The 71,710-nt window shown below is 47.7% G+C and overlaps 4 protein-coding genes across 8 annotated transcripts in view; 2 read left to right on the top strand and 2 right to left on the bottom strand.

The window, feature by feature from the left end:
• Positions 1-12,488, top strand: part of LOC135806637 (uncharacterized) — an 18,839-nt gene extending 6,351 nt beyond the window's left edge. For 2 of the 3 annotated variants that reach the window (XM_065320863.1, XM_065320862.1), the window contains exons 6-15: positions 310-362; positions 2,063-2,143; positions 3,153-3,219; positions 4,028-4,204; positions 4,948-5,012; positions 7,635-7,742; positions 8,207-8,291; positions 8,866-8,989; positions 11,050-11,141; positions 11,818-12,488. In XM_065320863.1, coding sequence (XP_065176935.1) covers positions 310-362; positions 2,063-2,143; positions 3,153-3,219; positions 4,028-4,204; positions 4,948-5,012; positions 7,635-7,742; positions 8,207-8,291; positions 8,866-8,989; positions 11,050-11,141; positions 11,818-11,988 — 1,023 coding nt within the window. In that variant the 3' untranslated portion in view covers positions 11,989-12,488. The remainder of the gene's footprint in view (positions 1-309; positions 363-2,062; positions 2,144-3,152; positions 3,220-4,027; positions 4,205-4,947; positions 5,013-7,634; positions 7,743-8,206; positions 8,292-8,865; positions 8,990-11,049; positions 11,142-11,817) is intronic. The other variant, XM_065320864.1, reaches the window with a different exon arrangement.
• A 1,002-nt stretch (positions 12,489-13,490) lies between these two features.
• LOC135806638 (nucleolin-like) lies at positions 13,491-32,131 on the bottom strand. The gene is made up of 21 exons (XM_065320865.1): positions 31,947-32,131; positions 31,769-31,860; positions 30,323-30,415; positions 29,947-29,995; positions 29,381-29,590; positions 27,546-27,583; positions 26,823-26,921; positions 26,508-26,549; positions 25,446-25,516; positions 22,075-22,129; positions 20,684-20,905; positions 20,039-20,075; positions 19,540-19,630; positions 19,038-19,088; positions 18,174-18,264; positions 17,662-17,766; positions 17,341-17,431; positions 16,862-17,063; positions 16,481-16,583; positions 15,527-15,588; positions 13,491-15,003 (listed from the first exon to the last, which is right to left on the bottom strand). Exons 1-21 carry the CDS (start codon positions 31,993-31,995, stop codon positions 14,475-14,477), a joined length of 2,382 nt encoding a protein of 793 aa, XP_065176937.1. The 5' UTR covers positions 31,996-32,131; the 3' UTR covers positions 13,491-14,474.
• A 736-nt stretch (positions 32,132-32,867) lies between these two features.
• Positions 32,868-64,139, bottom strand: LOC135806624 (leucine-rich repeat serine/threonine-protein kinase 1-like). The gene is made up of 21 exons (XM_065320848.1): positions 63,791-64,139; positions 63,078-63,109; positions 62,657-62,822; positions 61,972-62,016; positions 61,343-61,463; positions 55,699-58,377; positions 55,013-55,101; positions 53,593-53,729; positions 53,053-53,175; positions 52,475-52,739; positions 51,510-51,642; positions 50,532-50,602; positions 48,852-48,974; positions 47,224-48,326; positions 41,586-41,711; positions 40,165-40,518; positions 39,470-39,757; positions 38,522-38,650; positions 37,628-37,927; positions 34,277-35,354; positions 32,868-33,949 (listed from the first exon to the last, which is right to left on the bottom strand). The coding sequence occupies exons 1-21, from the start codon at positions 63,981-63,983 to the stop codon at positions 33,513-33,515; spliced, it is 7,992 nt and encodes a 2,663-aa protein (XP_065176920.1). The 5' UTR covers positions 63,984-64,139; the 3' UTR covers positions 32,868-33,512.
• A 1,650-nt stretch (positions 64,140-65,789) lies between these two features.
• LOC135806635 (uncharacterized) lies at positions 65,790-68,426 on the top strand. Of its 3 annotated transcripts, XR_010551255.1 has the most exons (5): positions 65,790-66,195; positions 66,309-66,390; positions 66,757-66,811; positions 66,903-67,006; positions 67,920-68,426. XR_010551255.1 is itself a non-coding variant. In XM_065320860.1 (4 exons), the coding sequence occupies exons 1-4, from the start codon at positions 65,918-65,920 to the stop codon at positions 66,938-66,940; spliced, it is 453 nt and encodes a 150-aa protein (XP_065176932.1). In that variant the 5' UTR covers positions 65,790-65,917; the 3' UTR covers positions 66,941-67,370. The 3 variants fall into 3 exon arrangements, 1 of the variants encoding a protein (XP_065176932.1); XM_065320860.1 differs by lacking the exon at positions 67,920-68,426 and having other exon boundaries at positions 66,903-67,370; XR_010551256.1 differs by lacking the exon at positions 66,757-66,811 and having other exon boundaries at positions 65,790-66,390.
• Positions 68,427-71,710: the final 3,284 nt, after the last annotated feature.

Here is a 71,710-nt window from a genome sequence, read left to right as displayed (position 1 = left end):
GTACAGTTTCGCACCTGAATGAACCTGGGTCGCGGTCGCTCACAGCAGATTTGAATGCAGCCACCGTGCATGAAATCGCGGTCGCTGGTCGCGCACAGCAGATGGTCGCTCTGGACAGATCAGTTTGTATGTGAAACCGTCGGTGCACGGAAAATCGGTCGCTAACGGTAGATGGTCGCCTACAGCAGAGGTCGCAAACGGCAGATTTGACTGTACATGCAATGGAGTTTCATAGAGTCCATCCATTACATCTCATTGCCACTCATAGCTATGTGTGTATGCTGACCGTGATTCTCCCCAATTGTCCAGGAATTATCACAGTATGCTGATGTAGAGCCATTTGATGGCGAGCAGTTCATTCTGTAAGTACCAGTACACGTGCCTCTTCATAGCTAAACGGCGTTAACATAATTATGTTTCCATATTTACTTTTTTTTTTTTTTTACAAAGACCACTTAAATGCCAAACATGAGATGCAGCTAGGGGAAGCACGCACAACCTGAATCGTGGCAGTGGTGGTGAGGTTTAGGGAGCTCCGCCGACCTAGGGTCTCGACTTCATAGCCACCTAGATGCACCAAACATGCTACATTGCTGTCATACACCTACATATCCTGAAGTACTAGCTTGGAATTGCCTTCAAAACCTACTACTAGTACTACATGTATGTACATGTAGTAACCAAGATAGCCAAGATGAACTCAAGGTGCACCACCCCTACTGATTTGTTCACCTAATACCAGTACATGCATATAATTATTTTTTACAAACTCGCACATACTGTAGCCTCTGGGACGTTCTCTAGGAGTTCAACCTTTGTACTGTAGCCCAAACCTTGAACTCCTGGACCCTGAACTTTGAACTCCCACGACTGAACTTTGAACTCCCATACCCTGAACTTTGAACTCCCACACCTGGACTTTGAACTCCCATACCTGAACTTTGAACTCCCATACCCGAACTTTGAACTCCCATACCTGACCTTTGAACTCTCAACTCTGAACTTTGAACTCCCATGCCTGAACTTTGAACTTCCACACCTGAACTTTGAACTCCCACACCCAAACTTTCAACTCCTACACCTGAAATTTGAACTCCCACACCCGAACTTTGAACTCCCACACCTGAACTTTGAGTTCCCACACCTGAACTTTGAACTCCCATACCCTGAACTTTGAACTCCCATACCCTGAACTTTGTACTTTGTACCCCGAGCCTGGTGTACAGCAGCTCTGCCCTGAGTCATGCACTCCTATAAAATTACCCTGATGTGTACGCTACCCACACCAATGTACCACTACTGTATCCGATAGGTACATTGGTGCAGTTAATCCCTTGGCATCATGTGCACTTTCAGCGGTGCATGTAAATCCTTCTCATTGTTTTCTGTCTTGCGTGGAAACTTCCCCCCCCCCCCCCCAATTGCGGGAGGGAACATAATACCACTGCCGGCTGACATTACACAGTATGTTTGACAAGATTTTTTGCCATCATTTTCTTCGCATGTGTACATCTCTATTAAAGGCCATGGTAAAAATTATCATTGATTCTCAAGTACGACTTTTGGCGGCGCACCGACGATTTTTTCATTTCTATGCATGCATATGCGCGCATGAAAACGGTCAATACGAAATGCATGAATCAGGGAGTAGTAAAATACCGCACCGGTATTCTTTTACTCCCTGGCCTGAATATGTGAACACGTGACCATGTACATTATGTGTGACCCTATCTTTGGAAATAAAAAAAACTGTGGGAAATAAAATAAAAAATCGCTCGCTCGCACCGATTTTCACAGGCTCATGACCTGAGAATCAAATTTATTTTTTACCATGGCCTAATCTGCATTATTTTACTGATATGGTCATAACTTCCGCTGTGTGTGTATGTGTGTGTGTGTATGTGTGTGTGTGTGTGTGTGTGTGTGTGTGTGTGTGCGTGTGTGTGACTGTGTGTGTGTGTGTGACTGTGTGTGTGTGTGTGTATGTGTGCACGCCCGTGCATGCGTGTGTGCGTGCATGCATGTTTGTGTATGCGTGAATACATGCCAATGTGAATGGTAGGTACCAAGACCGTGTTCATCCATTCCATGCTGCATGCGGTCTCGGAAAGGAGGCGGGAATGCTCCGAAATCTAGTCCTGATGTAAGCCCAGCAAACCCTGCTCCAGCCCCAGCGTGTGTTGCCTGCGACTGCACTGTATGATAGTCATCATTAGTAGTACATAGTCACTGTAGGGACTTGCTAGTAGTATGCCATATATCTATACCCCCCCCCCCCCCCCTCTGCATACACACTCTACCACAAAGGCGTGTACAGTGAGTCCACTCTATTGTGGCTAGTCAGACCTCGCTTAATCGCACACATCTGTTTTCCACAAAAATATCCGGATAGGCGAGGTAACCGGATAACTGAACACACATATATGCATACTGCATGTGCATGTGGCATGTCAAAAGCAGTGACAGCGTACATACATGTAGACGGGTCCTATGCAGTACAACTAGCGTGCACAGTATGTAAAACAAGCGAGAAAAATGACAAGTGCATGCATGCAACTGAGTGCTGTCCGCATGTACCCAGCCGGATGGCGAGGGATCCGGATGGCGAGGGATCCGGATAAGCGAGGTCTGACTGTACAATGATCAAGTACTTTCACTACATGATGTAGCACATGCAATCAGATAGTAATGCATTGAGGCTACATACTAGTCATAATTATCACTCTTGTCACTCATGAACATTCTTTACTGATGGTGCACATGTACATGATGTATCCTTGTCCTCCACAGTGATGCTGGTCTGCGCGGTCTAACTAATCAACTGAGACTCTGAGTAGAAGTTCCATGACCTGATATTTACCACTGTACCCTACATATATGTGTAGTAACTAGTAAGGTTGGCTCTGCATGCCGTGCTGACTGCACCTTATGTACAGCAAGGCTCTGCATGCCGTGCTGACTGCACCTTATGTACAGCAAGGCTCTCCATGCAGTGCTGACTGCACCTTATGTACAGCAAGGCTCTCCATGCACTGCTAACTGCTAACTACACTCAGTGTGTGGCCGTTGAAGGCTGGCTCCTACATGTACTTGCCGGTTGAGCACTAATGCCTGTTGTCATGGTAATCCTGCTGTTTCCGCTTGCTCTGCAGGTTTGGTATTGAACACTGTGACCGACAACAGCACACTCCATTGATGTTTGCTATCCTCAGTGACAAGGTTTGTTCAGTCGGCACATACACACACACACACACACACATACACACACACACACACACACACACACACACACGCACGCACACACATACACATACACACACACACACTACTACTACTACTATGTACAACTGCCACAAAATGGCCACGTCGCTCCCAGAAGCGGGAGACAACAGCGAGAAAAAAGAAACAAGGAGAATAATTGAGGTGAAAGGGGACCGTTCTACACATAGCTAGTGTTTCTGTCTTCGGTGGCGGGTGAGGTCCTGCGGGCGGGAGAATCGTTCGTTACATATGCTGCATTGAATGGGCAGATTAGCACACACACACACACACATACACACACACACACACACACACACTGTATATTTCAAGTAACTGTGCTGCACACACTGAAGAAGAGGTAGGGTCATGATAGGAGGAAGAGGAGGAGGAGGAGGAGGAGGAGGAGGAGCAGGAGCAAGTAGTACTGGAGGAGGTGGAGCCGGGAAGTAAGCAAATGAAGAGAGCCAGGGCAGACATGATTGAAGCACTGATCTTGCTACTGTACGGCTCAACACCAGTATTCTAAATTAAACCAAGTATACAAAAATTCAAAATTGACGACCACTAACAAACTCTCCCTGCAAGACTGAGGGCATGCATGTCATCTATAAACCATGACAGTGCACGGAACTCGCATGACTCATAGTCATATGATTCAGTTCCCGGCAGCAGTCTCGGTGTCCTTTTGTCACGGCACGATTCTTCATCTGTGTATCTTCATGCATGTGTGTGTGCGTGTGCATGGCTACATACATGTGTATTGCAGCCAGCTTGCATTACGTGCCTGTTGGAATGTGCGGCTGAACCGACCAAGTACGATGGGGACGGCTACACGGCTCTGCACCATGCCACACGACTTGGCCACTATCGGTCTGCCGCTACCATTCTTAGCAAGGTGAAACATGAACTCATCAGTACCATGATTGATCAAGTTGATATGCAAGTAAGTTGAAGTAGCTCAGAGTGTCAAGAAAATCATAGACTCATGACAGTGGTATAGTGATCAATGGGGTAAATCCGTCAGGTTAGATTTTGTCATAAATACATGCCCAAGTGTATGTTGAACTCGGATGGTGAGTTTAACCGTGGAAGAAAAGGAGAAGGACAATAATGTTACGAGTCTGGTTACGTTGGTGGAGAGTTCGTAAAAACTCTTAACATTTTTGTCCTTCTCCTTCTCTTCCAAGTATATGAGCTATGGACTTAAAGTTTTGCTATTTGTGTTTTTGATGATCAGTGCCCTGGCAGGCAGGCATAGTGGGTTGGTCTAAGACCATGATTGAGAAACAGGGGGTACCTGCTTAAATTGGGAACTCGGTGCCTGGCACGAGGGAAGCATGGATGCAGCGAATGGGATTTTTGGTCCTTGACCACTTTGTGGTGGGTCTGATCTACTCACTTCCCACCGCTTAGAAGCTGCATCTGGGCCTTGATCCAAGAGGGTGGTGGTGTTCCTCCGGATGCGGAAAACTCGGCCTTCAGCCGAGTCTCCCACGAACCGTGATTTTTTCAGTGGGATCAGCGCCCTTCACTGCGGAGCCAGATCATCGGCAAAACTTCTTGCTGTGTGTGCGTTGTGTGTGCTGTGTGTGTGTGTTGTGTGGCTTCATCTCTCTTCTGGTTGTGAATTACATGTAACTGACTACTAATTTAGCCAGTACATGATGTATTGATTGTGTTGCACAGGGGCTCAGTGTGCTACACTGGGCAACTCAGTTGAGAAGTGACAAGTGTCTGGAGCTCTACCTCAAGTAAGTACATGTACATGCAGCATGGCTACTTGAAGCACTGCCAGCCTACTGGCCATGTAGTTAGGCATGAACACAGTGACATAAGCATATGATGACTTTGAATGTTAGTAGGTCACATAAGGTGCATGATGCGGGCTGGACGGAGCTATATGTAGATAGATCAGTGGTATCATGATTCTCATGATAAGGTAGTTAATTATAATTATTATTCCCGTAGCTATGCAGAAGACGTTACTTCAGTAACGTCTGGCGCTAGCCAGGGTCCACACAGCTTTAATTTGGTATTTGTTTGTTTGTGTGTTTGTTTGTTTGTTTGTGCCACGCCTGGCGCTATCCCGTATCTGTCCCGTATCTGTCCCGTATCTGTGACTACAAAGGCTCTACAGGATTGTACATAACAGCTGTCCACAATATTTGCGGGCTCCTGTATCTGTCCCGTACCGTACCAATATTCGTCGTATTATGTATACGACTCCCTGATGTAGAGGGAGATTTGGAAAGAAATAGGAAGACGAGGAGGAAATTAAATTAGAATAGACGCCGAATAGGTGATAGGATGCGTCAGCATAAACAGCGTCAGCATAAACATACGTGTACTTTGGAAGAGAGATCGCGTCGTCTCCAAAATAAGCGTGAACGAGCGATTCAGCGCCGGTCACAGGAAACGTCGGAAGAGAGATCCCGTCGACTCCAGAACGCCCGTGATCGGCAGAGTCCGCCGGTCCCAGGCAACGTCAGGACAGACATCCCGTTGAGTCCAGAACGCCCGTGATCGGCAGAGTCTAAGCCCTGTCCCAGGAAACGTCAGGACAGACATCCTGTCGAGTCCAGAACGCCCGTGATCGGCAGAGTCAGCGCCGGTCCCAGTGAACGTCAGGACAGACATCCCGTCGACGCGCAGAAAAACTAAATCTGCAGCCTCTTTTGCCGTCGGACAGGATACGTATTATAGGAGACTGTAAAGTTATGTAATGTCCAAATTTCCACGTGAGCAGAGGGTCACTCGCATTGATTTTTCGACGTGCGAGCCAAATAACGCGAGCTGAACTTTCGCGTCGCAGACATCCCGTCGACGCGCTGAATAACTAAATCTGCAGACTCTTTTGCCGTCGGGCAGGATACGTATTTTAGGAGACTGCTAAGTTATGTAATGTGCTCCACAGGCAACCATGCATTCGGCGTCGTCATTGGCTCAACAGGTCAATGTACATGTATTACTACAAAAAGTCCAGAAAATCCGATTACTGTATTAAAATCAACTAATTTTCGCTGGCGATTTAATTTCGCTGATTTCGCCGCTTGGTACCAACCGGCCAAAGTAAATCACAGGGCAAAGTTTGTCATATAGGAAATTGATGCATTATTGAGCAATGGATGCATGTGAGAGCAAAAATACCTATCGATTTCAAATTTGACGTGAAATTGCGCGTCACGTCGGAAATAACGTGCATCTTAACCTCTCTAATAGAGAGGTTTCTATTTCTCATCAGCCAAAATTTGTTGATTTACAGTATAAGGAGATAAAGAGAAAAGAAGGAGCAAACCAAAAGAAGATGATTATTAGAGAAATAACAATCCGCAATAAATTCTGCAAATACTTTTGCCTCAGTTCTTATAACATGTACGATGAGCTAGGCAAAAAAGTATAAAAGCATAGCGTAGGGCCGTGAGCTTCCAAGCTCTCTCGTTAACTACCGGTAACTGATCTAACCTACAAACTGTAGGACAGGCGAATCCAGAATCACAGAGGGCAGAGGGGGGAGGAAGAGGGGAGAGAGGGAGGGGGACAGAGGGGAGAGGAAGAGGGGAGAGAGGGAGGGGGACAGAGGGGTGAGGAAGAGGAGAGGGGGAGAGGAAGAGGGGGGGAGGGGGAGAGGGGTGAGGAAGAGGGGAGGGGGGGAGAGGAAGAGGGGGGAGAGGGGAGAGGAAGAGGGGGGGAGAGGAAGAGGGGGGAGAGGAAGAGGGGGGGAGAGGAAGAGGGGGGGGAGAGGAAGAGGGGGAGAGGAAGAGGGGGGAGAGGAAGAGGGGGGGGAGAGGAAGAGGGGGGGGAGAGGAAGAGGGGGAGAGGAAGAGGGGGGGGAGAGGAAGAGGGGGGAGAGGAAGAGGGGGGGGGAGAGGAAGAGGGGGGAGAGGAAGAGGGGGGGGGGAGGAGCTACACATACTTACTACCATCTACACTGAGCACACCGTGAACGTTTTATTTCAGTTGGCCTCTTGTCAAGTCCTACCCTATATTATGTAGATGCATCATGGATCATATTGCACTGTATACATTCCCTGCCCCGCCACACACACACACAACAACCTCAACATTGCTGCTTGCACACCTTTCACCTTTAACACCCAATCTCCAGAGGAGATGATAGGCTACTGAGTTGGGCAGTACTTGAGGTAACGCTTAAATCGCCACTTCTCCTGAACGCCCTGCCGCATGCGCAGTGGAAGTCCTTCAGTGCTGGGAGCACACACACGCACACATACACATTATGTACTATGGGTTTGCCTGAATACTTGTATCTACAATAATCATGACATGGCAATGTCGGCCTTCTCTCTGTGTAATAGCAATCCAATCATGACGTGTCTGTGAACTTTGTCTCTGACGTGCCGGTGATGTAACAGACACAGTCGTCGTGGCCATGTGAACAAGATGGACTATGAACATCGCACTCCGCTATTCTGGGCAATCACCGAGAAGAACGATCGGCATGTTGAGCTCTTGCTGAGAAGGTAATGAGCACATCTACTTATCCAAAGATAGCCTGAGGAGATGTGTATCCAAAGATAGCCTGGGGAGATGTGTATCCAAAGATAGCCTGGGGAGATGTGTATCCAAAGATAGCCTGGGGAGATGTGTATCCAAAGATAGCCTGGGGAGATGTGTATCCAAACTCGGATAGCCTGGGGAGATGTGTATCCAAAGATAGCCTTAGATGTACATGATTGTACTGATGCAGTACATGTACATACATGTACAGGTATATGCTATGATATGGTGTTATTTGGATTGTGATTGTAGTGTGCATGTGAACATTGTCAATTTGTCATCGCTTTGTCATGTTATACACCTCACTTGAGAGAAAGAGAGAGAGAGAGAGTCCTGAGGGGCTGCTATACCGCCCCATTCCACTGTGTATATGATCGTGATGTGTACCTGTTGTATAGTTGTGATTCGTGTGTTGTGTGCTGCACAGTGATGCTGACCCTATCGTTGTGGATAGCTTTGAAAGACCTGCCTGCCAGCTAGCAATTCAGAGCCAGGCAGCAAACTGCCTCAAAGTAAGCCCTGTGCTTGTCACTGTCACAGTGTGCATCATACACTCAATCACACACTCACATCACACACTCGCATCACACACTCACATCACACACTCACATCACACACTCACATCACACACTCACATCATACACTCACATCACACACTCACATCACACACTCACATCACACACTCACATCACACACTCACATCACACACTCAATCATACACTCGTATCACATACTCGCATCACACACTCGTATCTTGGACTCATATCACAAACTCGTATCACACACTCGTATCACACTCGCATCACACACTCGTACCAACACACTCGTATCACACTCGCTTCTTAGTGTGTGAAGCGATGGGTTCAGAGCAACTTCACATGTTTTCCTCGGTTAGTGCTGTTACATTGGCCCCACGATCTACATTGTGCTGCATCCCAGATGTATGTACATGCATGCGTGTGTAGCCGTGCGTGTGTAGCCGTGCGGTGGAAAGAATCTAGTCTCCTACCAAGTACAGTAGTCTCTAGTGGCAGCTCAGGCATATTCGTGGTTGATTTCATGCTGTCCATGCTGAACCTTTGTTAGGTGTTGCTTCGATTTCGCTCAACCTTGGTGGATGTGCTGGATGGCAATGGTCAGACTCCCTTACATGCGGCTTGTCAAGAGAGCTCCGTAGACTGTTTCAAACTCATCATGAAAGCAGCACCAGGTATGTTAATTAAAATTATGGCTAGGAAAGAGAAAGAGAAAAATACGAGAGAGCTTGGAAGCTCAGGGCCCTACGCTATGCTTTTTTGCTTGCTCATCATGCATGTGACGTGCCAAAGCTGTGTGATCCCTGGCTAGCGCCAAACGATACTGAAGTAACGTCTGTTGCATTACTACGGGATTAATATTTTTTGTTAATTTTTAATTTTTAAGTTTTTTGTGTCACGCCCGGCGCTATCCCGTATTTGTCCCGTACCGCACGTACCGTACCATCAAAGACAGCTGGCCACAAACAGCTGGCCACAATATTTTTTGTTTGTTTGTGCCATCGGCATGCCTGGCGCTATCCCCTACCTGTCTCGTTTCTGCCGAGCACGGGCGTTCTGGAGTCGACGGGATGTCTGTCCTGACGTTTCCTGTGAACGGTAGGCATATGCGAATAATGCCGGCAGAAAAATTGGCAAAATTCAGTACTTTTTTGGTAAGTTTCATGCATGTTTGGTATGTGGATAAAGAAATGGAGGAGAATTCGAGGAATTGCCCGCCATAGGTTGGTATGGTTCTGCCAATTTCACTGCTTTCCGAGCAGAATCTGCCACCTTTTTGAGCATTATCCGCACACCCCTAGTGACCGGCGCTGACTCTGCCAATCACGGGCGTTCTGGAGTCGTCGCGATGTCTGTCCTGCCGTTTCCTGTGACCGGCGCTAACTCTGCCGATCACGAATGTTCTGGAGTCGACGGGATATCTCTTCCGACGTTTCCTGTGACCGGCGCTGACTCTGCCGATCACGGACGTTCTGGATTCGACGGGATCTCTCTTCCGACGTTTCCTGTGACCGGCGCTGACTCGCCTGCTCAGGATTATTTTGGAGACGATGGGATCTCTCTTCCAAAGGTTGTTTTTGCTGACGCATCCTGTCACCTATTCGGCAACTAACGTCCATTCTAATTGCATTTCCTCGTCTCCCTACTTCGTATTTCTTTCCGGAAAATCTCCCTATACAGCAGGGAGTCGTTTACATAATACGAGTCCTTGCTATACATCTACTTGTATTTATACGTTATATTTATTATGCTATCGGCCTACATGCGGTTCCCGGGCTGGTAGACAGGCGGCCCAGCCAGCCTGCCAGTGGGATCTCGGCCTCGCACACAAATCCACACAAAATGCTACTGCACTATTATATCGGCCTGAATGCATTCCCCCAATACACATAATATACGCATTATCTTGATGGTACTGTACTCTTGATGGTACGGGACATCAGGTACGGGATAGCGCCAGGCATGCCGATGGCACAAACAAACAAAAATATTGTGGCCAGCTGTCTTTGCTGGTACGGTACGGTACGGGACAGATACGGGATAGCGCCAGGCGTGACACAAACAAACAAACAAACAAACACCAAATTAAAGCTGTGTGGACCCTGGCTAGCGCCAGACATTACTCAAGTAACGTCTTCTGCATAGCTACGGGAATAAATAATATTGCCGGTCTATGTGACTGGGCCTGCCATGTACCAAGAAGACTACAACACACCCAGATTGAGAGGGTGCAACCCGAATGGGCTGCTGTAATGGAAAAATCCTGGACTACTAGATTATCATTTCTAGTGACGTAGTGCGTAGCTCGTCACAAGCAGTCAAGCAGATCTCCTGCTGCACAACTGCACTAAGCTCAGTTGTATGCACTGCGCCACTTCCCACGCTGCTTATCTGCACCAACCGTGGTGGACACCCATGCAGAGAAGGTCAGAAGCTGCACACTCTTGATCTCACACGGCAGGTACTAACATCCAGTTGTGCTAGGTGAAGTCCAAGACAAAGTGAATATTTGCTGCCCCGGACTTGCCCGGCACTTGACGCTCTGGAAGTGCTCCTATAGAACGTACGCCTTGATGTATCGGGACTTATTGCAATGAGCATAGGTCCCATTGACGGTCCATGTGTGACATGCACCTTTGGCTTGGATTTCACCAGCCATTGCTGTCCATGCCCAAACACTGTATTCTGCTGTTGTCTCAGGCGTCCTTTCCTATGTGGTGTGATTGGTATGCAGGTAAGCAGTGGCAAGGCATCAATGCTGTTGATACACTTGGTAGAAGTCCACTGCACTGTGCTACTCTAGCAAACTGTCCGGATCTTGTTCAGGTTAGTGAGCGAGTCATGAGCATGCACAGTGTATGTACAGTGCATGTACAACTTGCACTGCATGTCTAACTATACTTACATGCATGGTGACATATGGGGAGTGGAGGAGAGAGAACGGTATGTACAAGAGTATTCCCTTGCTATCTGGCTGATAGCCTAGGTTTGGAGTACACCGTGCATACTACACTGTACCGTGAAGTATTGGGAGAATGCCACACCACCACGTCCCTTTCGCGGTCATGTTCTGGAGGTGGTGGTCTGTCTGTAGGTCATACAACACACACACTTCACGTACCCTATACACGCATTGCTCTTTGTGCAGTCTTACTCTTAGCTCACACCGTACATACCGTAAGTTGCCCGCTGCCATTCGGTTTTCTTTCCCTGGCTGTAGAATCAAGGTGGGGCGCTCTTGTGAGATGGGGGTACTTCACGGTGCTTATCAAGAGTAGATATATTTGTACTGTTGACAGCACCCTCCTTGTACAGTGATGTGTAAGTAGTGCTCTTGACAAGGTTCACGTGTACAGAGATGTGTCTTCTCTGACAAATTCCCATGTTTGGGTTTGCTAGAAGAAGTACCGTCGATGCACCAGATTTTAGCTGAACCAAGAGTGAACTGGAGCTACTTCAACCAGAATGTTATGTGCCACTTTTCACACACTTCGTCCAATAGCTGCTGTTGAACCTGAAGGCTGACGTGTGGCTGCAAGATGTCAATGGCCAAACAGCTCGGCAATGTGCCAATTCTACAGGAAGCACGCCTTGTGAAGCATTGTTGGCCCGTGCCGAGGAAGCTTTGCTCCGGAACCGCAACAAGTCCTCATCAGTATGTGCTCTCATGTAATTGTCAGCTGTGACAAGCAATACCGGACTACTGCATGCCTAGCTGATGTGCCTAGCATTCCCCCGCTCAGCGTATCGGTGAAGTGCTCTGGCTGCAATCATGCCCCATAGCATCATGCAGCATGTCATTGGGGGAATGGCTGTGCACACGGCATGTCACTATCGGGCCCCATACAGTCTCAGACACCAGCTACTAAACTCCACAGGCATGTACAGACGCTCAGTTGATCCACCGGATGCGACTGGACGCAGGTAGACGTACAAACAACTGACTGCTGTGTCTAAACCAGTAGAGTAATAGCAAGACTGCTGTGTCTAAACCAGTAGAGTAATAGCAGTCACAGTGTGTACTGCCATGTACCTGACAAGTGCCAGCCTTTTCTTTGCAGCCTTGATTTCTGTACAAACTACTATTGTGTTTTTATCAGAGTCTTGATCATTCTCTTCTTGTTTGAGTGTTGATGATTTTAATTCCGAACTTGAATGCATGTTTAAAATTGTCATAGCTCGCAGTGTTCATGCTTGATTCACAACAATCATAGTTATCAGGGGCTGGACCCCTTCACAGGGGGGTGCACAGGAATTTTGCACAGGAAAACACGAAAAAGTTCGCTGATAGCTGGCCCGTTGGCACCGACTTTGGAGGTGGGGCGGCCATGGGTTACGGGGGCCCTCCCTGGGAAATATTTCAAAAATTGAAGCCAATTGCAAGCATTTCCGGGCATTTTGGTGCCATTTCAGTGTAACTACAATGAAAGACTTTTTGATTCTGCAACAAGCCAAGAAGACGCTACGATCGGGGACAAGAATTCTTCATTATCCTCCCCCGGGAAAAAAATTCAAAAATTGAAGGCAATTGCAAGCATTTTCAGGCATTTGGTGCCATTTCAGTGTAACTAGTGTAACTAACTAGTCTACGAGTCGTACTGGTCATGCACTCGCTACATGCACTCGTACTCACGCGATCGCGGCAGCACAGTACAACTAGTTTTAGTGCATGCAGTTTATTAGCAGATTCTACCAGCACTACACTTTTCATAACCAGGAGTTCGCAAAAAACCAAGGTCGAATTTTTTAGGGGGGTGCATGTGACCATCACGGGTGACGCCCCTGCCATAACAATTATTATGTTCTACAGTCAGGTGCTCCCACAGTCCCGGCTGCATCAAGGGCTGTGTCGCACATTCGATGGCAATATAAAGCTGCATGTGCAATTGTTACATTTTGCCACAAATCATTGACATTCCTGCTATAGTACTTCGAAGTAGTAACCATACTATAACTATCCTCTTCTGGAGAAAGGGCATACCCACTGTAAGCGGAGAGCACGCCAGCTTGCCACGCTCTGACAAATGTCAGAGGTCACAATTCCGCACACTGGCACTGGAGCAGCTGGTTTTGCTGAACATACTGGCACACAAAACACAAACGTCACAAACCAGTAGTGCCGCCGCCACCACCAATAAACAAAGAGACCTCTGGCACGCAGGCAGGCAGCCACAGTTGGGAGGTGATTGATATCTCTTCCATAATTATGATGATAGCAAAATAAAGAACAACAAAGAATCAAGTCTATTCTTACATACCAGTCTGTCAGTAGCAAGTCAGTCAGTAGCAGCAGCACCAGCTGTAACAGCTGTAACAGCCAGTGAAAGAAATCAGAAAAACGGAAAACACAAGTGAAAGCTCTGGAGAACTCAGGAGAAAAGCGGTTAAAAACGTAAAGTGGCAAATATCTTCAGCAACGTAAGTCCATAAAAAGCCGGACACTAAAGAACAACGATGAAACTCGTCTAGGTTATTTTTGTGGGAGTTATTCCGATGAATATGGTAGATAGAAAACTAAGGGATAAAATACCAAACGCGGGCTAACTTCACACAACGCAACACACAGCGACAACAACAAGATATCACAAGTCACATGACCATACACACTAACAGTGTGTGTGTGTGTGTACTAAACACACACACACACACACACGCGCACACACACGCATGCACGCACGCACACACAGGCCACAGGACCAAGCTGTGAAAGGAGCAGTGGACAGTCTGGAGACACACCAGCACGGAGAGCAGCTGTGATAACAGGTAGAGGTGATGGAATCGTGGCCACAGGACATGACAAAGAACATTAGACCAGACAAAGTGCAAGGTGTCAACAACATGACAGCAACCACAAGAATAACGATAACAGCTTTAACGCAAACAACTACCAGCAATAAAAAGACTACGGAGGAGATAGAAGTGGGTTGGTACGGAACATCTTGACGAGCGTGGGGTTATACATACACACGATGGAACAACACCCTCAAACCTCAATAGTATTATATCAGGTGAAAGCGGATACAGCAAACACACACACACACACACACACACACGTTCACACACAAACATGCACACACACATGTGCACACACATCCACCTAGCCATAGCGATGGTGTGTGTGTGTGTGTGTGTGTGTGTGTGTGTGTGGGCCGATATTGACTAGCGTACATCAATACCCTTGTGCTCAGGAACATGCTGGTAGTGGCATTTCTTGCCATACATGCAGCCTTTGCCTCTCCAATGCAAGCACTCCTGTGCCTTGGAAGAACTAGAAGCAGAAGCAGCAGTACTTGCACCTCCTCCACCACCTCCACGGCCAGTAGAGACGGAAGCAGCAGTACCTGCGCCTCCTCCTCCACCACCACCACCACCTCCACGACCACCACCACGGCCGGTAGAGACGGAAGGCTGCGCTGTAGCTGTTGACCGTTCTCTTTTCCGTGCAGCCGCAGCCCGCGCTTGTGCTCCAACAGCTCTCTGTTGTCGTGAGGTGGAGGAAGCAGCAGCAGCAGTCGAGCCTCTACCACGGCCCCGACCACCCTGTCCACCACCACTAGCACCACCACTAGCACCACCATTAGCACCACCATTAGCACCACCATTGGCACCACCATTAGCACCAAAGGTGTTGTGAGACTTGGAGGCAGCAGCTGCTGGCGCGGCACCACCACGTGACGGTTCAAGTACACTGCAAGAGGCAATCCCCGAAAACACACACACACATAGGCACACATAGACACATGAAACACACACATCACAACATGATGAAACACATATGAAGGCCATAACTGAGGTGTGGAGTGGGAGAAAAAGCGGCAAGAAAAGAGAGACACAAATGGTCTTGTGCACATCCAACTGGGAGAAACTGTCTACAGTCTACACACAATGCACCGCACGGACTAAAAAGGTTATTACAGCTAAAACATTCTGAAGAAATTCTGGATTCATTGAATGTAAATTACTAAAGTGTGTGTATCGCCGAAGTCACTACAAAGTTGTACAAACCTCTTATTCGTAAACTGCTAGCATACACAATTGACGAGCACAAACACTACTGCTGAAAGCTATGTTTGTTGTTGTTGTTGCTGCTGTTGTTGTTGTTGTTGTTGTTGTTGTTGTTGTTGTTGTTGTTGTTGTTGTTGTTGTTGTTGTTGTTGGTCAGTCCTAACACAAACTAAATCAACAGAAACCTTCTCTGCTGAGACACTCACTCTTGCGGTAGATAGCTGTCTGGATAGCGAACAGTCAGATTCATATCACCAATGTAATAGCCCTGTACAACAGCAAGACAGCAGCAGCAGCAGCAGCAGCGGCGGCGGCGGCGGCGGCAGCAGCAGCGGCAGCAGCAGCAGCAGCAGCAGCAGCATACGACAGCACAACAAGCATCACATTACACAATGTGCTACTTGCAAGTAAAACATTTCGGCCACAACACAATATGGTTGTACAAACTCAGACACAACACAATATGCTTGTACAAACTCAGACGTTGCCACTTTCACGGTAAAATTTGCAGGCCTTGACTCAGGCAAGTGTCGGTCAGTGGGAAGTGTAGTGAGCTCCAGCGTAGTAGGAGCAAGCATCTACTAATGTAGAGAGTTGTGCCCATACACTGCACAACACAATGTACTTCAACTGTGTAACAGTCTGATGTATGGATAAACTGAATTGTAGCTTTGTTTGCACACCACACACGCCTGCCTGTCAAAGAACATCACCATCACCATATGTAACCTGTAAAACAGCACAACATTTTCAGAAGAAACTTCCGTGCTTGGACTTGCTACGACAAATGTGTATGCTTAGGATGTGCGTGGAATGAAAAAGCGTGGAAGATATCCATGGCCCACGCGGATTTGGTGCACCGCATGTAGATCTACCACAGTCCACTTGGCTCTCATAGTTCTGCCAAAACATGAGCTTAGCCCTGTCTGTATGTGTGACCATACACAACTGGCTCCGCTGGAGAGACACAGTCCTCGCTGCCGCAACACGTTTCCGCCAAAGAAGAACCCCCATGCCTGTGTGACTGGGCCCCGATGAGTCAGTCCACTGGTGTAGCACTCATTGCACTATTCATCAACCTCTCAGAGGGCATGATCGCTATGGCATGGTCAAGGAGCTGTGGACTAAGCTAGCCGAGACTGGGGTACGGTTTCCCTTACCTGCAAATCTCTCATTGCATTAGCTGCTGACTGTGATGTACAGTAGTTGACAAACACACAGTGCTTGGCCGGCATTGTACGGATACTGGAGATTTCACCAAACCTGCAGCAACAACAACAACAGCACAGCAGTTGTAGGTAGCAGCAAGATAGAACACACTCCAGGCGTTGAGCATGCTTGTGAGCATACATGCAGCGTGGACATAGAACATACAGGAGATAAGAGCCTGTTAGGCTCTGACTTCAAGTTTGACGTACTAAGCTACCATCAGATAGCAATGGCATCGCAGTGTTGTAGCTACAAGCAGTGAACTTTATACTCGAAGTAGACACACAGTATACTCCTCATAGACTACAAGAGTTCAAGTTTACACAACTGACCTTTCAAAGAGCTTCCTGACATCCGACTGAGTAACAAGCGAGTGATTGACATTGCCAACCCAGACTGAGCAGATACCAGTGCTGGCGTTGGGTGTACACAAGTCATCGCGTGTTGTAAACTGTACAGCCGACTGGTGGTGCGGCTCTGCCACTTCATCCGACTCATACATAGCAGCCTCTGTTTCCGGGTCCTTCTGAAATACTGCAGGCACAAACACAGCAGATGACAGGAAAATTAGAAATTTGACGAGGAATTTCGAATTGTTATACCATACATGTCCCCCCCCCCCCTCCCCTCCCACTTTATGTTACGTGCCATCTCATCTCCTAAGTTAAATGTCTGGGAATACCAAACATGTTTGTCCGGTTAAGTAACAACCCCCCCCCCCCCCCCCCTCCCCCTCTCCCGGTGACACCATGGTGTGGTAAGTTGAGAGGAGTGCGACTATGTAGCTGCATGTGACGCAGAAAGAACTTACTTGCACCCGACAGCAGGGCATCAAGCGCTTGTGGCACGTTCTGATACTTATCCAGTGCCAGCAGTGACTGCTCATGGCTGAAACCCATTTGCTGAGCACACAACACACAACACAGACACAAGACAGCAGAAAATCATTGAACATGTTTTCCATTGACAGCATGGGCACAGAAACAAATTCCTTTGTTCAGAGATCCAGGCCAGATGTGAAAGCAAGAGGTGCAGGAAAGATATTCTATGTCTTGGGTGTCAGGCAAACAGGAGGCAAACAAATATGTCTACTAAAGGAGGATAGGTGATATCCGAGTGAGTGGATACCTACTTGTAATTGATATGCTCGGATCTTCTTCAGCTCCACCCATGCATCCGTACAGCTAGGATCAAGTGCCAAGACAACTTCAAACGCATCCTCTGCTTCTTTCCATTGCTAAAGGAACAATACGGTGCAGGAAAGAGAACATGGAAATCATTATAGTCAGTTAGCATAGAGGTGATGAGTTTCTCAGCATAATCACAGTGCATTATGTGTATCGTGCAGTGTGTAGTGTAGCCTTCTCACACTATACACCCCATGAAGCAAGGCATACAATGACTATGTTTCTGACTCACAGCCATCAAACAACAAAGGTAAAACACAACCTAGCACACACACACACACACACACACACACACACACACACACACACACACACACACACACACACACACACACACACACACACACACACACACACACACACACAGAGTCAGTGATACTTTCATCATGTCTCAGCCTCACATTACAGTGCAATTACAGACACTGAATGAATCACAAACACTGGCTCTCTCTCTTACCCGCTGTCCTGCCAACGCTCTGGCTCGTCGGAAGTAGCCCTTGGGCCACTCCGGTGACAGGTCAATAGCTCTGCTTGCATCCCGTTCAGCACTGCACATGTCAACAACATGGCCATGAAGAAAATATTTAAAAAAAGGTTTCTTGATAAAGTGTCTTGGGTCTTTGCTGCAAATAGTACTCCATGCCCAGCAAGGGCAGAGCGCACCAAACAAAGGCAACACCTTTGATCTCTGTTGTTTTGCCTTTGTGTAAAACGGTTTGTTGAAGACTTCATCCAATGCAGGTGTGTTTTCACCACCACTGCTCTACTAGTACTCGAATATAATATTAGACAAAGCGTCTGAAGTCCTTGCTGCAAATAGTGCTCAATACCCAAACAAGGGCAGAGCGTACTACACAAGGCAGAACAACAGAGACCAAAACGTTCTCGTTACTCCGAGCGTCGTGTTCAAAAACACTCATCAGACGAATACTAGTAGAATATTATGTAAGAAATCTGTCTGCGGACGGAATCTTGCTGTGTAGGCAATCTGGTCGTGTAAGAAATGTGGCAAATAGCAGAGTCCTAAAGGCACTATGAGATCACTGAACTGAGTGGTGTTGCCAAGCTACTCTATCCCAGGCTCGTGACAAAGGTCTGTGTGTGTTTATGCATCTGCTTGACACGGGCAGCCAAATATCCGACCTGCAAGAAAAGCATCTGCTGTTGACAATGGTCCCCATAGGGCATCATGTGTATAAGGAACATTTTGTTCTCCTCGCATCCCAGTGAAGCGCAAGTCTCATAGACATGGGCATAGACATGGGCTAATTAGGCATATGAACGTCTGCCACAGATACTCTTACAGTGTACAAGCACATACCTTTGGTACTGAGCAAGGCGGTCGTAGCAGAATGATCGATTGCCATAATACCTGAAGAGGAAGGCAGGTAGAGAGAGAGAGAGAGAGAGAGAGAGAGAGAGAGAGAGAGAGAGAAAGGGAGAGAGGGAGAGAGAGAGAGAGAGAGAGAGAGAGAAGAGAGAGATGCTCACAAGTCACTTCATTTGCGTTCACTCCCCAGAGTTGAATTCTTAGCGTTTATGATTGTCCATTCGGAATGAAAGTCGAAAGTTCACTTTAGATACCTGGATCTCCATCTACTGGGGTGTGACCGCAGTTTCTTTCGTTGACAAAATTAATGTCATTCCGTAAGAGCATGAAAAAGGTGCAAAGCACTTATTCATGCAAGAGAATATTGAGAATGGACAATTTGAAAATTTCTGGGTAGTCCCGGTTATTGGGTTGGCGCTATCCGTCTGCCGTGAACATCTTCTCTCGCTGGCAAAGGAGAGAAGACTTTGAAAATGCATCCACGCACACTCACCGATGATCGCTATCATGTAGCTTGATTGCTTCGGAGAACATGTCGATTGCAGCCTGATAGTGGCCCAGCTGAGCAAGCTCATTGCCTCGCACTAAGAAACACACACACACACGCACACGCACACACACACACACACGCACACACAAACACACACACACACACACCAACATACACAGAACAAGAATAGAATTTATACAAAAGAGAAAGACCAAGGAACTACAAGTTCTTTTGTATAAATTGAACCTTGGCTCTCCATCTAAGAATAGAATTGTTCAGCTTTCGCATATTTGACACAAAAAGCATAGGAGAGCTGCAGTCCATGTCAGGGTAGTCCTGATTAAAAACCTCTGACTTGCTACAATATCCATTCACACAGAGACCTTTAAATCTGCAGCTCATACTAAAAAGAAACAGGATGCATGACATTGGCATACACAGAGACAGTGTGGGATGTTCTGAAGTTTGAAGCAAGACATTACTAATGTCAACTAGTACATACTTGCATAGGAGCGGGCCTGCACTGTCACATCATCTACCTGCTCAACACAGGAGAGAGAGAGAGAGAGAGAGAGAGAGAGAGAGAGAGAGAGGAGGGAGGGAGGGAGGGAGAGAGAGAGAGAGAGAGAGAGAGAGAGAGAGAGAGAGAGAGAGAGAGAGAGAGAGAGAGAGAGAGAGAGAGAGAGAGAGAGAGAGAGAGAGAGAGAGAGAGAGAGAGACACACACACACACACACACACACACACACACAAATACACACAAGTGCAGAGACCGTTAGACTAATACTTGTATAGAGAGCATTCACATAGGCCCCGGGGAAAGCAGTGAGTGCGTATGCATCAGAAGTGCACACCACAATGCCACTAAAACAGTGCACGCATGAACATCAGTACAAGGATACAGCACAGGGGACATTTGCAACAGCAGCAGCAACTGAAACCCAACCCCTGCCTTTCCACCATGCAGACTTGTTCTTTGCATGCTTTCTCAACTTCATGTACATGTAAAGTATACTAATGTGAGAAGCCAGCAGTTGGATATTACTTGACACCTATCTTCGTCATGCACAAACCAATCGCGTACATACTGCTCCCCTGTGTGTGGAAAGAATACCTAGAACATTCACCAATGTAACAATCATTCTTACTTCAGCAGACACTGGACCCTCAGCCGACGTTGCTTGACCAACAGTAGACGGTGCAGGTGTTGCAGCGTTAGACTTCTGCCCACTAGCGTTGGATGATGCTGGAGATACATCTCTGCGTGCGGAGCTATCCTGTGCACTCGTTGTCTTGGCGTTGCTGCTGCTGGCAGGTGCTGCTCCGGCTCGACTACGCACAAACGCTGACGTCATGTCAAAGTCACCTTCCTACACACACGCACACACACATGCATGCACACACACACACGCACACCTTTGACCTTTGGACGCCCATCGCCGGAAGCGATGATAGCGATGCTACAGCAGAAGCCATAGCAACTTGTGCTGGGATTGCACCATTCAACAGCTTGAAAGGCTGAAGAATTGACCGCCACTATTCAGCCTGGTCTACACCACACAGCTATGAAGTGGCTTTTTCTGGCCAATGAATCCCTAATTTTTTGGACTTTTCATTTTTTCCCGCACACACATCACATCACATACTCCGGCATGCACTGGCTGTTGGTAACCACCCAGGAGAATGAAAGAAAAGTCAGGAGTCTGAGGAAGAGAAGAAAGACGTGTGTGACCATAATCGTCGGGGATCGAACCTGCAACCTATAGATTGGAAATTGCTGCACGTACCACCGCACCATATGAGACCCACACCCACACACCCACACACAGCAGCAGCAGGGAGAGGAGGAATTCAAGGTAAATAGCGAGTCCTGTTTATTACTAAATTCTACTCTAAAGATGCATTCCAACGTTGTGTTTACATGAGAATTTGCAATCTGGGTGAACCGTCCACACGCTGGAATAAATAGATGAGTGTTGGCATGGAGAGGATTGACCCGGCTGGATTGCTGATATGCTGACAAAAAGTCCATTTCTAGAGTCCTGTATGGCCGTGTGACTACTTTGGCAGGAAACGTGCATGTGCATGCAAGGGTAGTGCTGTGCAAACCTGGTATGGCGCGAAATATGCACAGAAGTACGGCAGTACAAGTAGTAGGGGTAGTATGGGTCAAGCGCAATGCATCATGTTAACGCTCCAGTCAAGCGCATGCATCATGTTAACGCTCCAGTCAAGCGCAATGCATCATGTTAACGCTCCAGTCAAGTGCAATGCATCATGTTAACGCTCCAGTCAAGCGCAATGCATCATGTTAACGCTCCAGTCGATCTGTGTTCATGGCAGGTTGAAACTCCACCCGGGTCAAACTCCACCCGGGTCGAACTCCAACCGGGTCGAACTCCAACCGGGTTGGACTCCATCCGGGTCAAACTCCACCCGGGTCGAACTAAACCCGGGTGGAGTTTTGAAGCGTAAACATAGCCTTGGCATGCATTCTAGGGATGTTCTTGGAAGGGAACGTCTTGAAGTTCTGCCTTACCTCTTCACTGGCTGGCTTTTCACATTCTGATTCTTCCTCATCTTCTTCTTCCTCTCTACAAATACACACACACACACACACACACGCACGCACGCACACACACACACACCGCATGCACACAGTCACAAATCAGTCACAAATTTCCCACCATTTCACTGCAAGTAATGCGACAGGTCATGAAAGGCACGCTTTGCTGGTGACTTCCGTAAAGGGGTGGCAGAAGTCCTGGCAAAAGAGAATATGCTAGGCACTGCGTCAGGTCCCAAACGTCGTCTAGGTGTTCCACCCTTTCCTTCCTTTTCCCTTCGTTTGAGGGCACGAGCAGACACTTGAACATAATCACTCTCCTTGAAGAGAGCGCCACAAACTTTTGTCACCTTCGGCTTTATGACAAATTGCTTTCCAACATCACGGTGAATAGCATGCAACCACGCCGACCTGCGGACTTTTTCAGTTGGAAAATCGTGGAAGGAGATGGCCTTGTCCTTGCCGTACTCAGAGTGGCATTCAGGAACACAACAAAAACTACCAGTTGTTCGTCCTTCAGAAGCAACAGCAATTTCGTCCTCGGATGCACTATCGCTGCAGTCGGCCATGGCAATTAATTCGTACTATCACTAAACTAAACCACGCTATTACAGGAACAACGAACCTATTCTCGATGGTAAAGAGGAACAAAGCTAAAGCACAACAACTTGAAAAATATATCCGAAACTAAACAGGAGTCGAGACTTCCTGCCCACAACTCGGCATTTCTGCCAAGTTTGTAATGACATCATGGTTTCCAAATATGGGATTACGCAATGAGCCTATGGAGGCTGGGGGCCCAACAGGCACTGGTAGCAACTGCCCTACAGAGTCTCAGACACATACAGTTTGACAACATAATAAAAGTGCATGCACATTCACGAAATTTTAACGGTTAATCGTTTCGCCCGTCAATTCCTACCTGAGTGAAGATTCTTCCAACCTTCTTTATCCACAATCAATACTCTTCCAACCTTCTTTATCCACAATCAATATCAACCTAAAAAAAATTACAAGTGCGAACGTAACAGAGCACGAATCCTATCTAGAGAGGCTCACCGCCAGTATGTGTCCTCCATTAGCACTAACCCCTCATCCATTATTGCATCCACCCCTAGTTTGTTCAAGTTTGTTAAGCAGCTTCGTTCGCCGACCCCTGTTGGAAACCCTATCATCACTGAACTCCATGAAAATAACACAGTACACAACGACCCTACCCAGATTGCCAATGCTCTGAATCGCCAATTCATCAGCTTTGGAACACCGGATGATCCTGCATGGTCTCTCCCTGGTATTCCACACCACGGGCTCCCAGCACTACCCTCTTTTAGCACTACTCCCACCGCCATTGCCCAACACATCCGTCGCCTAAAGCCTAAGAAGGCGGCAGGTGCAGATGGCATATCCCATGAACTGCTAAAAGCCCTGTCTCCTAGTATAGCTATCCCTCTCAGCCTAGTTTTCAACCAGTCCTTCGCCACCGGAATCTTCCCTGATGTCTGGAAGGCAGCTGTGGTTGTGCCTATTTACAAGAATAAAGGCAGTAAACTGTCTGCATCCAATTACCGGCCGATTTCACTCCTTTCCACCATTTCAAAGCTCTGTGAACGTGTGGCATTTGGCCACTTATACCAACATGTGAACCCGGTCCTTGACCCGTCACAGTCTGGATTTCGGCGAGGCGATTCGACCGCCTGGCAGTTGCTGAGGCTTGTGCAGAAGCTATATGAATGCAAGGATCAGAAGCAATTTAGCCTCGTATGTTTTTTCGACCTCAGCAAAGCATTTGACACTGTCTGGACAAGGGGTCTCCTCCATAAGTTAGCAGCGTTTGGCGTAGCCGGGACGTGTCTGCAGTGGCTCACCAGCTATCTCACTGAACGTCGACAGAGTGTCCGAATTGGACATGCCCTGTCCGCCCCTCTAACAGTCCACTCTGGAGTGCCCCAGGGCTCTATCTTGGGGCCTCTATTGTTCATCGTATACGTTAATGATTTGGCAGGTTTGGATCATACCTCACTCTACGCGGACGATACAGCGCTCCATATAACCGAGCCAGGCTTATTGCAAGCCTGCGACTCGCTACAGTATCACATTAATCAAGTTGTGCGCTGGATGTCGAAGTGGAAACTCCGCCCCAATGTGTCGAAAACGGCAATCCTTTGTATCCCCCCACGACCCTCCAGTGACCTCACCCTCCTTACGACTCGGCTTTTTACTTTCCCTGATGATCCCATTGCTATCAACATTGTTAAAAATCACAAACACCTTGGTATATTTCTTGATGAACACTTGTCCTGGGATTCGCACGTAACCTATATTGAAAAGCGAGTTTGCTCCGCGATAGGCTGCATTTCTCCTCACATCTCCCATCTACACCATGGTTGTCGAATACAAATTTATCACGCTTATGTTCTTCCTTTGTTTGATTACTGCTCTCTCGTTTGGTCCTCCGGTCTATCCTCCGCTCTTATGCATCGGTTAGAAGTCACCCACCGTAAATTACTTCGATTAATATTTCGCATGCCCCCTCTGACCTCCTCTCAGACGCTATACATTTTGGCTTCCTCTTCCCCTCTCTCAGAACGCTTTCCCCACTCGGCATGCAAATTCATTCACCGTATTAAGCTTCAACTTGCTCCTCCTCATGCACTTGCGCACTTAAGCTGGTTCAATAATAGCTCGCGTACTAGATGTTCTCTCCATTTCCCACTTGCCAGGTCATTGATCCTTTTAAAATCCCCTCTGTTCAAGTCCTATTCTCATTGGTCTCGGCTTCCGCAGGAGGTAAAGTCTCGTGACACCTTCGCTGCATTTTGTTCCATTCTGCCCGCGCCTAAGTTGAATTGAATTGAATTCGTTGTTTTCCATTGCTAGCCTAATCTTCATACTGCTCTCTCCAGGTTCCTATAGTACTCCTTTTGTTTTCTTTTCTTTTCTCTTTTTCTTCTCCTTCTTTTTCTCAGTTGTCCCCACCATGGCTGGTTAAAATCGCCCGCATCACATGCTTATTGGCACTATGTCATCGTGATTGTGAAATAATAATAATAATAATAATAATAACCTTCTTTATCTTCAATCAATAGTCTTCCAATAAATGACGTGCAGTGAACTATCATAGATAATGCGCAGTCTGGCTATATAATAGTGTTCACGTTGAAACTAGTGTATTCCGCATTGGAATATCAGACTTGCAAGTTGTACCCGGGAGATGCACCGAAAGGCGCCCAGAGTGCAGGATTAGCCTTCTAAATTTCGAGATTTTTCCGGGGGAGCTACAGGGCTTTCGGCTGCACCGCTCTGCAGGAGCAGACTCGGGCCCTGAGTGTGAAGTATGCACTTACTGTGATGCCTGTTCAGCTTTCTTGGCTGTCTTGGTAGTTGTAGTTGGAGCTTTCGTTGCTTTGTTAGTAGTCTGAAACAGAGCAGCATGACCAGAGATTAGACCACTGTAAGGCCTCATTTACACGACAACGATCGAAAAAGGTTTTTGTCAAAAACGTTTTCAAAAGAACATACTTCCACAGATTTTGATAGAAGCGTGCACACGAGCACGCTGAAAAACATTTCGAAAACGTTTCAAAAACAAAAAACGGCCTTCAAAGTGTTTTCCAATTGTTTTCGTTCCGTTTCGTTGTCGTGTCAAACGCTTCACTGCTACTCAAAACATGCCGCCGCCAGGCTAACTTATTGCACGTGACCATTGCGCGCCGAAAAACGCGTTGCAGTGTACACGCTTATCGTTGTCGTGTGAACACGCGTACAGTCACACATCCTACACAAGAACATGTCATTGAGTAGAATGTGTACTGTAAAACCAGGTTTAAGCGCCCACCCCACGGTGCAAGCAAAAACGGTCGATAAAGCCAGGTGGTCTTTAGAACCAGGTCCCATAGTGTCTGTGTAGAATTGTCGGTGCATGGAAAGACGGTGGTTAAGAGCAGGTGGTCGCTAAACCCAGAGGTCTCTTACACCAGGTAATACAGTGTACAGCGTATACGTAGAGTACTGGACTACAAGTGTAGTGTTCGCTAGGTCACCGCATTCTCGGAATTCGTATCAACGGATTCCCCAGAGGCCCTGGCCTAAATCGAGGGTGTGTCTGGGGACTTGTGCATGTACGTGTGTGAGTGCGCCCAATCCCCCCCCCCCCCCCCATACACACGTGTGTATACAGGCATACTTATACTGTATGAAAAAGAATAGAAAATGAAAACCCAGACAAGCAGCGCTGAGCCCCTGTGCTCTGTGCGTTCCTTCACAACTGGTCTTGCGCACCTGATATCACATCTGTGAATAAACCACACATGACAGAGTCCACAAGGACTTACAAGTTTAAAAAAAAGAAAGAAAGAAAGAAGTAACAACTTAAAAGAGTAGTACTTTTACATGTCCATCCAGCTTACAGGGGTTTGTGCAGCCTTCTTCCTCTTCTTTGCTTCTTTTTTCTACAAGCACCAGCATAGGAAAATGCAGTGCAAAAGTATTGTCAGAAATCATGACAGAGAAATACTTCTATGAGTGCAGTGCAGCTCACTTTTATAAAGGCATGTCAATGCAAACAATAGATTTCTCTCTCTATCCACACAGTGCTCAATACCATAAAAGAACAGACCTTCCTTACAAAGAAGGCAGAAAGAGATTAATTCAGATGTAGACAGAGAAAAGTCACATACGGGCACAGACGAAACCAAAAATCTGCAAAACCTAAAAATACATACCCTCTTGTTCTTGTTTTTGCGCTTATCATCTTTCTTCTTTGCCTCTTCTTTCTCCTTCTCCTCCTCCTTTAGCAGTTCGTCTGCATTTTTCCGTGCCTCCTAAGAAACAAAGATACCCACATAACGGGGTGTGTGTGTGTGTGTGTGTGTGTGTGTGTGTGTGTGTGTGTGTGTGTGTGTGTGTGTGTGTGTGTGTGTGTGTGTGTGTGAGAGAGAGAGAGAGAGAGAGAGAGAGAGAGAGAGAGAGAGAGAGAGAGAGAGAGAGAGAGAGAGAGAGAGAGAGAGAGAGAGACAGAGACAGAGAGAGAGACAGAGAGAGAGAGAGAGAGGGAGAGAGAGAGAGAGAGAGAGAGAGAGAGAGATAACTAAGGTGCCGCTTTCCAACTGGTTTCACCTCAGGAGATGGGAATAAGACGAAGGCTGTCAATTGCAAAAAAAGACGGACTTGCTGTAATGGATTGCAGAACTAGTTAGTTTCATCAACTGGTGTGCCTGCATTGGCACGTACTGCATACAGCAGTGTGTGCATGGGTTCAACACGGTCTTTCAGCGTACACGTATAGGCTAAATCTAGCCATGTTGATTCACCACACAGCTTCTTAGGTAGAAACGGGGTAGGGGCATATCAGTGGTACTTTACGGTGTACACTGACTTCATCACTTCAGCGCTGATGCAGCAACAGACGAGAAACAAATCTGAAAACAAAGAAGCAAGCATCCTACCTCTTCCGTTACAGGATGGAAACGTCGATAGCTTGAACCTAATGTTAGAGGAACACACAACACATCATCAGGAAAGAACATATCAGCAGGCAAGAACACATCATCAGGAAAGAACACAGCAGGAAAGAACACATCACTATAATAGAAGGGAAAAAAGTAAGAGCGTAAATGCGCCACTATCCACCATGGTCAACATTGTGATAACTTTCACCCCGCTGATGCGTTTTTTTCTTCCAATTATTATGTTCTTTCCCTTTTTCTTGATTTTTCCTTCTCTTGCCTTGACTGACTAACGCCCCCTCCTTTGCATTGGCTTCTGCCATTGGACGGTGAAATAAAAATTAATAAAATAAATTGCTTCAAGTATGAAACAGCAAGCCATGAGTGGGTACTTCACTCCACAGCAACGTGGGTATCAGGGCCGGCCCAGATCGTCGCTGGTCGGCACCCTGAACCAAGACCTGCTCAGCAGAGGCAAGCCGGGCCTCTCGAGCCGAAGCCATCTGGACGACCTAAGACAGTTCGCTGCGGATCGCAATGGATGGCGGCAGATAATCTGAAGGAGTCGCCACAACTGCCGGATATTGACATACATAATTATATTGGACATAGCTAGAGAACAGTAGCGGAAGCATGTATAGCACGGCTGTGCATGTTGTACGCGTATCTGTGTTATTATTATTATGAAACATCACATGTACATTGTAAGTGTATTGCAAAGCTGATCAGCTGCATATAGACTATAGAGTGGTTTCACATCAGTTTGTCATGTGACCAAATTTGTACAGAAAGTTATCATGGCAAGTGGACAGTGGAGCCAACACGGCTGACATCATGTGACCCATAGATGCAAGGGTTGAGTGGAGTCGGAAGGGGCTGCCCTGTACGGTCATGTGATAGAAAGCAATGTCAAACTGTTGTTAGGTACCTCCTCCCGTACCTTTTCTAGCTGGCCTGCATGCACTCGCGTACTCACCTTTTGTCTCCTTTTGTTCCGTTGGCCTGGGTAGCTACTTGCGCGCCCATAATTGCCATAGCTACCCAGGCCCCTTTATCTTGCCGTTCACTCTCGATCTCTCCCTCTAGTCTTTCTCACTCTTCAATGTAGTCGTTTCGTTCGTCTTGGTCTCTTGTCTCGTCGTCTATAATAAATGTCGTTCCCACTAACTTGTTCCCGTTGTCCGTTCTAATGTCTGGAGAATATGTCGTCCGTTTTTGTACTCAACACTGTGAACATGTGAGGCCACTCTATATCAGAACTAAAAGCAGTGAGCCAGATACGTATGTGGGATATACACCTCTTTGTTCCATAAGACCAAGAGAATGAGTAAATACAATTTGAGAATTCGTTTTGTGCCCAATGGCCTTATATTTAATATATACAGGCCAAATGTACCAAGTGCGATCTTGTGTACAAGCGAACATTGCTTATTGAGTAGAGCTTTCGGTTCCGCGAGAGAAATGCGTTTCAAAACATCTGAAATGTTGCTATACTGTGTCTGTTTGATCTGGTGATTCTTGCAATGGCTTCAAAACCTGTTTTTTTCTTCAGTGGTGTGCTGTCTTGTGTACAAGACTCATTCATTCTACAACAACTAGAACATTATTCATAGAAACACAACCAATCCACAACCAACGGACATCGATTCGTTCTCCACACGCGTTTTTCTCCAGAAATCATCATCGGTGTGCGTTGCCAGTGGATTGGTTGTGTTTCTATCAATAAATGCTATCTTGTCTCCGATGAGAATAAATAGAACATTCAAACATCATTATTCTGTTCCTCTCTCTCCTGTTCAAAGTGGGTAGTTGAGTTGCTTGTGTCCAGCACTAACCGTAAGAGTCCTCAGTAAAGTGGTTTGCCGGCATGAAGAAGTCTGCATTGCTGGCTTCATAGCCGAAGAAATCCTCGTCATCGTCAAACTCGTCGCCATCCATGTCACCAGAGTCGTAGTAATCAGCATCCTCGTACGCACCACAGTCATGATGCATATGCGAGTGCATAATCTCCTCCAGTATGGTACCGAACAAGCCTCCACTATCACCTGTCATGGATACAAGCGGACAGGCAGCAGGGAATGAGTTGGACCACAACACTGGTAACACTGACCAACATCTCATACAATAGAGACCCTGACATTCAGCACGCTTGCTCTCTCCCCCCCCCCCCCCTCTCCTCTCTCTCTCTCTCTCTCTCTCTCTCTCTCTCTCTCTCTCTCTCTCTCTCTCTCTCTCTCTCTCTCTCTCTCTCTCTCTCTCTCTCTCTCTCTCTCTCTCTCTCTCTCTCTCTCTCTCTAGCTGCAGCTGTGTATAAATCAAACATGCAAAAAAAGAAGTAAATGAAACAGAACTGTAATGAACCAAAGATGCGGCTAAATGAAGCTACAGTACATGTGCTCACCATTTGCACGACTGAAGTAGATGTGATGGAACAAGGTAAACATGTCATCCTGTAAACGACGAAAGGCGAAAACAACAAACAAATAGACCGGGGAACTTAAATAAACATGCCTGAGGAGTTAACGGTGTCGGGCAGTTCATCCCCAATAAACTCGTGGTGAAGTTAAGAGAACCAACACCAATGTTCCTGAAGCCTTTTTGTCTTAGCCAAAAACAGACATGAATGGAACCTTTCCACTCACAGATTCGTAGAGCTCAATTCTGAGTACTATGCGAGCTATTCATCTTCTCATTATTAGTTTTGCTTCACATCTTACTCAACCTCTCTGACATCATCACTTGAAGTGCAAGCACAGTGACTGCATGTATCAACTCACCGCCGTCATGACATCATCATCGTCATCCTCGTCATCATCATCATCACCGTCAGACGTCAGCTTCTTGTACGCGCAGGATATCTCTTGAAACTTCTGTAATGAGGAAAGCAGTGAATTATCCATTGGACAACCACAACAGGACAACGGGTTATGACGGCCATGGGAGAACTAAATAACCGGACAAAACCAGCAATACAATCAACACGTGATAGGAATATGTGCAAAGTGGAAACTAACATCCGTTATACCCACCAGTACACTGCATATCTACATGCACTCGTACTCACCTTGCTAGGTTTTACCTAAATGTACACATGCGTGGTCGCTGCCTTCATGCGCAGAACTTGCATTCGCTATTCGCCCTACTGCTATCGGCCAGATCAATATTTTAACGGCCTTGAAGATGCCGTGACAAATTTATTATTGTTTCAGAGAGATCCTTGTTCTAGTGCCCTTTCCACCACGTGCAGTATTTCAGATACTAGAACAAGTACACTTCTCAACTCAATCAAACAGTTCAGTCAGCGTATGTATGGCTGAGGACGACTACGAGCTCAGAAGCCGCAAACACACGTCCAACAATTTCCACAACATTGCTGCCACGGAGCATTTCGAAACCATGCAGGGCCGCCGGAACCGGTCTGGTTGGTCGGGTTATCGCCGGAAGTTTTGTTACCGGACCAACTCTGGCTCAGGTCACCCCCTAAGATTCGTCTAAAATCGGGGAGAAAAAACTCTCCGTACATGTAAATGATGTGTTAGGTACCTCCTCCCGTACCTTTTCTAGCTGGCCTGCATGCACTCGCGTACTCACCTTTTGTCTCCTTTTGTTCCGTTGGCCTGGGTAGCTACTTGCGCGCCCATAATTGCCATAGCTACCCAGGCCCTTTATCTTGCCGTTCAGACTTGATCTCTTTCTCTCTCTTTTCTCACTCTTCAATAATCACCATGTAGTCGTTTCGTTCGTCTTGGTCTCTTGTCCCGTCTCTAATAAATGTCGTTCCACCAACCTACCTGTTCCCGTCGTAATGTCTGGATAATGTGTCGTCAGTCGTCCTTTCTCGTATTCAACAGATGTAATGTATTATCCATCATGCATGTATGTACATGTACATGCACCCATAGTGGGTCATACATTGTACATTGATATCCATGCAAAATTATTCCCTGTATACTGTACTGGGCTCTGAAAGGGCCAAATTCTGCTATTTCTGACCGGAATTTTCAAAAAAAATGTCCGGGGGAGATCCCCCGACCCCCCTCAAACCGGACCAACTTCGCCCTCCTTCCGGCGGGCCTGCCATGGATATGTGATAGGGTGGCCGTGGGTTAGAAAAACCCTGCATTCTAGTGACAACATTTTCAAGAACATGTGAGTTAAAATTGAAAATTATTAAATTTTAGTATCCAGCACCGGAATAGAAAACCAGTCGAAACACAACCAACCTTAGTAGCAACTTCTGATCCAGGATTCTTATCGGGATGCCAGCGCAAGGCCAGCTCCTTGTAGCTTTGCCTAACGGCATTCTTGTCTGCATCTGATTAAAACGGAAATTGAATGGTGATGAATTTACATTTTGTACAATTTCGGCCAGGCAGAGACAACAAACAGCTTAGCTAGCACCTTCTGTCAGGTTGAGAATCTTGAATGCTTCATCTCTCGTCAGCACCATGGCCACTGCTTATTCTCTCCGCGATAATTGCAACTCCGTAACGTTCGACATAGAGATACCTTGACACTAGTAATAAAAGTAACGTTAGTTCAGAAACAACAAATCAAGAGACGACTTGAATTTTCACACAGTCATAATCGAAACTGTTTTGGCTGTTTTCCTGCATGATCATGACGCCGCGACGAGTCTGTTGGATCCATGGGCGCCCCCGCGGCCCCGGGCACGACGTCACCGATCGATGTGGCGAAACGGTCTTTCCTGTGCGGCTACTGTACTACAAAAAAATGCCGTAGTGGCTGTACTGCACTGCTGTTAGGCGCTAGCCGTCATCATTCTATCATTTCTACGTTCTGGTCTTGACTCTTCATGGTCATGGTGACAGGTCACGACTTCAGTCCTCCCGGAGTGCAGGCATGGTAGCCCAGCAAGATTGTGCGTGCACCCTATAACTTGTTACATGTTAAACTACCAAGCAAGGCTTCTGTATATACCACCCTATAGTATAACTTGTAATGACTATCACAGTATGTATCCCTTTTCTTGATGCAATGATGGCAGCAACAGCAATTGTGAGCCTCCCTGGGATGTATAAATAAAGCCAAACAACAACAACAACAACATTGTACTCTTGATGGTGCCAAGAGTCCATAACCATGGACTCTTCAATGATGGCACCACTGGCACTGAGAGTCCATAAACATGGCCTCTCGAAAATCTTGAAGGAAAGGGGGGTTTGTCAACAGACAACCGCTCTAATCAGTTACTAATCTGCGAACGCGCAAGATTGTGAATAGCAACTGAAACTGAGCGGAGCGGTTGTCAGTAGACAAACCCCTTCTTCTTTCATAATGCAGTTGCGTGATGTCCACAAATGTCTTAGTTCTCGAAAGTCTTGCTGGCACAAGTACACGAGACGTTTAATTAATATCCACTGCGGCATAATTCTCCAAGCGATGAGCAGTGAGACATACAGTCTGAGTCATATTACCAAGCTCTGGCTAATACCCTGGTTTGTACATTGTGAATTGTAGTGCAGCAACCGAGAGGAAGAGGGAGGCTAACATCTGGCAAAACATGTCTAAGGAGAAAAAGAGGTAACTAAGTCTGTCTAAAAATTAATAATTCTGTGACGACGGCAGTATCCGAATGCTGAAAAAGCACAGCGGCTCGCCACCAGGAGTCTAGTTATGAATAGTAGAAGGAAAGAGCACAATGGCTCAACATCGACCATGAGCCAAGGCCAATTGGAGTAACCAGATATTGGCAAAGGAGTAAGGATAAAATAATTTTAATTTCATGACACCGCTAACTCAGTAGAAACAAACTTGGCCATTTTTGAAAATAATCTGAACCGTTCAGATTATGACACCGCTAGGCAAAGAAAAAAGCCAGTGAAGAAGATGTCACAATGACTGAGAGAGAGAGAGAGAGAGAGAGAGAGAGAGAGAGAGAGAGAGAGAGAGAGAGAGAGACTGGATGGTGAGGGCAACACTTCTGCTTTGCTCAGAGGCCAAAGTTCAATTGGAATCTGGCGAGAGAAGCATCCGGCCATCCCACAACCCAAGAGCAAAGAAGGAGTTGTTCACTCGCGTCTCACGGCTGCCATAAACGGGTTGGCACTTGGTTGGAACATTCAGGCCATGCCCACCAGTCAGTATCATGGGCGCAGCTCTGTACAACGCACCCTCCGCTGTGTTTGTAGCATGAAGTGCCTGCAGGTACAAAGGTAGCCAACTCCTCGCTCTTTGCCGATGAAGACACCACGCAGACGGACGGATGAAGTCCACATCATTGTCAAACGTCATGATGCGGACAAATTGCATTGGGCCTGGATGTAGCCTGACCTTGCGTACAATGCAGTGCTGACAGGTGTTGATAACAACTAGATAGCCATTGCTCAGTGCAACAACAAGCACATCCGATGCACAACTCAGGTCGTTGATCACAACAGAGTCTGAAGAAGAGGCACAACACACATGCCCACACACAAACACACACACACACACACACACACACACACACACACACATACACACACAAACAAACACACATGCACACACATGCACATGCACACACATACACATGCACACACACACATACACAAAGTCACCACAGATAACTGGATTTGCTCACTGTCATAAACTGGTCACGTGAGTCTTCCCAGGAGAGGGGAGAGAGATTCAAAAGGAATTTGATAACGCATCAACACACAGGGACTGGATAATGCATAGCGTATGGAGAAGAAAAGAACATTTCAGAAAAAAATGGCAGGTAAACTGACCAGGAAAGTCACTGTCCGCACAGCAGTCAATGACAGCCACATTGCAGGGTGAGTTGCTTGCAGTAGCTGATGTAGCCCAGCCATATACACGACTACTTGGACACGCAGCAGTCCATAGTTGATCGGTGGTGTGACCCACTGTCGATGTGTCGTGTGCAGCCAACATAACAGTGCGAAGAGGCAACGGACTTGCAGTGGATTCCGACTGTTGCAGTGTGGCCAGAACACACATATCTTGTGCTCGTAGTACGGTAATCATACCATTGGCATGGCCGCACCACAGCTGTGTATCACGTGCTGTTCTGCCTACATCCACAGAAACCATCAGGAACACACTGCGCAGCACAGACACCAGGAGACCAGGTGATGACTCGTGTGATGGCTGAATGACATCATCATTGGGCTCATTTGATTGTTGAGTGATGGTGGCATCAGTACACTCTGACGACTGCTCAGAGGCCTCACTGAACACGCTGGACTGATCAGCGACAGCTTCACTTGATCCAAGTGCTCTGCTCTGCTCTGTAACATTACCGGACTCACTGGAGTGTTGAAAGACACCACTGGAGTCCTGAGCACTAGCACTCCCACTGGATCTACGAGATCGCGGTGTGACATCACCGGGAGTATACGAACCCTGAATGACATCACCGGGGTCATGTGACTGCTGAGTGACGTCACTGGGCCTGCGTGATCGTGGCGTGGTGACATTACTGGAGTTAGGTGATTGCTGAATGACATCACCAGGGTCATGCGATTGCTGGATAACTCCATCAGTATCATCAGTGCACTGGATGAGGTCATCAAGGCTGGCAGTATACGACAGTAGGACACCGTTGCCGAGGCCGATAAACACACGGTTTAGCCGAGGAACAAAGTGTACGCACTGTACGCTGGTGTCTGGGTGACTGGCGTGCGACTGGTGTGTGCTACTGATGACATTCCACTTGTGACAGACGGTCAGTGTCTCGGTGTCCACAATACAGACATGACCAGTGCGAGAGAAAGTCCACATGTAAGCACCGGTACTGCACAGGTAGGCGGTGTCCAGCTTTTCCAGCAACTGGATCTCATCAACCTGCATACAGACAGACAGACAGACACATCATGCACGCACGCGTGCACATATGCATGTACACACACACACACACACACACACACACACACACACACACACCATGTACCATGTATACGCCCGTCGCAAGAGAAGCACGCAAATCTGCAAATGCACTGGATGGGCACCCACAGATCTTCTCTTTATAGCAACGATAGCGAATCTGATTCTGATTGAAACAGATCAAGACAAGCGCCAGATAACTGTCTAATCCACACAACTGGCGAAGCCATGTGAATCGACCCCCCCCCCCCCCCCCCCCCCCCAATGCACACCTGGTCTACACCACACGGAGTACATCGGAATAGGACAGCCAAGACAGTTACCTATGCACACCCTACACTTGCTGGGGTAACCAGTATAGACAGCACGCTGCTTTGATAAAAGCAGACACTAGATGCACTGGTACACACACACACACACACACACACACACACACACACACACACACACACACACACACACACACACACACACACACACACACACACGCACACACACACACACAGCACACGGCACCAAGCAACAAACAATGAAGGAAAGAAACAGTCTACTCAACATTACTTCTCGTAACCCATGGCAACCCTGCAATTGAGTTCAAATTTAAAATGCATACATAGCACACCCGCACCGCAGATCTCAAGAAGCCAGATCCGACCTCTCTTCACTAACTTTGTATGAACATTGAGATTAATGTGAAAAGACACAGTAGGAAAATAATACCCAAATTTCCACTCCTCATAAAGTGCTCAATGCCGACCCAGACTTCCAAGGCTCACACAGTGCTCGACACCCGTGGGAAGGGTACAGCGCTTTCCAACACAGAAGTCAAAACAATTTGTTAGCTGAAACTTGGAGTTTCATGCAAAGCGATCCTCAGGCAGCTACCAAGTTGTTCTGACTTCTAGTTCTACTGAAGGGACTAGTGTGTTAAATGAGTAAAAATTCACAAGTTGGGTCAGCCTTTTTTATTTTTTTTAAATAAAAAGAAACAAGGAAAAGGACAAAACCAAGGAGTCGTAAAATACGACTCTCTGGACAAAACATAGGGGATGTAGGGACGACGTGCCGATGTGCTGGGAGCAACTCAACCGATTAGAGGTCTCGGCGTCAGCGTTGCAACTAGGCATCGAAAATGATGGGGACAAATGGTGCGAAATAATGAGAAGAAAATAATAGCGCCCAAAAGCGCTAAATATGAAATTAAGAAAAGCTAGCCCCACTATTCCACACTGCGCTATGGCCAAGCTAGTCTGTGCTAACTTCCTCTATACCTCTATACAAAGAAGATTGGAGACAATCTCCCGTCAGTCAGTATAGACCACACACCGACCCAACATGGCCCTACCCCTCCATTTCAACAGCTACACAACACCGCTGCCCCTGCTGTAACAGTAGTGGTGGCGATACTCATTACTCAGAACATTGATTTCACCGGCACATGCAACATACACATGCAACATACACATGCAACATACACATGCAACATACATGTGCATATAGTGATAAAAGAGAACACACTCCTAGCTTCACTTGAACAAGAAATCAGTCTCGTGTTTCCTCCCTGCATTTACCTGCAGTCAGGCTCTGGGCGAGAAGCAATACCCAATCCTGCCGCTCCTCTGCTGTTACGGTGATATGAGAGTCACACTGTGCTTTTATAATTTCAAGCCCACTCTTTCTTCTACACAGGACAACAAGACATAAGGTTAGGTTGTTGCAACTTGCAACTCTGAGTAGTTCATGCTCTACAACCCATCAGGCAACACTACTGCACTACTGCACTACTGCACTACTGCACTACTGCACTACTGCACTACTGCACTACTGCACTACTGCACTACTGCACTACTGCCTGATGGGTTGTAGAGCATGGACTACTCAGAGTTACAACAAGCTAGCCTTGTGCCTTGTTGTACTGTGTAGTACGCTCTGCCTCCACCGCGGTATTGAGCACTCCTAGCACACCGGGTGCATCTTCCCGTCTTTCTTCTACAATGTAACTTTGACCTTCAAAGCTACACTCCAAAGAAAATGGCTACAATATACAGTGCTACTCAATGAAATTCGATCTAGTGAGTCAGCTTTGCGTCCTGCACCAGTGAACATCCTAATGTTCACAGGTCTAGGTCTGCAGAGCACCTGGTGCATACTTGACTCATGCGATTGGATTTCCTGGAGCATCACAGCTATGCTATGCTGTGCTATGCTGTGCTATGCTATGCTATGCTACTGACCTGTGTAGAAGCGGTTGCAGCAGCATACGCAATGCGATGAACCGACTGGGTTTCACCAGAACGCCGTCCACCAGACAACAGCCATACTTTGCCAGGCGAGGCACGATCAGTCGAAACACTCATGCTCACGTCAATGACACGCTGCATGCGGACTTGGGGCAGAGGAATGCCATCAGCGAGAAACAACACACTCTGCTGGCGAATCAACTGAACTAAACTGTTTGTTTGTGGACGCGTGTTAGCCTCGGCAGCTGTGCAGTGTAGCATGAGATGTTGTAGCTGTACTGGCTGATTCATTACCTGCACACAATGTGAATAACACAGCATACAATGTGAAGACACACAGCATACAGTCTACAGTCTACAGTGCAGGGAGTGCAGGGAGTGCAGGGAGTGGTACAATACATGTAGTATTGTACTACTCCCTGGTTACAGTGGTACAGTGTACATTGTACCTTCTATGCTAGAGACTGTACACTATCCAGCACAATCCAACAACAACAACAACAACAACAACCACCACAACCACAACCACAGCAGCAGCAGCAGCAACAAGAGTATCATGCCAAGATTGGGTACTGACTAGAAACATAGCTCCTGGTGCATGTCTAGTACACGTACAGTATAGTACTGGTACCCAATACACAGCCAGAGATGAGACTACATTGTGTACACTGCAACGTACACCGTATTGCAAGCTTGGGACTACTTGAAACATTTACAAATCTGAGCACCAGAGGAACAAGCTTCACAGCAACACCATTTACACACCAACCTAGCACACTAAACAAACCATGAACAACACAACACAATAGGCAGACAAGATTGTGTCCAGAACCCTGAGTACCACCACCAGCATACTGCACTCAGATTGCGAGCAGCATGACTACTTACTCTTGATGTAGGATATGGCAGAATACCACGCTGTACTAAGCTCTGTACGTAGCTAGGGATCACACCAGCATAGGGATGTGCCAGCGTCATCAACTCATACATCAACATGCCATAAGAGAAGATATCAACCTGGCGTCAGAGAGAAAAGACATTCAGAAACGTAAACAGCAAACAATACATTACATGCACAGACAGAAAGAAAGACGCACACAAACTCTGTGTGTGCACGTGAGTGCATGTAACGTTATTGTGTGTGTGTGTGTGTGTGTGCGTGCGCGCGTGTGGCTCGCTGTTTTCGTCGACTCATGCACTCCAGGAAGGAAGGCTAGGGCTTGCGTTCATTTTGGCTTGGAGAAACTATCTTCATTGCCATGTTCTCTATCCTACAGGACCAGGTTCAGACTGTGCACTCTCTGTTGTGCATGAACAAGTCCACAAAACATGAATTGATACTGTTGTCCGCAGATTGACAGGAGAGAGTATGTATCTTCCATCAGCTTGTCATACTAGAAGCAGACTGGTGAGGTATGTACTAGCATACCATACATGTGAAGTAGCCAAAACACATACTCATGCTGAAGCCTATCAGTATAGACCTGACAGCTGAAGCCTATCAGTACAATCATGTACTTCAGAAGTATAGACCTGACAGCAGTTAGCAGTACTCAAGAACAAGGTACTAGTACATGTACACAGTTAGCAGGATGAGGCAAGTGCTAGTAGATAGCCCACACACTGCTAACAGTTACAGTTGCACATGCATCTACACACACATAGACACACATACACATAGACATAGACATACACATACACATACACACACACACACACAGATACACATAGACATAGACATAGACATACACACACACACACACATACACATAGACACATAGACATAGACATACACATAGACAGTAGTAGTACTGTATGATTAGAGCTACAGCATACCTGTTGGGTATAACCCTCTGTGCCGGAATGCGCCACAATCTCCGGCGCCATGAAGCCAGGCGTGCCGGCTAGTCCGCGCACACTGCCCGTTCCCGACACACGGCTAATGCCGTAGTCACTCAGCTTCACATGAACGGCGCTGCGGAATGTGTCGCTGCGAGAACATGGCTCCTGCAAAGATGTGGCCAGTTCTTCAGCAGATGGAATAGCCCACACTAGGATATTTTCAGCTTTCAGGTCTCGGTAGATGATAGACAAGTTGTGTACGTACTGCAAGCCAGCTGCAACCTGACACATCGCATAGAGTTCACATGAACTGGTAAGTGCAAACCCACAACCACACCACAGACGTATACCCACATCCACAGATGTATACCCACATTCACAGATGTATACGATTGGGCCATTCACCATTACAACACTCACAACCAAGATAGGTTAAAAGTTGTAGTGAAAACCGAGAAATGCGAATACCAAGGAACAAGACAAACTGTCCGCCTCAACTCTAACGTGTTCTCATTATGGAGATTAATTAACGTAAACTGTGAAATTTGTACCTCCAGGGGAGAGCAGAAAACAAGTACACAGTTCCCGTGAGACTCGGTTAGAACCAGTGCAGAAAGGTTTTCTCAAATTCCAGGTGTCCAGTGTTCCACATTTCTCACATGTCCTTTAGGAAAGCACAAAACCGGTACCTGTTGTAATATCTGCCAGAGTATATATGGGGGCAAGGTCAAGGTGATTGCTGCAGCTCCATACATCTCATCAAGGCATCCGGAAAAGGACGCCACCAACGAATCCAAGGCGCCTTGCGGAGCCCATTCCAACAGAAGCGCAGGCGGATTCAAGGTCACTCCGTCAAGAGCAACAACATTCTGATGATGCAGGTGTTGCAAGACGGCTGCTTCTTGTCGAAGACAGCAGAAACTGTCGGCAGTAGACGATGGAGCAGAGATGCTCAGCAGTTGATTGGCAATTAGTTCCTCATCAGCTGAACTATGTGCTGCATGCAATTGTTCAACACGTTGAAACCGCTTGATGGCAACATCCTGTGAGTAGGCAGCAAACCAATACACATGAGCACGTAATAATGATACCTGTTACACAATGCAGAACAACAAATATACCTGTTACTATGAGTAGTAGTGCATACACTGGGATATACAGTAATGTGACTAATGACCACCCCTTGGGGCCAGAGAAAGTGGTCTTTAGTGGCAGGTGGTCCTTAGTTAGAGGTTTGCACCGCACCACCATACGGATATACGAATGTGAGACCGTCCGTGCCTGGCGAAGTGGTCTGTAGTAGCAGGCTGGTCACTAGTCACGGTGGTCTGTAGTAGCAGGCTGGTCACTAGTCACGGTGGTCTTTAGTTACACGTTTTACCGTATTGAAAGTACAGTGGTGACAACTGACACCCAACCCTGGGATTTTGTTTACATACGAGCTAAAATGAATCGTTTTATTTTCGTACAGTACTGCATGATAAATGCACGTGTTTGCATGCTGTACGCATGTATAGTGATAATTTCACATGAACACATTTTAGCTCTTCAGGCACAATCTTCCTCAGCCTACTCAAGCTCAACTGATGAGGGGTGAATTCCCCGAAACACTGTGTATTGAGCAGGGAGTGGTACTTTCTTGCAGGTTTGCCGAGTCGAAGGTTGGATGGACTTCTCGTGTGCTCTGGATGGCAGTCGTGAGTCAGTGAAGTGTCAAGTAAAGTCAGCGGAATAGCGCGAGTTCCGGTGTGGGGAGCAAACCCTTTCTTACAAATCATCGCCGAAGTCGCAACCACTACTTCGTACACATTTTAGTACGGAATTAATTTTAGTACAAAAGAGGCCGTGTACGAAATTGTCCGAAAATAAATTCCGTCCGAAAATTTCCTGCTATACAGTACTTAGTATCTGAGATACTTCTTATCTTATTAAAGTATTAGACAAACGTCAGTAGTGATGAGTACAGCAGTGCTCCACACTGCATTGTCCCTGTACTAAACAAGAGTCGTATGTCTTATCAGAATGAGTGCTTAGTGTGAGGTCCACTGTACATGTACAAGTAGTAGTAGTGATTGCGATGTCAATGGAACAGAGCAGCATGTGTGCCTACCTTACGGCCAAGATCAGTTGTCACAGTACCACGGAACACCTCTCCAAAGGAACCTGCTCCGAGCAGTTCACCACAGATTACACTTGCCGAAGGAATGAGTGTGTCACGTTTGAAGTCACTGAAGTTCTGCAAAGAAAACAGGAGGCAGGAAGGCGGGAATGTTTCGGGGAAAAAATACGGTACATGAAATCATCTGCCGGGATGGAACTGTGATCGAATCCATGTGTTCAATGCATTCTAGGTTGCTAACATAACAAACCAGACCAGACACGGTATGGACTCATGATTGTATGTAGGTGTGAACAAGTTAGTTTCTGGCAATGTTGTGGTGTTTGGTTTCCGCCCAACTTTGTCGATCTGCATGTTTGCACTAGCGTGCAGCTGAACCAACGCAGCCGAACCAACGTGCCTTGCAATGCTTTGCTAGGCTTTTCTTTCACTGTATCTTTTTGGTCACATATAATACCGTACACTTTTCTTACTCAACAGAATCTTAGAACGAAGAAGGAACGGTCGGTTGTTGTCTTTGGCGGTGTGTCGGATCATAGTGCATGCTACTAGGCGCCATTCGGTTACAGCACTTTTTGGTGCCGAAACCCGGGACTCAGGAGTTTGTGTTGTAACTCGGATTAGTCAGGCGAATTGGGTAGCAGTGCGAGATGGCCAAAGTCGAATGCTTCTTGAGACCGTTCCGCGGGGGTCGGGACGACCTGAGCGAATTCTGGGCGAAGTTCTCAGTTGTCGCGGACTTGCAGAAGTGGGACTCGGACGAAAAGAAGATGGCGAATCTACCGCTCTATCTCGAGGGTGAGGCGTTCACCGTGTGGAACGAGATGGCGGCAGCGGATAAGAAGAAGCCGGCCGATGTGAAAGCGAAGCTGACCGCCGCTTTTGGGATGGCACCGGATCAAGCATACTCGATGTTTACGTCCAGGATCTTGCGAGGAGACGAGTCGGTGGACAACTTCGCAGCGGACTTGAAGAGGCTTCTCACCTTGTCTGGTGAGCAGGTTGATGCTGATGGGAAGAATAAAATAGTGATCGGGCAGTTTCTCTCCGGGCTCCCCTCTCAGTTTGCGAAGGAGCTCCGTATGAGTGGAAAAACGGACACCATCGACGATTGCGTGGAGTACGTCAGGCGGCTTAGAAGCGTGGAGCGATCGATGAAGCCCGGTGTGGCAGCAGTGAGCTACGGTGCTCTAGACGATCGGGCTCCATCAGGCTCTTCCAGGATGACCGCTGCAGCAGGTGCAGGTCGCGACTCCGCAAGACGTGTCCTGTGTTACAAGTGTGGTCAAGTTGGCCACTTCAAGCGGAACTGCCCTGCGAGCACGAGTAGTGGCACTGGTAGCCACAAGCAAGCCAAACACAGTCAGCTGACGTGTTTATTCTGCGACGAGGCTGGGCATATGATGAGAGATTGTGCGGAGTTCAAGGCCTTCAAGCAGAAGAAGCAGCGGGGTGGGAGTGCAGCCGCTGCTCCTGTGCACTCTGGTGATCATGGTGACTCCAAGGTGTTATGCCTGAGCAGTGGAGGTGACAGTCTGCCACGGATCTTTGTGGACATCAAACGGTCCGGCGGTCCAAGCAAGCGTGTAGTAGCTGCTGTGGACACCTGTGCATCCCGCTCCCTTGTAGCTAGCGCCCTGGCAACCGACCTAGCTTTGGATATCAGGCCTACGTCATCGACAATTAATGCGATCGATGGCAGTCCGGTGGATGTCCGTGGCGTCGTGGAGTGTACAATCTCACGGCTGGATAGTGCTGTGGTTCGCCTACGTGAGACCGAGACTGACATGCTGGTGGTGGACGACCTGTCTGTCGTTGAGGCTGATGTGCTGATTGGAGTTAACAGCATCGCGACTCTGGGTGGTGTGCATATGCAGTATGACGCAGGAGAACTGGTGGGGGTTGTATTCGGGACCGTCAGTGCTGCATGCCCATTGGTGCTGGCGTCGAGCACCCCAGATGAGCAACCATCACGCCCCGAGTCGGAAGCACGAGCCGTCGCTGAAGACTTTCACCACGCGGACGTGGAGAAGCTCAGCAATGGCGATGTTGTGCTGCGGGCATCAGATATGATCCTCCGGTGGAGTACGGCTGACAAGGCGTGGGAGGTGCAGTGGCAATGGGCGGACAAGACGGAGCCGACTACGTGCATCGGGTCAGGCCTTGGAGAGTACCCACGATCCAAGCTCTCCAAGGAGCAGGAACAGCTATTTGGAGATGAGGTTGAAAAATGGCTCGGCAACGGCTGGCTAGTGAAGCATGACGTCGAGAAGCATGGTGAGCCGAGATGTGTGCTGCCTCTGCTCGCTGCTACGCAGGAGCATAAGGCATCAACGCCAGTTCGGCCCTGCCTCGACTACCGGCTCCTCAACCAGAAGCTGACGTCGCACCCTGGCACCGACGCTCCGGCATGTGGCGAGACGCTACGGAGGTGGCGTCAAGCGGGCGTTCCGCAAGCGTATCAGCTGCTGGATATCAGCAAAGCGTACCTACAGGTACGCATTCATCCCGATTTGTGGCGTTATCAGTGCGTGGTGTGGCGTGGCGAAGTGTACGTCCTGGAGCGGATGGGCTTCGGGCTGTCCGTGGCTCCAAAGGCAATGGACTTGATCGTGAAGTGGGCCACGCGTGATCTCGCTGGCGTAGACAACTACGTGGATGATCTCTACGTCCCAGAGCAGCTCGTCGACCGCACCAAGTCGCGGCTCCTGGAGTATGGCCTGCCAACCAAACCGGCTGAGCCAGCCGTGAGTGCGCGTGTGCTAGGTCTGCAACTTCAGGCTGATGACGAGGGGAGTGTGTCGTGGACGCGTCGCGAAGGTGTGTCTCTACAGCTACCCGACAAACCAACGAAGCGCGAACTGTTTAGTTGGTGTGGCAGAGTGATTGGGCACTACCCTGTGTGTGCCTGGCTGCGCCCATCGTGTTCGTATGTCAAGCGCCTTGCCTGCACATCAGAGGTGGCATGGGATCAGGCTGTACCGGATGCTGTCTTGAAGTGTTGCCGCGACATTGTTCACCGCCTGTGCAATGATGATCCCGTTAGCGGAGTGTGGTACGCTGACCCAACGATGGGTACGTGGCGAGCGTATTGTGACGCGTCCAACCTGGCAATTGCCACGGTGCTCACGCAGGATGGCAAGGTTGTCGAGGATGGTTCATGGTTGCGAGACAAAGCAGACAAGCGTCATATCAATGTGGCGGAGCTCGAGTCGTCTCTGAAGGCGCTGGATCTGGCCATCCGGTGGGACGTCAAGAACCTGACCATCGTGACCGACTCGAAGACGGTTGCTGGTTGGTTGCGCTCGGTCTCGCAGAATACTCATCGCGTGAAGGTCGGGGGTCTCCACGAGTCTCTCGTCCGTCTCCGCCTGCAGGTGTTTCAGGACACTGTGGCTGCTGCTGGCATGACGGTGTCCGTGGAGTGGGTCCCCTCGGAGTCGAACGTTGCAGATCGGCTCACCCGCGTGCCGACCTCATGGCCTCCCTGTCGGGAGGAAGCAGGTGAAATCGCAGCAGCGCTACCAGCAAGCTCTATGAAGGGGCCAACGTCGATGCGGTCTATCCGCGGGTGCCAAGCGGTAGATGCGGATGTGCAGCTGACAGTGACACAGCTACAGGATGGAAAGCAAGTGACGAGCCAGCTGTACAAGAAATCAAAGGGTCAGCTGCGTGTTATTGATGGCGTCCTGTACCTCAGTCGTGTGGACCCCGTCGATGGTGATGTGATCGTACCGGTCCTGCCTACTGCACTGCAGAGTGAAGCCGTCGGTGCTGCTCACCGCAACACCGGACATGGTAACTGGGAGACCATGTGGGGCAGTCTTCGGAAGTGCTGTCATTTCCCACAGATGGCGCAACGCTGCCAGGAAGTCGTCCGAGACTGCGGGACGTGCCGTGCAGCGAACCCGTCGCGAGGAGAGCCCAACCCTCCAGCCGCGAGAAGCGACCTACCAACCAGGCCGTGGGAAGTCATCCAGATTGATACGTTAGAGCTGGGACCCAGCCGCAGTAGTTCCTACCATTGTGTCCTCGTGTGTGTGGACATGTTCACACGGTGGGTGGAAGTCGTACCCCTAGCCCGCCATGATGGTGTCAGTGTCGCGGAGGCGCTTGTTGGTATTTGCACCCGGTTTGGCCCACCAAGCGTAATTCGATGTGACAACGGCACGGAGTTTGTTAACTGTGTGGTGTCGTCTCTGCTATCGATATTCGGCGTACATGTGAGGCATGGAGCTGTGCGCCACCCTCAGAGCCAAGGGGGAGCCGAGCGCTTCAATCGCACGCTGCTGGGTCTTATCCGCAAAGTGGTCGAGTACAGCAGCGATTGGCAGACAGAGCTGAACATGCTGCTCTACTACTACAGGGTGCGGCCGCACAGTGCTACTGGGATTTCGCCATGCGCCGCAATGATGGGATGGGAACCACGCAACCTCCTGGTCGAGCGCGAGGAAGAAGACCTCAGTTTGTCAAGCTGGGTTGAAAGCTTGGCAGAGAAGACGGCACGTGTGCGAGACCTCGTAAACGAAGAGCTCTCTCGGAACGACACAGAGAGCGTGATCGAAGGAGCAGAGTACAGCGTAGGGGATGCGGTGCTGTTACGTCGGCCTTCCCGGAGCCGCAAATGCCTGGCACCGTACGAGCCTGGGTGGCGCATCGTTCGCGTTGTGTCGCCGTCGACAGTTGTCATCACCCGGGCTGCTGATCCACACTCAGCGGAGAAGATTGTCAACGTGGAGATCATCAAGAGGGATGTCGCCCGTGACTTGGCCCAACCAACAGCGCTGATGGACGACAGTGCAGCGGCTACAGATGGTGGTTATCTGTACCAGCCAGCATCAGTGCTGCCAGGCCCTGAGCCCAACATAGGGGATGGCGGCATCCGCATGTCACTGCGGGACAGATCTGCCATTAGGCCACCACAGCGCTATGGCTCCTGAAACTGTACGTGTGCCGTGTTATCAGTCTAGCTTGGCGCGTGCTTAGTTAAGAGCAAGCTAGCAAATGCAAGACCCATTACGCATTTTGCTGTTCTCTTGTTTAGCTGTTGGTGGAGTGTTGTTCTTTTCTTTGGAGAACCTTAGTTCTACGTTTTAGTGCAAGTTCCCTGTTTTGTTGTGTTACCAGGGGGGAATGTGTGATCGAATCCATGTGTTCAATGCATTCTAGGTTGCTAACATAACAAACCAGACCAGACACGGTATGGACTCATGATTGTATGTAGGTGTGAACAAGTTAGTTTCTGGCAATGTTGTGGTGTGGTTTCCGCCCAACTTTGTCGATCTGCATGTTTGCACTAGCGTGCAGCTGAACCAACGCAGCCGAACCAACGTGCCTTGCAATGCTTTGCTAGGCTTTTCTTTCACTGTATCTTTTTGGTCACATATAATACCGTACACTTTTCTTACTCAACAGAATCTTAGAACGAAGAAGGAACGGTCGGTTGTTGTCTTTGGCGGTGTGTCGGATCATAGTGCATGCTACTAGGCGCCATTCGGTTACAGAACCTATAAGAAACGACTCCAATCGTTGTACACTGCTGCAATGGATGTCAAGAAAAGCAGCAGCAGCTCAGACTAGAAACAACTAACAAGTCACAAGTGCTGATACATGTCAAATGGTAACTTACGATATCCGGTGCCATATCAGCCAGTGGGGTTGTACCGTGATTATGACATTGAATGGCCTGATAGCCATGGCACGCTAGTGATACTAGCTGATCTAGCAAGAACACCGTTACCATGCCGTCCACTGGCGGTGGAGTGCCGGGAGCAGCAAGACACGCCAACGCTCCCGCAGGTACTGGCTGTGTTGCGGGGACGGCCGACTGCAGATTCTCCCAGAGAATACCCGGTGCGGTCAAGTCAGCGCGACACATTGGGCATATGTGGCAGCGCGTGATGTACGGCGTGCCGGTGGACATGCAGCGATTACGATCACCAATACCTGGGTACCAGTCACTCAGCAGGCTGTCTATAGCGTACGTACACTCTGTCAGCAGCTTCGCCTGCAACAGATACACCTCATCCTGCTGCTCTGGCTCGTTCGTAGCATCATTGGCGGCAGCAGCAGCATCAACTGAATGGTCAGCATCAACAAGTGACGTAGATGAGTGATCAGCAGCTGCTGCATCAGTGCAAACTGGCGGTGGTGGTGTGTCAGCGGCTTGCTTAGCTCTGAAATCCAGCACTGTGACATGTAAGCAGCGTGCTGCGTCCAGTAGTACCAGTGGTTCCCACTTAGAGCCATTTTGCACAACAACACTGGCCGGTGTTGTGTCCAAGTGTTTGAACAGATCTGCAGCACTGACCTCCTCCATGGTCACAATGGGAGTATCTTCAAGGACAAGCTGAACACCGCGTCGCCACAGACGCCAATGCACGGTGTCACCAGTCAAGTCCACAAAGCAAGATGCATACGTACACATGTCCACTTTCAACTCGCTGGCCAGAAGCCGTGTGATCAGTAGCGGCCAGAACCCACTGGGTACATAGACCATCAAGTAGACACGTTGAAACTGACATCCACGTACCGACCAGTTACTGGAGTGGCCATCAAGCTTAGCTTGTGCCGGTGGCAACTCAGGTAGCTGCGATGGAATGAGAAGAGTTTCAAGATCCAGCTGGATAGCAACTTCAAACTTCCCAAGAAGCTGGACACAGACGTTGGCCAGTTTAGCTGGAAACTTCACACTATTGAACACGTGACTGAGACTTCGAATAGGCAAGATGCCTGAGGGGAAGCAATGCACACAACAGAAACACAACTTCTCAGACCACACTCATACAAATATGGCAGAAGCTCAAGTAACAAAATATGGTGGGCTATTTTAAACTATCTTGGAAAAAGTAGGGTACAGGGTACAGGGTACAGGGGCGCAGCTCGAACATCGGTGGTGTGGTGGCAATGTGCCAGAGCATGTATGGCAACCTGGTAGCTGTCACTTTGCCTATTTTGACTATGTAGTACGTATGACGGCTATTTGGCTATTTTGACTATGTAGTACGTATGACGGCTATTTTCTGGAGTGGTCACCAGGCTAGGCTGACTACACACGGGCTATGCGCCTGAAAAGCATGGATACCAGGCCTGAGACCAGGCCGGGACTCACATTGTTCGGAGGTACACAGGAGGACATTTCACCGAGTAAACAGCATCACAAATGCATACATACGTAATCAACAGCAAGCACCAGACAAGTTGTCTACAAACATTGCATGTACATGTACATGTACATGACATTGTACACTGACTTACCGTCCTTGCTAAAGGGCATGACCTCACGGACAGTCACTACACGAGCCAACACATCGCAAAGCCACTGGGGATCGATGAAATAGAAATCCTTGAGTCGTGAATCGTCAAAGTGCAGTAGCACACCTGGAAAGATAACATGCAATACAGTGGAGGAGAGCAGCATGAAGCAACACATCAAAATTAACGACTGGATACATGTATACATTAGTATACAGGTATGCAGGTATGCAAACACAAGACAAGGTTACACAAGGTAGTAAAAATATAATGGTACCCCACCCTCACCCCAATATCACGTGCCGGTACACTGTCACAAAATGCACAAGTGTGCAACAAGTGTAGTACATGTACAATGTACATGCAAACATACTAGTAGACATGATGTAAACATGAGGTCAATGACACAATTACAAGGTACATACTGCAATGGGCTGGCACATGTGATGGCACAACAACATACAGTGTAGCACAGTGTAGCACAGTGTACACACACACACACACACACACACACACACACACACACACACACACACACACACACACACACACACACACACACACACACACACACACACACACACACACACACACACACACACACACACACACACACACACACACACACACACACACACACACACACACACACACACACACACACACACACACACACACACACACACACACACACACACACACACACACACACACACACACACACACACACACACACACACACACACACACACACACACACACACACACACACACACACACACACACACACACACACACACACACACACACACACACACACACACACACACACACACACACACACACACACACACACACACACACACACACACACACACACACACACACACACACCATGTACCATGTATACGCCCGTCGCAAGAGAAGCACGCAAATCTGCAAATGCACTGGATGTGCACCCACAGATTTTCTCTTTATAGCAACGATAGCGGATCTGATTCTGATTGAAACAGATCAAGACAAGCGCCAGATAACTGTCTAATCCACACAACTGGCGAAGCCATGTGAATCGACCCCCCAATGCACACCTGGTCTACACGACACGGAGTACATCGGAATAGGACGGCCAAGACAGTTACCTATGCACACCCTACACTTGCTGGGGTAACCAGTATAGACAGCACGCTGCTTTGATAAAAGCAGACACTAGATGCACTGGTACCTTGAAGTGAAATTGGAGTTATTAGCCTCGGCAACTGGGTACTGGGAACCCAGGGCCAACAGACGTACCAACAACCTCAGCCATGAAAGCTATATAGTAACGACACACTGGATTGTGGAGCCGAAACTAGTCCAACTTCCAAAAATGCTTTGGCAAGAGGGTAGCCTTCCGACAGGTTGGACACACACACACACACACACACACACACACACACACACACACACACACACACACACACACACACACACACACACACACACACACACACACACACACACACACACACACACACACACACACACACACACACACACACACACACACACACACACACACACACACACACACACACACACACACACACACACACATGACACATGCATGGACACAGGCATGCAGTACGCACAGTGTACACATGCATGGACACACACGCATGCAGTAAGCACAGTCAGAACCTATACCATTGTCATGAAGAAACCGCACAGCCACTTTCAGCTCATCTACATCACCCACAATGGAGCTGAAGTGCTTCCTACACAACACAAAGAGCAAACACACACAAATACCAACAAAACATAATAAACAACAATGCAATGCGGATACATGTAAATATAATCAGGAAATATGCTGTGGACACATGAGAAAACACAATTGACAATGCGCAGGTATAGCATTACCGGGTAGTGAAGGCCAGCAAATAAAGTTGAGCTGTATAATGACCGTAACATACGGCCACCGAAAACAGTGGGATAGCGGTAGGGCCGACTTACATACCGGTACATACCACAAGTACAAATGTTGAATGTGTTCAGCTGTCTTGCTATTAGCGCAGGTCAATAGATACTCTGGCAATACTACATCCAAAATTCTGCTCTCCAAGACAGCTGGCATCCTATTGAAGTGGCTGTGTTAGGCCTCCTCCCCTCCCCCCCCCCCCCCCCCCCTCCACACACACACACGCACACACACACGCACACACACACACACACACACACACACACACACACACACACACATACACACACACAAACCCACGCACGCACGCACACACACACACACACACCTTGACCTTGACAAACAGCTGCCGTTAAACGGCTAAGCTACCCTCATCAGGAGGGGAACAAAGGGGTAGCATCACGGCATCGCAGCAGAACATCCGGCCTCATGCCGCTGCAGATCCTGCTGTCTGCGATATCTCTCGCCGCACGCACAGCAGAACTTGAACTCAAGACGCTCCCTCGCTGTTGGTCGCTTGCCACGCTCGCAATTGTGCCGTTTAAATCCAGCAGCAGATCGAAAGCACCGGTTACATGACGGGCAGTGGAATAGGCAACAATGTTGGTGTTGAAGCACTAGGCGAGGTGCAGGATCGATACACACACACACACACACACATTTGCACACACGTGCATACACGCCAATTGGAGTTGTTCTATTACCTGAATTGCGAATCAGACAAGATTGGCAACGTGCTGCCTGGTAAACTGGAGCGAAATGATGACACAGCGTCTTGTAGAGCAATGTAGGACGCAGGGACCTGTTCTTCAACAATCTTCTCCTTCGACTGGGATCCTACACATCAGCACAATGACAAGATCAGAAGCAAGAACACACAACTAATCACAACTACCATCAGTATCCAGGTTGCACTTCAGCAAGAAGAGCGTACACTTGCGCACGCACACGCGTGCGCATGCGTGTGTTACGCACTCCCAATCTCGCTGTCTATTGAACCCACACTTCTCATGCTACTCTGCTCTCAACAGGGAGTAGTATTTTACTACTCCCTCAACAGGGAGAGTAGTAAAGTACTACTCCCTGGTTCTCAATTTATTCTATTGGTATTCAATGACCAACGCATATGGCCGATTGGTTTGCAGGCCTGCCTGCGAATCATGAGGTCCCGAGTTCGAGACCCGCGCTGGTAGCAGGGAGCGTGTAAAAAGACTTTTTACGCGTGTTGAACTGCGCTGACACCCACGGTCAACTGGGTACTCACAGCTCGGAGTGAGGATAACAAGAATGCAGTTTACAGGGTTATGGGCCGTTACACGCCCGATTGGTTGAGAAACTCACCTCCTCTCCCCTGACTCACTTGTGAGGTCTGCATTTGCCACTAAGGTGAAAAGGCATAGTGGTGGCCTGCGGAAGCGAAGGCTATAGCTTGTGCGTTTTTGAACATTCAAGTGATGCTAACGCGGATCCAGCGAATATTATTATTATTCAATGAGCGAGTGTCTAACATACTTGTTCATGCATTCCAGAAGAAGTACTGCTGGGTGGATTGAGTGGATAAGTGAAAGAAGAGACAAACACAAATGCAGTAAAACAAGACTCCAATGTGTCTTGGCATACCGGTATTGTCATCTGCAGTTCAAAACTAGCACTGTTGTCAGCAGCTTACGTTTCAGCGAAGGAATCGCACAGGCTGTCTCATAGATGCAAGCGCACAGATCATCGACATTCGTACCAGAACCCACACAGCTGACAAACTTGACGGCGACAATATGAGGAAATCCGTGTTCCTCTTGATTCGTGGCCACTGCTGATTTGATGAAGTAGCGTTTGTGCAACGCTGGCAACCAGACATCCGTACAGTGCCTCAAACCACCATTCACCTTATCAAGATGTGTGCCGACGATCACCACAGTGGCTCCCGGCACACGGGCCTTGAAACACACACACACACACACACACACACACACACACACACACACACACACACACACACACACACACACACACACACACACACACACACACGCACACACACACACACCATGTACCAACACACACACACACACACACGCACACACACACACATACACACACACAAACACACACACACACACAGAATAAATACAATTTGACAAAGAAAGAAGACTATTTCCGTCTTGACAAAGGACCTGTTAATCAAGCTATAGGTACTTGTAGCACTACATAAAACAAGTGTAGACATTTCTTATTCATATCTAACAATACCTGGATATTGCGAAGCCAGTCGTCCAAGGCAAGCAAGCCTGCAGGGCCACTAGTGATCTTCCACACAGCCAGGAATATAGAGCGACTTGTCAAAAAGCACTGATGAGTGGCATAGTACTCGCGCTGCAGCACACACGGGTACAGGGTATAAAATCAGACACACACACACACACACACACACACACACACACACACACACACACAGCCAGACACACACACACACACACACACACACACACACACACACACACACACACACACAGCCAGACACACACAGCCAGACACACACAGCCAGACACACACAGCCAGACACACACACACACAGCCAGACACGCACACACACACAGCCAGACACACAGCCAGACACACACACAGCCAGACACACACACACACACAGCTCTTACTCCTATTCATACAATGCTACACATGAATGCAATTTGTCATTCCAAAATCATCTGGTCACAGGGAAGTAGAACCCCACACCACGTTGGCATTAACACAACCTAGGCATCAACAGTACATGTACATGTAGTACATTACCTGTCCAGCAAAGTCCCATGTGCTAAACTGAACTGGAAGAGCGGATTGGTTGGAGAAGATAGTACGACGAGGCGGCTTACACTCCCAACTGCCCAAATCCACGCCAACAGTGGAGAGAATCGTTGCATTGCCATGCCCTGCAGATAAGCAATACATGCACGCATGCACGCACGCACACGTACATACACATGGTTGATAAGTTTCAGGCTCTTCACAATCAAAATTCCAGCATATCCACTAGAGCTTCCATTGCCTTCTCTTCTGGTGGATAGAGGCAGAAGCATCAAATGTACATGCATGACAACGTGCAGGTGATAAAAGCAGCAGCAGCAGCGGCAGCAGGTAGATTAGCGAGAACAAACACAGAGAAAGGAGTAAAGTGATGATTGCAACGCACATTGAAACACAGCAAACCCTACAGCTACAGTCATGCACTAGAAGTGGAGGTGTGAAAACGTGTGATCAAGGTGATGCACATGAATTGTTTTCTGTGTTTGTTCTCACTAATTAACCTACTAGAAGGTGTTTTATTCAACGCACAAACCAATGATGATATGAATGCAATGAGAGCAAAGAATTCAAAAAAGAGAACACCAATCAACCTACTACCAACTGTTACTTATAACTAATCACCTACACCTTGTTTAAAATGTATTGCACTGCTTAGTTGCTTCTTTTGCCTCTATTATATACATGAATATTTAATACAGAACAGAACAACAAGGACAATCAAGGCTTGTTTGCTGCGACTTGAAGTTTCATGCTCTCGCAATCATCAGGCAAGGGGGGGGGGGGGGGGGTGTTGCCTGATGATTGCGAGAGCATGAAACTTCAAGTCGCAGCAAACAAGCCTTGATTGTCCTTGTTGTTCTGTTCTGTATTACGCTCTGCTTCCGCGGTGTTGAGCACTGAGTTTGTTTTGTCGAGTGAGCTAGTTATCTTACACCACCCGAAGAGAAGGCAACGAAACTGGAAACTTTTGAAATTTTGATTATAAAGAGCCTGAAGATTGCTGCACTTCTTAGTCTGGTTACTGCTGCTGCCAAGGTTTTAGCAGAACAGGAGGATAGGAGAGGACAGGAGAGGACAGGAGAGGATAGGAGAGGATAGAACATGGGCTTCACAGCTGGTCCAGCTCAATTTTTTCGGCCGAACATATTATTATTTTTTTTGCTCTTCAGTCATCTACACGCTCCTCAGTCATCTACAAATTTACTACTTCTTCCAACATGTTTTATCGCGCATGGGTGGTACACGCCCTCAAAAGGCACGATTTGCCTTGATTTTTTCAAATAATTTCCCGGGTAAGGTTCCCAGACCCCTCTACTACGCACGAAACCGCACCGATCAAAAAAGGTTCAGATGCCCAAGTTGAATAAGAGAGGATAGGAGAGGATGAACTGGCTCGATAGATGTTTACCTTCCCGACGCAATAAGCGCACCAGTGATGTTTTGCCTTGGTCCTCCAAACCAACAAGCATTAGCTTCATGTGTCGATAGGGAACCGATCTGACACAGGCAAGGACACACAACCACACGACTATACAACATGCAGTACTGGTGATATCCAGTCTAAAACAAAAAAGTCTTGACGAACGTATACCGTAAAGTCGTGTATAAAAGCCGCGGCGAATATGACTTTTTGGGGAATTTTTTTGCAGGCTTCTATATGATACAGGCTTCCTTACAAGACAGGTATTTCTATGTATGTCAACACTAAAACCAGGCTTATGTGCCGACAGTGCATCTCGAAAAATCAGGCTTGTATTCAAAACAGGTGAGACATGCTTTTATACAAGACACTACGGTACATCACTACAAGCAGGATAGATGTTTCCATGCTCAAGCGCATGAAAGAGCGGACAAAGCATGTGTGTGCTCTTGTTTTCTCGAACACAAACTTGGGTGCGTGTACATAAGTGTGGGCTCAACCTCACCTGCAATCATGAATCCGCCCATGCAGCTCACAACTGAGATGAAATCCAATGCCTTTTTAAGTGACATGCCAGCATCTACACTAAACAGGAGCAGCAGCAGTGGCGGTGACAGCAGCAGTGGCAGCAGCAGTGGCAGCAGCAGTGGTAGCGGCAGCAGTAGCATACTTACTTTTTCAGACGGCCTCTGAGGAATGCTAGTGTTGTAGAGATTCCATTGTTTGTGATGGTGGCTGGAGGATCCAGCAACTCAATGCCTTTGAAATCAAGTTCGCACAGGTTGTTTGGTGGCAGGTTGCCGAGTTCATCTGGCAAAGATTGAATCCTGCGGTTGTTGGCCAAACGAAGAGATCGTAGACCTCGAAGTTGCCCAATGCCGGCAGGCACCTGATGAAGAGAATTGTCGTGTAAATCAAGGTTGGTCAGACGAGGGAACAGCGGTGTAGCATGCATCACATCTACCGTGCTCGATGATTCGGCAGTACTGCTTGACGCAGCCTGAACACTACTTGTAGTAACAACAGAATGCAGTGGGTCTGTGCTGGCAGCGTTGGCAGAGTGACAGTCAACCAACGCGACGGAGGAAAGGTTGTTACCAGACACATCCAGCATTTCCAATAGCGGCAGCTGGCGGTGTGAAGAGTTACGGCAGTAGCGTAGGCTAGGCTGCACCTCTACCCCAGCGCGACAAAAACAAGCACCACTCGGGTTGGAGAAGAGTGATTCGGGCATGATGCCGAACCGTACCTCGGCGCTTTCACAACAGTGCAGATTCAAATCTTCAAGCGAAGACGGATATGCACTTATGCTAGCAAACGAGGAGAGAGGATTGTAGGATAGGTTGAGTCGGCGCATGTGAGGAGCAAAGCAAGACAAACCCCTGGGTACGTGTTTCAAGCGGTTGTGAGACAAGCTCAAGATAAGCAGCGGCGAGAAGAGTGGATGTGTGTGGACTTGCACATCCATACCCACTGTACTCTGATCCGAGTCCAACAACTGATCATCCAGTACCTGCTTGCTGCGAATACCATAGCCAGGGTGTGCTTGCCTTCTCTTATAGCTTCTGGAGCGCCAACTGGCACACAGAAAAGACCAACTCTTGCTGGACGAGTCTTGCGGTGGTGTCACAGTGGATGTGGTGTCGCTCAATGCATCATTAGCGCACACCACTCTCTGGGCAGTGATTGCACGATGGCGGCTAGATGCCGACGGATAGAGCGAAGCACTAGCTCTGGGTAATGGCGGGGATGAAGCTGCAGTAGCGCTGGCAACTGCTATTCTCGTCCTGGTGACATTCTGCTGACGAACAGTGCCATGAACACGGGCAGGGAGAGATTGATATCCACTTGGCAGCACTGCAGCAGCAGCAGCAGCAGCAGCTTCATTCTGTGTCACATCACGGTTATTCTCACCATAGCCACCGGAGCAAACAGGACGCCAAAGAGGTGGATCTGGAAAGGATGAGATGAGGTTGAAGTCGAGCTGGAGTGATGAGAGCTTCGGTGCGGTCCACACGCACTCCGGCACAGCATCCAATGAATTGTTACACACAACAATACGGGTGATTGCAGGCAATTCAAACAGACTGTCAGGCAGGAACCGTAACTGGTTACCACTGGCAACTAGCTGCTTGATGTTCAAGCCACCACCATCACCACCGCCACCTTGCTGGGCATTGGGAAACTCTGGTAGCTCTGTTAGATGATTGTGAGAACAGTCCAACACCATCAGACTGGGCAGAGATGATAGCACAGCACCATCAAGACATGTCAGCCTATTCTTGGAAATGTCCAGGTGAGTTAACAGCTGGTAATCGTTCGACCTCGATATTGAATGGTCGTCGACAATCATTCTTGCCCAGTCCGGTCGAAGCAAGCGCAGACCGATGTTCTTCCAGGCAAGTTTCACCAGCCAGCTGGTCTTCAGTTTGCCTTGCCCATCGTCTACTTGGTTAACGCCCGCACTGACTAGTCTTGGATAGTTCAACATGAATATGATTGTCGGAGATAGTGGTTGAGCCATCACAGAGTCATCTTCCAAAACTGCCCGGATCATATCAGTCGTCAACAAGTCGTAGGCCAGGGCATGATAGCCCTGACAGTAGGCGGTCAGCCATGGATACAGAGGAAAGCCAGGGCACTGCAGTTGCACATCTGTGAGTTCAGACGGCGCAGGTTGTCGTTGTCCACACTGTTGAGTAACACTGGCACCGGACTTGACGAGAAGGGCAGCGTTTTCAGGCATGTCAGCAAGAATAGCCGTGACAAGTGGCGGGAAGCCCTTGGCGCATAAAACATCCAAACCGCCGTTCACCGTGCATTCGACTGACTTGCAGGTGACACTGAGAAGACTGCGCAGCATTTCTTGCTTGGCTTGACGAGCGGCCACATGATAAGCGGTCTGTCCATTGTCATCAGCAACATGTGCCCAGGAATGGACGAGGGATTGCCAGGATGCTCTGGAATCACTGGATTCCGAGTCAGATGGCATAGCACAGGAGAACATCTGACATACCGCAAGAAGATGACCGGACTCCAAAGCTACATGCAGTGGAGTTCTCCCACGGTCATCTCGAAGCAATAACAAGTCATCAACAGCATGCCTGTCTTGGGCAGCTACGGCGGCAAGATGTGCTGATCGGAGCATAGCTGCATGACACAGGAGAACATGTAGCAGATATAGATTGTGAGGAGCACTGTGAGCGGCGCAGAGCAGATGCAATGGTGACTGGCGTGACACTGACAGTGGCGATGCTGACAGGTGACATGGCATGGATGGCAGAGTGAGCATTTCCTCGATGGTGGCATACGTGACAATGCTATAGCGGCAACTCAGACAAGCACTGCAAAGCCTGGTGCAAAGGACAACATGAGAAAGTGGCACAGCAGTAGGAACAAGACTGAGAAGACTATGCGTGAATACAGGTCTACTTCTGATGCAACTAGGCTAAGCAGTAATAATACAGGTCTACTTCTGATGCAACTAGGCTAAGCAGTAATAATACAGGTCTACTTCTGATGCAACTAGGCTAAGCAGTAATAATACAGGTCTACTTCTGATGCAACTAGGCTAAGCAGTAATAATACAGGTCTACTTCTGATGCAACTAGGCTAAGCAGTAATAATACAGGTCTACTTCTGATGCAACTAGGCTAAGCAGTAATAATACAGGTCTACTGCTGATGCAACTAGGCTAAGCAGTAATAATACAGGTCTACTTCTGATGCAACTAGGCTAAGCAGTAATAATACAGGTCTACTTCTGATGCAACTAGGCTAAGCAGTAATAATACAGGTCTACTCCTGATGCAACTAGGCTAAGCAGTAATAATACAGGTCTACTCCTGATGCAACTAGGCTAAGCAGTAATAATACAGGTCTACTGCTGATGCAACTAGGCTAAGCAGTAATAATACAGGTCTACTGCTGATGCAACTAGGCTAAGCAGTAATAATACAGGTCTACTGCTGATGCAACTAGGCTAAGCAGTAATAATACAGGTCTACTGCTGATGCAACTAGGCTAAGCAGTAATAATACAGGTCTACTGCTGATGCAACTAGGCTAAGCAGTAATAATACAGGTCTACTCCTGATGCAACTAGGCTAAGCAGTAATAATACAGGTCTACTGCTGATGCAACTAGGCTAAGCAGTAATAATACAGGTCTACTGCTGATGCAACTAGGCTAAGCAGTAATAATACAGGTCTACTTCTGATGCAACTAGGCTAAGCAGTAATAATACAGGTCTACTTCTGATGCAACTAGGCTAAGCAGTAATAATACAGGTCTACTTCTGATGCAACTAGGCTAAGCAGTAATAATACAGGTCTACTGCTGATGCAACTAGGCTAAGCAGTAATAATACAGGTCTACTTCTGATGCAACTAGGCTAAGCAGTAATAATACAGGTCTACTGCTGATGCAACTAGGCTAAGCAGTAATAATACAGGTCTACTGCTGATGCAACTAGGCTAAGCAGTAATAATACAGGTCTACTTCTGATGCAACTAGGCTAAGCAGTAATAATACAGGTCTACTGCTGATGCAACTAGGCTAAGCAGTAATAATACAGGTCTACTTCTGATGCAACTAGGCTAAGCAGTAATAATACAGGTCTAGTTCTGATGCAACTAGGCTAAGCAGTAATATTACAGGTCTACTTCTGATGCAACTAGGCTAAGCAGTAATAATACAGGTCTACTGCTGATGCAACTAGGCTAAGCAGTAATAATACAGGTCTACTGCTGATGCAACTAGGCTAAGCAGTAATAATACAGGTCTACTGCTGATGCAACTAGGCTAAGCAGTAATAATACAGGTCTACTGCTGATGCAACTAGGCTAAGCAGTAATAATACAGGTCTACTTCTGATGCAACTAGGCTAAGCAGTAATAATACAGGTCTACTTCTGATGCAACTAGGCTAAGCAGTAATATTACAGGTCTACTTCTGATGCAACTAGGCTAAGCAGTAATAATACAGGTCTACTGCTGATGCAACTAGGCTAAGCAGTAATAATACAGGTCTACTGCTGATGCAACTAGGCTAAGCAGTAATAATACAGGTCTACTGCTGATGCAACTAGGCTAAGCAGTAATAATACAGGTCTACTGCTGATGCAACTAGGCTAAGCAGTAATAATGCTGCACATACTGTAAGTCTACAACTCTTCGGCCCACACAAATTTCGGCCTCCCAGGGCTAAAACATATTTCGGCTGCATTACATTTTCAGCCTGTACTGCTGCTGACTGTATACACTGCCACACTGAACCTTGCAAAACAAATTTTCGGCCGCAACACATTTTCGGCCAAATATGAGAAGGCCGAAAATAGCTAAAAATAAATATGCACCGAATATGTGTTGACTTACAGTAGGGCAATAGAGCCATAGAGTCAGCTGACACCAACACCATTTCCAACCACTTACTATCATAGTCATAGAGTCAGCTGACACCAACACCATTTCCAACCACTTACTATCATAGTCAGCTGACACCAACACCATTTCCAACCACTTACTATAATAGTCATAGAGTCAGCTGACACCAACACCATTTCCAACCATTTACTATCATAGTCATAGAGTCAGCTGACACCAACACCATTTCCAACCATTTACTATCATAGTCATAGAGTCAGCTGACACCAACACCATTTCCAACCACTTACTATCATAGTCAGCTGACACCAACACCATTTCCAACCACTTACTATCATAGTCATAGAGTCAGCTCACACCAACACCATTTCCAACCACTTACTATCATGTCAGCTGACACCGACACCATTTCCAACCACTTACTATCATAGTCATAGAGTCAGCTGACACCAACAACACCATTTCCAACCATTTACTATCATTGCAATATCTATAGGGACCAATTTTCCCTGTTTAGTTGCAATTGTAAGAATGTTCTGCCCAATGGATCGCATAGCGTCAAAGTCGAGTAGAAAAAAACCTCGCTCTGTTTTCTGTGTAAGAAAGCTCTGGTCATTGTAGTATTGAGCGCTGTGTGCAGGACAGAGAATGAATCCAACTGTGGCATGCAGACCGTGACGGAATGAGTGCACTTAGTTTACATGCTCCCCTGCAAGACACGGTTCGTTACAAAGGGTCAATTCTGTATGGGCTCAAACAGGGAAATGGACAATGGTTCACTATGACGAAATTCGCCACATGCGAGTTCGCTATAAGTGAAGCCAACTGTATTCTGCATGCACCTTGGCCACCCGTGACAGCAGAAGCACTTGTGACAATTCTCTTACTTGTCTACGCATCACTAGTACATGTACGAAACAAGACAACACAACTCACCAGTGTAAAAGTGATTCATCAGCACTTCCTTTGCCAAAAGCTTGATCCAGAATGCCAGGTTCGGAGCTGATGATCTCCTCCAGGCCAAGCAAGTCACCGTCGTTACAGTACGTCACAATAACTACAACAACAGCAAGATGAAGAGCAGCCGCCAGATAAGTAATACACCTCTCACAGAGAACACCGCAAGCCACCGTATCGTCCATATCCAACTACAAGCAACACATGCACTGGTTAACAGTGTGAAATCTCACTGCCATAAGAAGGGCACAGATGCAGTACAGTGTAGGAGTGGTAGGAGTGGTAGCCAGTGAAGTACAGAGTTGGCTTCGAGAGCAACATTGCTGCAGTATATGTTTTGTTTTGTTCTTACTTAGTTGGCTGCAGACAGATGGAATAGCGCTCCATCTGATATCCGCACTGCTGCATCGCCATCCCTATTTCGCCATGCATTACTTTCATTCTTAGGGTACCCCGTAAGAAGACCTTGAGTCTGTGGGGACTGCCCTATTAAAATATGAATAAATAATAATAATATGTGCACAACAAAACATCATTGCACTGTACCCGGGGACAATTCCGCACTTCACAGATCGGTAGGCTCCATCAGAGTAGAACTGAATACTTACGATCATAGAGATCTCTTTGTTTCCCTTTCTTTGCCTCATAGTTAGCTGCAAAATAGAACAATGGAGACACAAAGCAGGAGTCAAAGTAAAATTATCAATAGCGAGCAATATCAAATTAATTACGTCACATTACAACACTTTGTCAAATTGGTCAAAGCACTGCATTGGAAAAAGAAAGAAAAAACCCCCAAAGTCTCTACAGTACAAGCAAACTTGTTGGTAAACAGCTTTCAGAACTACTAGGTTTTCAAGTCTCCTCCAGGAAATATAACAGGAGTACCGTAAAGTACTGTTGACCCCCCCCCCCCCCCCCGCATACTGTCACTTCCCCACTGATTTTTCGGCAGGGGGCGGGAATGAGATCAAGTCACAACAAAGCAGAAGATCAGACTTGGCATGCTGGATTGTGCACATTTTCATCCGGTACTGGCACGTATTGCGTACAGCAGTGCATGCGTCGGTTCATAACCCTATTTCACTGTATACGCCAACGTCGCTTCACAGGCAAAAATTCGACAGGGGGCGGAAATTAGAGAGGGGGCGGATCGACGGTACTTTACGGTACTTGCACAACATGATGATAAATGAGGCAATTATTTTCCTTGTGCGACACCCTCAAGTATGAGAGGAAGTGTTGTTGTGTGTAAAGCAGAACTATTGATTCAGATTACCAGCATGTACATACCAGCAATTTCATCTAGATAGCGTGCAACACCTCGATACCCTTCATTCTTAGCACTCTGCGCAGGCGTTAGCGTACTGGAGCCCCGGTCAGAAGGGATGCAGCCAATGGCAAGAAGATACTTCACACACTCCATATGCCCTCCCAAAGCAGCGCGATGCAGTACAGTCTGGTAATAACATAGAAAACAAAACAAAAATATTATTCGTACACAATACAGTTGAATACTCGCATGCATGCAAGCACGCGCGCACGCACACACACACACACACACACACACACACACACACACACACACACTACGAGTACAATGTACATGTACTTCTGTACAGCTATCAATAGTGGTGGTGTACAGTGCTGAATGCTTGTAATCATCAGTGCGTGACATGTATCTCCTCGGTGAGAGGAGAGTGTCATAACATACCAGGCCATCTGGGCTCACGTGCTTCGGATCCCCTATCACGAAGCACAGAACAGGCACGGACACACACACACACACACACACACACACACACAAACGCGTAATGAAAGCAATCCTCAGCTGGTCGGGTGGAGCAAAATGAATATCGGGGCAGCTTCCTCCTCAGAATATTATTTACTTGGAAGTGAAATTATGCATTCGGGGCACTTGCTACAAGTACTGTTTATTGCACAAGAACCTAATGTTTCTTTGAAGTGTCGTAGTTCTGGCCAGTGAAACTCAACCTCATAAGCAACAACAGCATGATGACTATATCGCAGGCAGGCCCGCCGGAACCGGTCCGGTTGGTCAGGTTATTACCGGACCAACTTTTTGGCCAACAACACAACATGTCATGTTGACTACTGAGGAGGGAACGTGTACACGAACTGTACCAAAGGCCATGTTACAGCCGGACCAATCAAAAATTGCTTCCAGCGGTCCTGGCATGTGTTGCGACATACCAACAGCAATGCAATGGGCCGTGCTGTGGCTCTGCCTGTAGGCTCTTGGCATCAGATATTACACCATGCCAAGATACAGACCCACTCAGTCAGTGTAGACCGGGACTATTACAGTATTAGCTAAGTTATGTGAATGTCTGTGTTCACCATTCCAGGATGATGTGCCTGCTAACCTGGAAGTGTCATGTACATGTACTCATGCAGATGCCCTACCTCCATGCTCGATCAATATCTTCAGGCATTCGACATGTCCTTGGAAAGCTGCATCGTGAAGCGCTGTTCGTCCTAAGCCATCAAGCGAGTTAGCATTCTCTCCGTGGCTCAATGTATCAAGTAACAGCTCTTTTACATCGAGTCTGGCTGCCTGGTGCAGCAAATGTAGGTTCTCGCAACCTTCAATTGCCATTGTACAACTCAAACATGTTCCACGTTCCAATGCACCAAAAACAGGTCCTCAGTGAGGAAAGAGCAGGGCCATTTGTCAAACAAACGAACATCCACTGACAAGGCAACTCAAAGCGTTCACCACCCAGCATGCAGCATGCATGCAGGAAACCGAGAACAAAAAAAACAGACTGCCCAAGCAAGCACATGCACACTGCACAGAGCTGCGACTCGTCTCGACTTCTCAAGTGTCAAGAATTACGGGGATTTTTTGAAATCGTCCCTTCCATCGAAGGATCATCATGATCATGAGTACAGTAAGTATCGTTTATAAAGTGACCGGATATAATGATATACCGGTTATAGTGATAGAACACGTCAAAATCAAAATCAAATCTGAAAAAATACAGCTAAAATATCACTATATACACTATTATCGGCTATACCGATATATCGCTTATTGTGATGGCCTTCAGGAAGCAAACCATATCAAATGTACAGGAAAATATCGCATATAATGATCAAGAGTGATCTTTCTGCATGCTCTTGTCCGTTTCTGGCTGTGTTGCCTCTCACGATGATGTTGCCAACTCACGTACACAGCCACTCATGTCTATTTCTGGCTCTACGCAACTCGTTGGACACCGAGTAGATCTACGATCTACGTGAGCAAGGATCCAGCTCAGGCTTTTTTTGGAGAACACGCTGAAGAAGCAGCCATGCCACATGATGTATCGAAGTTCTAGTACATGTACAGTCTGTACTCGTACTGCACTGCCATGCACTGCTCTGTGTCATGCATGCACCGGTACACAGTCCGCGGAGCATGCATGCACTTTCAGCATGCTTTTTCCAGCGTGTACGCATCATTTCATGTGCAGTCATGTGCCATGTGTCGGTCAAACATGCAAATCGGCTATAGTGATGCACCGGATATAGTGATACATTTTCGAAAATCAAAGGGGCACGTTATATCCGATATTTACTGTACCAGGTATGATGTAGGAACACGTGCGGTGCATTGGATGCATGCAGCCTCGGCCTCCTTGGCGTTGTTTTTTGAACTGTTTCTTCCACTTCGTTCAGAATTATTAATTTTGGCAGGAAGAAAGTAAGTTGTACAGTGTGTAGGCATGTGTCTCTGCTCAGAGCTAAATAGACAGCCATTTCGCCTTCTATTCTATCCACATGTGCCAGTGGACGGTACTAGTAGTAGTAAAATAGGTTTCACGCTATTGGTGTTTGTGAATAAAGTTAATAAACCCGTTCTAAAGGAAAATAGATCAAGATAATTGTGTCATTTCAAGTAATAGTAATAGACTGTCTATTTTTACTTGACGCAATATCTTTATCTATGTCATAATAGTATAACATGGAATGCCGCTCGCTCAATGTCATGTCCCCGACAGCAGTCTCGAGTGTGAAGGAAGGAGGGTCCATACATTACGGCGTAATGATAGCTCTAGTTTCAGTTTCGACACACCTATCCTGACCTAACTGCCAAGTAATACAGTGTATACTAGTAATTAGACACCCTTAGCAAACAACGGTAACGCTATTTTTTACGGTACTCGTACCTTGATCACCCAAATAGCGTTGAAGCTGCAGCGTATAAACGTTATGGGGGCTGATTTATCGTTGTGACCAACGGTACGTGTTTTAGCCAAATATTGCATAGTCCGTACGCATTTCACCTTGTATCGCGTATATGATGAAAAAATTGGAAAGGCTTTCTGTCTAAAGCCTTTCCATACTGGTGCTCGATGTTTTCAGTTTGGGGACACCAAAATTAGTGTACCGCTAAAGACACACGTAGTCGACACTTTGTTGACACGTTGTTGACACTTTGTTGACACGTGACCCAATTACCGGCCTACCAAGTGCCTTTGGCGACCGCTAACAGCAACTGTGGAACAGTGCAGTGCCCTTTTTTGGAGCAACGTACGAGTAGTGCCCATGGATTATGACCCCGCGACCCCAATCTACGTGGCGGTCCGCAATTCGCTACTTCATACTGACTGGCGTCCGGCATCGTCCCGAATTTGGCCACAATCTGCTCTCGGGACCCCTATAGGGCTCCCTGACCTGCTCCATCTCCGCCATCGTCAATGTACTGCGCATCCACCCAGGCCAGGACTGCACTTACTTACGGGAAGGAGTATTTGCAAGATGGAACCTGGGAACTGGAAGACGACGAAGAGGAAGCGTGGGAATCCGGCGGCAATGGCTGGGATGTAAGTCCAACATTGCTGGTGCCAGAGTTGCCACTGCTTGCTTATAAGGGAATCATGTGTGTTGCCTTTTTGCCTTTTCCGACGTCCTCCTCCGACTGTACTCCCGATCCCAGGACTGAACTTACGGGAAGGAGTGCTTCCAAGATGGGAGACGAAGAAGAAGAAGCCGCTGAATCCGGCGGCAATGGCTGGGATGTAAGTCCAACATTGCTGGTGCTAGAGTTGCCACTGCTTGTTTATAAGGGATTCATGTGTGTTGCCCTTTTTTGCCTTCTCCCATGTTCTCCTCCGACTGTACTGGTGAACGCTGTCACATATGTTGCCCTTTCCATGATCCAGGCAGTAGAAGGGAGGGGGGGGGGGGGGAGCACATCCTGGCATCCAGGAATGCTAGGCCCTAGGAACTAGGCAATCTGACCTTTCCTCTTACTCCAATAATGGTATGGATGGGGAGTTCTTGAACATCCTCAGTCTTGTTAGAGTGAACTGTGCAACTCGGCAATCGGTGATAGCAGAGGACCAATGCCGATGGCGATGCTCCTTCCTTTTTCTCTGTCACAGGCTGCGTTCTCGAGAGGAAGCGTCATTTCTGCATTCCAAGAAGGACGGCACAATGGTGAGTGGAACTTCGTGGGTGTGCAGCCTTGCTAGTTGAATTGTAAATCAACCATTCTTCCTGTCTCTGACTTCTTCAATGTCCTCCTCAGTGTCGGACTGTCCGCGTCGCATTGAACTGGTCCGATGAGGCTGCTATTGCACACACAGTGAGGGAACTCCCATACGGGAACTCGGAAGTACTGCTACAGTACAGGTAAGGTGGCCATTGCTTATGTGCGTGCGCCGTTGTTGTCAACTTCTAAGCCAGCTGTACTCCAACCTACATGGAGTTTGAAAGTAGTCAGCTGGCGAACTACAATTGAAGTTTAGACGTTATATGCCGCGGCTTGGTCAGCTTTTTCAGTTTCACAATGCATTGCACTCAGCACCGCTTCTCGGAATATCTTGTCAGGATAGCTGTGGAACGCATCCTCCCCAGTGGGGGAACGGCAAATATGCTGTTCATTTTTTAGGCTTGCTTTTATGGTACGTACAAATCCCCATTGAAAAGACATAGTGGAGACCAGAAACTGCAAATAGATGTTGGGAACCGCGAAGACCACCCTTCCTTGTCAAGTTCCCTGAGGGTGTGGAGGGGGGGGGGGGGAGCGGAGGAGGGACATTCCTGCACTGCTTAAAGCAGGATTCACAGGAGAGTTCAGAAATTGCTTGTACATTTGTACCAGTTGTAACCGACAAACGCATTCTCATTGAGCTTTGACTTGAGGCACGTCAGCAAGGCGCTGTTGCATCGCTGACGTCTTGTCGTGATTCTGTGAATGGTATTTTGTGCGAGTTTGCATCGCACGCAGAATCGCAGGTCGTGTCGCATTGCGCAGCACACTGCCAAATTGCTTCTGTGAATCCCACGTGAATGGGAATTCCAATGGGAATGTAATCCATTGCCAACAGGTGTATTCCCGAGCTGCGCATCATACTGCGAAATTGCTCCTGTGCATGCAAATGGATTTCATTGCTCTTCTGTAGTTTGGGAAATTCTCGATTATGATAATTCTGCGTGTGTGTGTACACCAGCCCTGAACATACATGTAGGTGACCCATTCGTGGTGTCTCATAGCCTACCTCACGACCTTATGCTTTCTTTCTGTATCACTTGTATCTTGCAGGTATATCACCCCGTGACGACCACATCGAAGTCTGAAATTGAAGTGTGAAGATGCTTCATCAACCCCTTCATATTTTTCCATTGCTTTTATTGTGCTTCTACTGTGCATGTGTGTAACTTGTGGGGTATGCATGTGATGACAATGTATGCCGGTGACACGGTCAGATTTTGTCCATGCGTGTAACGTACACCTGCATGCTATCGTTGAAAAGGATCTGCCACTTACGATCTTCGGACGAGTATCAGGTCAGCTTGGTTTTGTGTGGGCTGTACCAGATGCTGTTCACTTCTCTATCTGTTGGATATGTGACTTTCTGCAAGTTTCTGGTGTATGGTGGCCACTTCTTTGCTTGTCTTTGTATGACATTACAATCATTCTGCACTCACTGCTTCCATGGTGTGGTCTGCAAACTGCAATCCTTACGCAAATATCATCACGGTTTGCAATGTTGTGCTTTGGCTGCCAGCTTACCTTTATTTTGTTTCACAACTGACTTCCTGAAGTATGGTGGCCACTGCTTTGCATGGCATTATACACTGTTCATCAAGAATTTTCCTGTTTGGGCCGTGTGTGTGTGTGTGTGTGTGTCACTGTGTGTGTATGTGTGTGCGTGCCCATGTGTGTGTGCCATGTGCATGTGCTTGTTTGTCACAATGTGTCTGTGTGCGGGGTAGCGAGGTGGGAAGGGCTGGAATGTATCCGTGTGCTACTGCAATCGCATGGCTACATACAGTGCATCGCGCGCATGCTCACCATGTTTATCTTCGGAGCTGGGCCGGGGTGCGGGAGGGAACAGAAAAAGAACTGAAATTACCCATATAAAAACCGCTCTGTGAGCGGTTCTGAAAAACCTCTACTGGTGCAGCCCCGTCGTAAAAGTAAGAAATTAGGACTGGTGCATTGTCCTCCCAAATGTGAACTGATCCACCTAAATCGCGATTGACGGGACCCGAACGCACCAGTAGCACGAGGTCGGGAGGGCACAGGATTACAGCAATGGACCGGCGCCGATCAAGTTACCATACAACACTTACAGTACCCCGAAGCCCACCTTTGGGTTTGGCTATGGACCAGCGTCCCCAGCTGCATCCACAGGTAAGAACCTCGTGCTACTGGTGCGTTCGGGTCCCGTCAATCGCGATTTAGGTGGATCAGTTCACATTTGGGAGGACAATGCACCAGTCCTAATTTCTTACTTTTACGACGGGGCTGCACCAGTAGAGGTTTTTCAGAACCGCTCACAGAGCGGTTTTTATATGGGTAATGGTTGTACAGCGCGAAATCAAAGCTATTCTCGTGGCAACAGCGTACTAAAAATAGCGTGCATCTTGCTAAAGGTCGAACCCAAATCACGGTATTTTCCCCCTTACGATAACACCGTTACAACATAACGTTGTTTGCTAAGGGTGTCTAATAGTTAGTTCTATCTCCAGTACATGCTAGGCCCTAGGAACTAGGCAATCTGACCTTTCCTCTTACTCCAATAATGGTATGGATGGGGAGTTCTTGAACATCCTCAGTCTTGTTAGAGTGAACTGTGCAACTCGGCAATCGGTGATAGCAGAGGACCAATGCCGATGGCGATGCTCCTTCCTTTTTCTCTGTCACAGGCTGCGTTCTCGAGAGGAAGCGTCATTTCTGCATTCCAAGAAGGACGGCACAATGGTGAGTGGAACTTCGTGGGTGTGCAGCCTTGCTAGTTGAATTGTAAATCAACCATTCTTCCTGTCTCTGACTTCTTCAATGTCCTCCTCAGTGTCGGACTGTCCGCGTCGCATTGAACTGGTCCGATGAGGCTGCTATTGCACACACAGTGAGGGAACTCCCATACGGGAACTCGGAAGTACTGCTACAGTACAGGTAAGGTGGCCATTGCTTATGTGCGTGCGCCGTTGTTGTCAACTTCTAAGCCAGCTGTACTCCAACCTACATGGAGTTTGAAAGTAGTCAGCTGGCGAACTACAATTGAAGTTTAGACGTTATATGCCGCGGCTTGGTCAGCTTTTTCAGTTTCACAATGCATTGCACTCAGCACCGCTTCTCGGAATATCTTGTCAGGATAGCTGTGGAACGCATCCTCCCCAGTGGGGGAACGGCAAATATGCTGTTCATTTTTTAGGCTTGCTTTTATGGTACGTACAAATCCCCATTGAAAAGACATAGTGGAGACCAGAAACTGCAAATAGATGTTGGGAACCGCGAAGACCACCCTTCCTTGTCAAGTTCCCTGAGGGTGTGGAGGGGGGGGGGGGGGGGAGCGGAGGAGGGACATTCCTGCACTGCTTAAAGCAGGATTCACAGGAGAGTTCAGAAATTGCTTGTACATTTGTACCAGTTGTAACCGACAAACGCATTCTCATTGAGCTTTGACTTGAGGCACGTCAGCAAGGCGCTGTTGCATCGCTGACGTCTTGTCGTGATTCTGTGAATGGTATTTTGTGCGAGTTTGCATCGCACGCAGAATCGCAGGTCGTGTCGCATTGCGCAGCACACTGCCAAATTGCTTCTGTGAATCCCACGTGAATGGGAATTCCAATGGGAATGTAATCCATTGCCAACAGGTGTATTCCCGAGCTGCGCATCATACTGCGAAATTGCTCCTGTGCATGCAAATGGATTTCATTGCTCTTCTGTAGTTTGGGAAATTCTCGATTATGATAATTCTGCGTGTGTGTGTACACCAGCCCTGAACATACATGTAGGTGACCCATTCGTGGTGTCTCATAGCCTACCTCACGACCTTATGCTTTCTTTCTGTATCACTTGTATCTTGCAGGTATATCACCCCGTGACGACCACATCGAAGTCTGAAATTGAAGTGTGAAGATGCTTCATCAACCCCTTCATATTTTTCCATTGCTTTTATTGTGCTTCTACTGTGCATGTGTGTAACTTGTGGGGTATGCATGTGATGACAATGTATGCCGGTGACACGGTCAGATTTTGTCCATGCGTGTAACGTACACCTGCATGCTATCGTTGAAAAGGATCTGCCACTTACGATCTTCGGACGAGTATCAGGTCAGCTTGGTTTTGTGTGGGCTGTACCAGATGCTGTTCACTTCTCTATCTGTTGGATATGTGACTTTCTGCAAGTTTCTGGTGTATGGTGGCCACTTCTTTGCTTGTCTTTGTATGACATTACAATCATTCTGCACTCACTGCTTCCATGGTGTGGTCTGCAAACTGCAATCCTTACGCAAATATCATCACGGTTTGCAATGTTGTGCTTTGGCTGCCAGCTTACCTTTATTTTGTTTCACAACTGACTTCCTGAAGTATGGTGGCCACTGCTTTGCATGGCATTATACACTGTTCATCAAGAATTTTCCTGTTTGGGCCGTGTGTGTGTGTGTGTGTGTGTCACTGTGTGTGTATGTGTGTGCGTGCCCATGTGTGTGTGCCATGTGCATGTGCTTGTTTGTCACAATGTGTCTGTGTGCGGGGTAGCGAGGTGGGAAGGGCTGGAATGTATCCGTGTGCTACTGCAATCGCATGGCTACATACAGTGCATCGCGCGCATGCTCACCATGTTTATCTTCGGAGCTGGGCCGGGGTGCGGGAGGGAACAGAAAAAGAACTGAAATTACCCATATAAAAACCGCTCTGTGAGCGGTTCTGAAAAACCTCTACTGGTGCAGCCCCGTCGTAAAAGTAAGAAATTAGGACTGGTGCATTGTCCTCCCAAATGTGAACTGATCCACCTAAATCGCGATTGACGGGACCCGAACGCACCAGTAGCACGAGGTCGGGAGGGCACAGGATTACAGCAATGGACCGGCGCCGATCAA

The sequence above is a fragment of the Sycon ciliatum genome, chromosome 1, assembly GCF_964019385.1.
Source record: "Sycon ciliatum chromosome 1, ocSycCili1.1, whole genome shotgun sequence".
Lineage (NCBI taxonomy): Eukaryota > Metazoa > Porifera > Calcarea > Leucosolenida > Sycettidae > Sycon > Sycon ciliatum.
Note: the sequence above shows the minus strand (reverse complement) of the source record. Positions and strands in the feature narration are given on the sequence as shown.

What these genes read in the sequence shown, in the direction of transcription:
- LOC135806638 (XM_065320865.1), bottom strand. Translation starts at nt 31,995, where the DNA reads ATGGTGCTGACGAGAGATGAAGCATTCAAGATTCTCAACCTGACAGAA. An exon ending in GCAAAAACAAGAACAAGAGG is followed by an intron (nt 26,550 to 26,822) that starts GTATGTATTTTT and finishes TGGTGCTTGTAG; the next exon opens with AAAAAAGAAGCAAAGAAGAG. An exon ending in GTCAGGAAGCTCTTTGAAAG is followed by an intron (nt 16,584 to 16,861) that starts GTCAGTTGTGTA and finishes TTGTTGCTGCAG; the next exon opens with GTTTGGTGAAATCTCCAGTA.
- LOC135806624 (XM_065320848.1), bottom strand. Translation starts at nt 63,983, where the DNA reads ATGGCAATTGAAGGTTGCGAGAACCTACATTTGCTGCACCAGGCAGCC. An exon ending in ACTGGCTTCGCAATATCCAG is followed by an intron (nt 52,740 to 53,052) that starts GTATTGTTAGAT and finishes GTGTGTTTCAAG; the next exon opens with GCCCGTGTGCCGGGAGCCAC. An exon ending in TCTGGCAGATATTACAACAG is followed by an intron (nt 39,758 to 40,164) that starts GTACCGGTTTTG and finishes GCGATGTGTCAG; the next exon opens with GTTGCAGCTGGCTTGCAGTA.
- LOC135806635 (XM_065320860.1), top strand. Translation starts at nt 65,918, where the DNA reads ATGGATTATGACCCCGCGACCCCAATCTACGTGGCGGTCCGCAATTCG. An exon ending in CCGGCGGCAATGGCTGGGAT is followed by an intron (nt 66,196 to 66,308) that starts GTAAGTCCAACA and finishes TCCCGATCCCAG; the next exon opens with GACTGAACTTACGGGAAGGA. An exon ending in CCAAGAAGGACGGCACAATG is followed by an intron (nt 66,812 to 66,902) that starts GTGAGTGGAACT and finishes TGTCCTCCTCAG; the next exon opens with TGTCGGACTGTCCGCGTCGC.